This window comes from Cynara cardunculus (genome assembly GCF_001531365.2).
Source record: "Cynara cardunculus var. scolymus isolate 2C chromosome LG 17, CcrdV1, whole genome shotgun sequence".
Taxonomy (NCBI): Eukaryota; Viridiplantae; Streptophyta; class Magnoliopsida; order Asterales; family Asteraceae; genus Cynara; species Cynara cardunculus.
In genome coordinates, this window is record NC_037544.1 from 7502005 (window position 1) to 7555962 (window position 53958).

General features: G+C 34.9%; 3 protein-coding genes and 2 non-coding genes across 6 annotated transcripts; 2 read left to right on the top strand and 3 right to left on the bottom strand.

Moving 5' to 3' along the window:
• Positions 1 to 8373: 8373 nt before the first annotated feature.
• LOC112501133 (putative transferase At1g60990, chloroplastic) lies at positions 8374 to 19532 on the bottom strand. Of its 2 annotated transcripts, none has more exons than XM_025104798.1 (12): positions 19234 to 19532; positions 16789 to 16890; positions 15959 to 15992; positions 14864 to 14937; positions 14678 to 14743; positions 14394 to 14458; positions 12475 to 12562; positions 12284 to 12364; positions 11296 to 11461; positions 9770 to 9853; positions 9567 to 9694; positions 8374 to 8821 (listed from the first exon to the last, which is right to left on the bottom strand). In XM_025104798.1, the coding sequence occupies exons 1-12, from the start codon at positions 19492 to 19494 to the stop codon at positions 8636 to 8638; spliced, it is 1335 nt and encodes a 444-aa protein (XP_024960566.1). In that variant the 5' UTR covers positions 19495 to 19532; the 3' UTR covers positions 8374 to 8635. The 2 variants fall into 2 exon arrangements, with proteins under 2 accessions (XP_024960566.1, XP_024960567.1); XM_025104799.1 differs by having other exon boundaries at positions 12299 to 12364; positions 19234 to 19531.
• Positions 19533 to 23273: 3741 nt separating this feature from the next.
• Positions 23274 to 34376, bottom strand: LOC112500563 (importin-4). Its single transcript, XM_025104067.1, has 21 exons — positions 34091 to 34376; positions 32287 to 32419; positions 31125 to 31261; positions 30950 to 30995; positions 29563 to 29775; positions 28934 to 29440; positions 28715 to 28849; positions 28423 to 28638; positions 28253 to 28342; positions 27923 to 28170; positions 27750 to 27838; positions 27166 to 27206; positions 26876 to 26906; positions 26652 to 26774; positions 26321 to 26538; positions 26138 to 26233; positions 25799 to 25911; positions 25502 to 25637; positions 25317 to 25421; positions 24353 to 24676; positions 23274 to 23571 (listed from the first exon to the last, which is right to left on the bottom strand). Exons 1-20 carry the CDS (start codon positions 34363 to 34365, stop codon positions 24476 to 24478), a joined length of 3153 nt encoding a protein of 1050 aa, XP_024959835.1. The 5' UTR covers positions 34366 to 34376; the 3' UTR covers positions 23274 to 23571; positions 24353 to 24475.
• A 7091-nt stretch (positions 34377 to 41467) lies between these two features.
• On the top strand, positions 41468 to 45828 carry LOC112500373. Its single transcript, XM_025103856.1, has 7 exons — positions 41468 to 41713; positions 42793 to 42892; positions 43001 to 43121; positions 43220 to 43341; positions 44240 to 44361; positions 44448 to 44607; positions 45559 to 45828. The coding sequence occupies exons 1-7, from the start codon at positions 41587 to 41589 to the stop codon at positions 45674 to 45676; spliced, it is 870 nt and encodes a 289-aa protein (XP_024959624.1). The 5' UTR covers positions 41468 to 41586; the 3' UTR covers positions 45677 to 45828.
• Positions 45829 to 47076: 1248 nt separating this feature from the next.
• On the top strand, positions 47077 to 47161 carry TRNAM-CAU. Its single transcript is given in 2 exon segments — positions 47077 to 47114; positions 47126 to 47161. It is a non-coding gene; the product is annotated as a tRNA-Met (tRNA).
• Positions 47162 to 47999: 838 nt separating this feature from the next.
• On the bottom strand, positions 48000 to 48070 carry TRNAG-CCC. Its single transcript has one exon. It is a non-coding gene; the product is annotated as a tRNA-Gly (tRNA).
• Between the last annotated feature and the right edge of the window lie 5888 nt (positions 48071 to 53958).

Below are 53958 nucleotides of genomic sequence, written 5' to 3' on the forward strand. Positions count from 1 at the left end.
GTCTGAAATGGTCAATGTCTGACCGAATCAGACTTCAGATGTAATTAAGAGGCTTTTTTTGAAAAACAAACAGCCCCTGAGTGTATGTGAGAGGGTGAGTGTATGTGAGGAGAGGAGGGGGTGAAAAAGTGACTAAAAGGTAGTATAAAGGGTATCTTGGTCATTTAGAATTTTAAGACTTTAAGACTTTTGTTAAATTTGCTTAATAAGATAGTATAGATATAGATTATCCAAGAGAATCAAACCCCATGAGTTAAAACAAAGATACATCAACCTCATCTCATATACCTACCATCAATTGTCAATCTTTCATCCTTCAATCAATGTGGGATACACAAAACTCAATCTCTATGCAAGAAATATAGAATACTCAATTCTTAAGGTGTCACATCATTTCTTGTGGATCTTATTTTTATATATAAAGAAGATTGATACATATACATACACACCCCCCATATATATATATATATTGATGATTGTAAACATAATTTATTTTTATATAATAAGATTTGTTTTGCAAAAGAGAGTCACGAAAGTAAGTTAACTTTATGAGTTAAACCTTTTGAGTTGATTCAATGAATTTCATCTTTTTTCTTATACACATCTCTTTATTCCAATCTTTAATCTTTCATCAAAGTGGTATATCTCAAACTCAGCTACAATTCACCAACATTTTAATACTTAATTCTCATGATGCATCTAATTACCTCTTGGTTCTTCTTTATATATATATATATATATATATATATATATACATACATATATATATATATAATAAGATTTGTTTTGAAAAAATAGGGTAATTCCAAAAATATTATATGAATCGTTATTTTTGGACCGCTATACCACCGCTATAACTAGGGGTGCTCATGGGTTGGGTTGATCGGTTTGAAGGCATTTTAACAACTCAACCCAATGTTGGCGTTTTGAAAATTTTCAACCCAACCCAACCCGTTCGGGTTGATCGGGTTGTGTTTAAACAATGTAAAATCACATAAAAATAAAGGAAACCTTCCTTTGAAATACGACCGACCATTCAAAATAATATGCATTGTAGATTTCATATAACTCGTTAAGGAACTCTTCCACCTTCACAGTAATCTTGGCAACAGTTTGACTATCATAAAGGCACTCAAAAATAAACTTCAAATATTTCATCTTATACCTTGGATCGAGTATAACAGAAAAAGCAACATCGGATTGATGTTATCTGGATCCCCCCAGTATTTCTCAAACTTAGTCTTCATCTTCTTGGCCATGGTATACAATATAGAATCATTACTTTCACACAAAGAATTCAAGTGCATATGGATCTCACAAATGTCATGATAGAAGTTGTTAGAAGTTACATGCAAAGTGGCACTAAATTTTAAAGTAACTTCATAAAAAGTGGAGAGAAATTTAACATAAGCCGAAAAACACTTCCAATCATTACTCTTAGGTGGTCCAACTCTCTTTTTCCCATTCTCATTCTCTAGAAAGTGACTCAAGTACTTATGGTCTTCGTCCTCATAACTTGCAAAAGCTTTTTCAAAATTAAGTACCACGTCTAACATCATAAAAGTTGAGTTCCATATTGTAGTGCGTCTAAGACCAAGCCACCTTTGTACGTAATCTTTTCCCTTTCAACACAATCATTGAACTTTTGTAACCTTGGAGAAGATGATCGGATGTATCTTACACTATTACGAATGGTAGCGATTGAAGCATGCAACTCCTTCAACCCATCACCGACAATTAAATTTAGTATATGAGCACCACATCTGAAATGGATGAACTTACCATTAAGAACCGAGCCTTTCCATGCATTAATCCTTTTCTTTACATAACCAACAGCCACATCATTGGCAGATGCATTATCAACATTTATACTAAGAACCTTTTCTAATCCCCAACCAAACAAACAAGTCTTTATAACCTTACCAATTGTCTCGCCCTTGTGATTTTCAATTTGACAAAAAATTATGATTTTTGTATGCAAATGGCAATCACTATCAATATAATGTGCGGTTAGGCACATGTAAGCCATTTGAGTACAAGAAGTCCAACAATCAGTGGTTAAACATACTCTTTGTCCACCCTTAGTTAACTATTTCTTCAACTTAACATGCTCCTCACAAAACAGCTTCAATATATCCCTATTAACAGTCATTCTACCAGGGACATCAAACTTTGGTTGCAAGCTTTGAAGAACTCTCTAAACCCTTCACCGTCAACGACACTAAAAGGTTGTTCATCTTTCACTACAACCCTAGACAAGGCATTGCAGCATTTTTCTTTATTAATAGTCACGACCAACAAATTTCCCACACCATCACACCGGCTTGAAAACTAAGTACTTTTTATTTTTTATCGGTTTCCCTACCCGGATATTTCTTGCATTGTTTTCTTAAGTGTGTCCACAAACTAGTTGTGCCAATTTTCTTACTGTCACAAGCACAATTTTTCCCACAATAGTTGCAAACACACCTAGGATCATTAGGATTTCCACCATCTACTTTTGCAAAGTGAGCCCAAACATCAGATACTCTACCACCCGACCTTTTTTTATCGATGTTTGGTTCTTCTTTGATCTCTTTATCAATACATATCGGGGTTGGGGTAGCATTAGCATCCATTGAAACTGTAAGGATTAAGAATAAATCGAAAATCTTTCATTACTGATTTACAGTGAAACTAAAAGTGCAAAACAGTAAGTTCAAATAGTAAAATGGAACAAATTTTCATTACTGATTTATAGTGAAACTAAAAGTACAAATTTCGATTTACAGTGAAACTAAAAATTCAAAACAGTGAAACTAAAAGTGCAAAACAGTAACATAGGTAGGGAGAAATTGAAAACCTGTGAATCGAGGCTATGAATCGAAGCTGTAACCTCTAAGTAAGTTCAAAACAGTGAAACTGTGTAAAACTATAAATCGAATCGAATTGAAGTGAAACGAATCGAATCGAAGTTGTAAGACTGTAAATCAAAGTGATAGGAAAAATACTATTGTGTCGAAAAATACTACTGCATCGAATCGAATCGAAGTGATAGGAAACCAATCGAAGCTGTAAAAATGTATATCGAAGGTTGTGTTACCTTACCTGTGTAAATCGAACCTTAAAGCTGTAAAACTGTAAATCGAAGTTGTGTAAAACTGTAAATCGATGGCTGTGTTACCTTACCTGTGTAAATCGAAGGCTCAAGTCAAGGTTGTCTGTGTATCGAAGCTTCTATGTGCATGCGTTCAGCCGTTCAGGTTCAGGCATTCACTGCGAGTGCGGGTTTAGGTTCACGTTCACTGCGAGTGCGAGTTTAGGACCTAGGTTCACAATGAAAGAAAACATGATATATATGCCATTTTGAATCAATTGGGTAATCGAGTTGTCAGGTTGGGTCGGGTTCTTTTGGGTCTGACCCAATTCCGACCTAATAGAATCGGGTTGGCTAATTTTTTGATCAATCATGCATCAGGTTACCTCGGGTTGGGGTTTTTTTAGAATTTTTTGGGTTGGGTTGATCGGGTTTTTAAACACCCCTCGCTATAACTATTATTTCAAATATCGGTCTCGACCGCAAATTTGTATTTTCACCGCTATAACAACATAGGTTTAAACTACATAACACTCTTTACTTAAGGATGTTTAGATGTTTAAAAATATGATACACATATAGTATTAAGTTTTCCTAAATGTTAAGACAAATTAAACATCTTTATATGGTCGTATACAATTAGTTTGAGCACAACTATTATTATATGCAAGTTTCTAAAGTTCAATTTAACTTGATATTACATTCTGATGTTATATAATCAAAAGATATGCATTACAAAAAATAAATTATCATTCAATAATAATAACAAAAATTGGCTTAGGTATGAGATGTCCAGCTTAGCTGGGTTCCAAACCCTTTAAAAAATAGTATGTTTCATCTGTAGTTTTTTAATAGTGGAGACATTATTTTATCTTCTCGCTTAGGGCTTGAGAAACGCCTAGACCCACCCTGCCCTACCAGTTTTCCATGGGAGAACAAAGTATATCAAGATAAGATTTCATTACGTCCGATATCTTACCAAGGAACGGGATTTGATCATTATCTTTTGTGGAACAATGGAGCAAGTTATAGATATTATGAATAAACCCCTGAAGTTGGATGTGTTTTTGAAGCTTGGATTTCAAAATAAAGTGGTCGAGCATTAGGTTCCTCTCATTGTTACAATATTTGGTTTTAACAAAGCTAACATCCGAAAGGATGAGAAGCTTGGATTTCAAAATAGTAAATCAAGAAGCGGTTAGACCCTTGGTCAATATCTCAGTAATCTGTAACGCAGTTTTAACATTACGAATAACAAGTCGTTTGGACAAAATCTTATCGCAAATTAAGTGTAGATCAATCTCAATATGTTTTGTCCTTTGATGGAAGATCGAGTTCATAGCAAAATAGGTTGCTCCAATATCATTGCGCCACAAGGTAGGAGCACATCTAAAATCTAACTGTAATTCTTGGATTAAAGATAAATGCCAACGAACTCGACAAAAACATGAGCTATGGCACGATATTCTGCCTTAGTACTAGAATGCACCACAATATGCTATTTCTTCGAACTTCAACTGACTAAATTGGGCCCAAGAATATACAATATCCACTGATATAACATCTATCATCAGGACAATCTTCACAGTCTGCATCAGCATATGTATGAATAACAGTGAATGGAGATTTTTGAATCAGTAAACCATAAGTGTGAGTAAGTAGCGGAGCATACGCTTTACAACAATCCAATGTCTGCCAGTTAGGTAATGTAAAATTTGAGAAACTTTACTAACAACATAGGCAATTTTTAGACATGTAAGAACAAGATACATAGAGCCCCAACAGTATTGCGATATATTGATGAATCAAATAATGGCACACCATAAAATTGGACAATTGACGGCCAGGTGAAACTAGAGACGATAGAGGCTGGCATTTACTTGACTCAGTCCGGTGTAAAAGATCTAGAAGATATCGTTGTTGAGATATAAAGTCTCGTTTCCGAAGAAGTAACCTATACACCCAAAAAATAACTCAGTTGACCCAAGTCTTTCAAGGAAAACTGAGAATGTAGTTTATAAACTAGATCAATAATAAATCTAGAAGAGCTGTTTGTGATAATCACACCATCAACATAAATCAAAATGTAGGCATGTGGTGGCAAATAAAGAGTACACAAATAGATTAGTACCAAATAAACATTGAGTAAAATCCAGTGTAATCAAGGCACCAGAAAGTTTGGCCAACCATGCTCGTGTCGCCTGCTTTAACCCATACAGGGCTTTCTGAAGACACACATATCCACAATCAGTAGAATAAAAAACCCATGTGGTTGACTCATATAAACTGTTTCAGTTAACTCACCATGTAAGAAAGCATTATTTAGTCCACTTGGCGTATGTCCCAACCACGAGAATAAGCAACTGATAACACCAATGGAATAGTAGTAGGCTTAGCCACATGACTAAATGTTTCAAGAAAACCTTTGACTACCAATCGAACTTTATATTGGCTTACAGGTCCATCTCCTGATTTTATACACCCAACCGTATTAGCAAATGGATGAGGTGACCTTAAAATTTGTGAGATCCGTGAGGTCCATCATGAACCACTCATTTAAGATACTTATGTTATTTATTAAATAAAAATAAAAGTTAATTTAGTCAACTCATAAATGCTTTTGATTAATTTATTCTCCCCATAAATAGAAAATTTATAACTTCCATAAATAGAAATCTACAATTTCTCAAATAGAGCATTAATTAATTGTTCACAATGTGTATCCAAGTCCTTAGACAATACTTCTAGTATTTTTTGTGGTTCTTAGAGTCGATGTGTCACATTGTGTTCACCAGATGATCACAATGTGTAAAAATATAGGTGTTCACAATGTGTATTCAAGTCCTTACAAAATGCTTTTAGGGATCTTAGGTTTTTTTGTTCTTAGTGACGTTGTGTTACATCGTGTAAAAGAAATATGTGATTACAATGTGAGAAAAATAGGTGGTCATAATGTTTAATTGAAACAATTTGATAGTGGTTTACATTGTGATACTATAGATTTTTGGTTTTGTGTTCAGTGAAGATACTTGACGGGTGCTCCAACTCGATTAACGATTTAGTTCAGAGCGTGTATCAAAGTCCTTACAAAATGTTTCTGGTGATCTGTAGTTTTTTGGTCTAATATTTTTGGTGTTCACATTATGTTCACGTGTGATCACGATGAGTTACTTGGTGATACTTGTTAGGTTACTAGGCATTCACAATGTGTTAGGTTACTTGTTAGGTTTAATTTTATTTTTTCAGATAATTTTTTTGTTAGTGAGAGGAAAGAAAAAAGAGAAGAGATGAGAGAGAAAATTTGTAAATTATCTATAATAATCTTTACTTAAAAATTTAATCTAAAATTACCAAAAATTATTAATTTCCTAAACTAATTTGCGACTTTATATTGGAACTCACAGATCTTACAAATTGTATGGTTCTTAAAAGAGAGGCTCCATATCTATATATCAAGTCTTATTTTAAGTTGAAAAGGAAATTTACAAGTCTAAGTAAGGCGAGCAGTAAAAATTTATAACGCTGGTAAAAAAAAGCTTGAGTTTATTATATTAGACTCGTTGAATAAAAAAAATCTGGTTAAGACCGATCCATGTCTGGCCCAAACCTGCAAAAAGGGTTTGAGTTTGATATATCAGAATCATTAAACAAAAATATGGTTTAGGACCAATCCTTTAACACATCAAAACTTGGAAAAAAAACGACTAATTTTTTTATGACACGTTAAATAAGGAATAAATTTCTTTTTATATGTCAACACTTGATATCTATGATGGCAATCTAAGATTTAACGTCAACAATTTATGAACCGAACCTTACATAAAGTCTAGGTTAGAGACGAGTGTTACTAAAACTTAATAACAAGCAATATCTCCAAAATACAGAAGATGCCCCCGAATAGCTCTCGTGCCTCTAACTAGCATTCAACGCTCCACAATGTCACTGGTACTATTCCCCGACAAGGACTTGATGCATATGCCGACAAGGAAAAATGTTGGGCTTAACGTCTAGTGAGTTCAAACAGTTTTCATCTTTAATACAAACGCTAAAATTGAGAGAATGGTATTTAAATGACAATTTCCTAAATGAAATGTATTTAATATAAAAGCAACATCTTTTCTTAAACCCATCATTTTCGTGATAAAAACTTGGTGGTTGAAGCACCCGGTTTAATATAAAAACCAAAACCCGATACTCACACAAAATGTGTATAAGGCTTGGTATTCAAATCCCGAAATCATGGATAAAATTCAAGTATTCCAAAACAACAAATATGAATAGTATACGACATCCAGAATGTCAAATCATTGGTACATTATGTACCAAAAAACGACACCAAAAACATGGATAAACCAAGACACATCTTTCGATGACCGAAAAGACCTGATTCCACTATATGTGACCGTTGTGCCAATCAGGCCACCCGTGTCGACCGCCATGCTAATCAGGCTCTTATACAGCTGATATTGCGGTCGTGCCATATGTGCTACAACCGTGCTTCAATCATTTTACAACTGTGCCCCGACCATTTTGTGACCCAAAGACGGGGCGATTTTTCATGCGGTTTCACCCACAGGAAGCCGTCCAGACTGTCAAAAACCGAAACTCCCAAATCTAACATTCTTTTAGACCATAAAACCCAACGGGGTTAACGAAAGAGCTTAATATTTCTAATTTGACAATTGAATAATTCAATAAATCCCAAAATTTATATTTTAATAATAACAACGAAATTACAAATGCTACACAAATCCATTAGAATCGAGATTAAACCGGATTATGAAATTGGTTTAAGTTAAATTTTTTGAAAATTTTTAAGTGACTTTCATGTTTATCAATTATGATTTTAGTTCACTCTATATATTCTCCACATGAGTTTTTGAAAATAAGTTTTTAAATTTATAATTTTAAGTTTTACCATTAATAAATAAACATTTATTGTTTTTATTATTAATCTGGATATCCAACCCGCTATGCGAGCCGACTTATCCCAGGACGACCACCTGCTTTGTAGATAGCTCGGAGTCACCACATTTGAACCTCCGTGGCTACAAGGGGATTTCTTTTCCTCCTTGGATTTGAACCCGAGACCTCCGGGTACTTTTGACCTTTGGAGCCAAGCTCAAACCAATCAGGCACCACCTTTATGGTTTAAACATTTATTGTTATGAACAAACTATTTGATTGCTATTTAAATAATCCAAAATTAGTAAATATTAGTTGTTTGGCTAAAAGTATACTAGAACGAAACTGTTTTCGTGAAGACCCTCAGCTTGCAAAACAACCCAAGAGAGCGTGTGCAAAGCAGCAGGGATAAATGTATGGGAAATAGGTTAAAAACAAATGTCAAGAAACATAGTTACCAGTTTCAAGACATATTATCCTTTTGTTGTGCTCCAATTTGTATAACAAATCATACATCCTACGAATTTTTCAGCCTAGATTAAATACTTTCTACTATGATAAGTGAGCACCAATGCAATGATGTTCGACTTACTTGGTAGACGCTGAACGAAAGTGAGCATGGAACAGATAGGAGCCGCTTTTGGATGCTCAGAACTAAGGTTTTGAATTCAACGTCAATGGCCGTTGGCGTGCAAGATAAGGAACTTCGACCACTGTCCCAGAAATATTGTCTCCAACGACAACTGTGTCCCCTTTTGAAGCAGCTTTCCTCTTGATGTATCCTAGACCAAAATGGTCGTTTCCACTCTTTCCAGCCGTGTAACTTGTTAACTTTCCTACCTGCAAATGTCACAATATAATCGATGTTTTTATCGCAGAAATCATTCTACAAAAATGGTATGACACTACCCTCTAGAGCGCCCCCACCGTACTTCACCTTAGGCAGGGTAGTTAGTTCGGCCTGGTCGGGAAGAACTGGAATTACTAAAAGAAATTTTGAACTTTGTTACATAGATTGAGAAAAAAAAAATTATTCAATTATATTGAATAGGAACTGAACCAGTGTAAACCATTTCTTATGTTTTCTAAGCAACATCTTACATCATTTCTTACGTTTTCTAAGATGTCAATGTAGTGAAACCAAATATAAATCGGCACCTACTTCTTGATAAATTTCTTCTCACGATAATCAATTGTACCTAATCAAACGAGTGTCCTAAATATTCTTTTGATCAAATTCCAAACATAACATAACGGCTAAACTTTACATGCTTAGCGACAATGAATTTTAACCTTGTAGACCTTTTCCGCCAACATGAAATTGCAGTAAATGGATCTCGTAAGAATCCATTAAATGAGGTTGAAACTACCTTTATGGCTTGAAAGGGACACAAGTTACCTCCGGCATGGACCACAATGCATTGTGTTTACACAAACAAAACATATGATTCGGAACATCCACGAGGCTTACTTAGATGATGGATTCCATTGACCACCAGAATGAAACCCTTTAAACCATTCCAAGGTTACATGGGTGCATTTCTAACTTGTGTGAATTTAAAACATAAGAACCGAGAACTTATACCTTCTTTCCGTCAACTGTAATTGGAGTGCCGGGTTCCACTGGGGATGAAAGCTGAATTCCCCACAACTTCTGTTTGATGCCATCGTATGTGATTAATCTGGAAATGGTTTCTTGTCCTTTGTAACATCCTGAGGAGGGTAATTATTATAGTTAACTACTAAAAACATTTGTTAGCAAGAAAAATACAGAAATTATAGATGTACCTTTGTTCAAAGATACTGCATTCCACAGACCAGCCTCCAGAACATTAAACTCGTCTGTAAGCTCACTACCAGGTGCTGGCCTTCCTGTGGATTTGAGAATAGAAGAAAGCTTGTAAAGCTAACATCAAAAGAGAGGATTGCAAGCATATGATATTCTGAAAACTGAATAAATATCATAATATTTGTACATAACATTTTTTCTTTATGTTCTATTAGTACCATGCTGCCTTTTCTATTTCATCATTATTCTACAAACAGCTGCTTATATGATGTACAAGCTGCTTATTTCATCATTATTCTACAAACAGCTGCTTAAACATATGAGCTGCCTCAAGTTTCAGAAATATATGATGTACTTTTAAGTATTATACAATTATCAAGTTATGTAATAAGAGTGAGGATTTGACTGGACATTTATTTAGTGACTGCACGATGAAATGTGTTGCACTGTAAGTAACATGGTTACAGGTTCTAAATCTTTTGAAAGATCTTGATAGCCACATTAAGGGGTCGTTTACCCAAACACTTACCCGGTAAGCACTTACAAGTAGGAGTCAACACTCTCACTTACCTTACCGGGTATAATTCTAATACATCGAAATGGTATCATATTCAACAATTTACCCGGTAAGCACTAATCGGGTAAGAATCGTCACCCTCATGTACAGGGTAAGACTCTCGGTCCTTGTCATCGCTCTTACAGGGCAAGATTCTCGGTCCTTGCCTTGTTCATCCGGTAAGGTAAGGGACCAGGTAAGCGTTTGATAAACGGGCCCCTAAGCATTACAAAAAGCAAGTTCTAAAATATTTGGTGGTAAATTAATTAGAATTATCTTATCAATTTTGTATTTCAAAAGCTACTAGGTTTGACATCAGAAGTCAAGATGCAGTTGATTTGTTTCAAAAGGATGGAGTATTTCTTCTTGAGATGCACATTGTTATCGTGATAATATATCACATCTAGACCCCTTATATTTTAACATTACGACGAGACCCCCTATATTCTGCATGACTTTGCAGAGACCTCCAAAATTCATGCATAGGCTCCCTTAGGGATGCATAAGCCATAAGGTACTAAAATTGAACATGAGAACCGGGTGCAAGTCAGAAAACAAGCATAATATCCATGTGATTTTCTTATGACCTGACTTAAAAGGGTGTTATCATTTGTACATAGTTGAGGGGCCATTATAACATTAGTGTAATATAATATTAGGTACATCTTGTGCTTTCTTTTCCCTTTTACTGTAATTTCACAATCCAAGATTCAATACAAGATTTCATCTCCTAATCAATCAAAGGGGATTTAAATCTTTAACTGTCATGATCTAAAATCTCAACTCACTATTGGGTAGGAGTTGGGGCACCAACAAAAAAACAAACTGAATTCTTATTCTCAAGTGGAAGAACCAATATGTTTCAATTTTTGTGTTTTCTCCTTTGTTACTTCTTTTCATCTGGTGGAGAAGATTGCATTAAACATCAGCAGAGGAAGATACAAGAAGAGAGTAAAATGACAACTTAACCTTGGAGAATTCTATATGTCTCCCATGCATTGGAACCCATCGGGGTTGCACCATGACTTAAAAGAGTTTTCCATATCAATCCTGCGCCAGCTGGTGACATCAATAGTGAGAAACCTTCTTCAGAGACGACACTTCCCACTGCCACCGTTACTGGATTGCCACCAACCTGCATATAGACTATTGAGAAAATATCTCCCACGAAGAATATGCATGCGCAGATAAAGCATGAAAATAGCCATCGTCTACGTTCAGCTTGTTCACTTCTAAATAGTCACCAAAATTTTGAAGGTAGGCACAAACAAGATGTGAGTCCTAAACTTCCACCTATAAATCTACTTTCCCACCATATAAACTGAAGCATTCACCACCTAGAACATTTTCAGTTATCAATTTGTTGTTTTGACTGATGTATAGAGTAGGTGGGACCACTCGGACCTTTAAGGCGAGAAGGGATGGGAGGCGTGTCACCCCCTGCCCCCAATTCCCTCCTACCCCATGTTGCCCCGCCCCTAACCATTTACCACATATTTGCCTTGACCCCTTGTGTTTAATATTTCATGAATTTTTGACAAGTTGACATTTAAAATACATTTTGTTTAAAAAGTAAATGGAAAAAATTACTAATCAATTAAAAACAAAATAGAGAAGAAGATGGGATAACAAATGAATTTGAGCTACTCCCATATCCTTCTCGAATCTGAATAGAATTTCAACAATCACCCTCTAATGCCCCCTCTCACCCATTTTATGACACCCCATGTGGAGGAGGGGCCATGCAAAATCCTCCCATTGCTATGCTAGTGGGAGGGTCCTTGTAGCCAACTAACTTGATAAAGCCAAAATACTGGAAGTGAAAAAAGATGTAAACAAATAGACCCCTCATTGTCATAGGTAACACATAAATTGTAATCAAGAATTACCGATGACACAACATGAAAAGAGATGATTTCAAGAAATAACAATGATAATTACTCTCACAAAACTGCACAAAGAAATGACTTGCATTGTAATGCTTATGTGAGCCATAAGGTTGTCCAATAAGGTCACCAAGATTCAGATCCACCATTACCTGTTACAATGCCATTAATAGCATTATTAGAATTATTGCACCTTGAGAAGATAAAGATGCGATTATATATATAAGAAGGAATCTCAAGTTGAAGTTCATGGAAGCCTTACTTGATTGCTTTTCGGTCCAACAAGTGCAAACAAACACGTCTTCTCACTAATGTCTTGAATTTCTACCTTGTCAGCAAAAAATATGTACCTACATTCACCAAACAAGATTTTGAGGTACTTCCCTTCCACCAGAAAGAACATTCATGAATATTAAAGGTTGCTTTTCCAAATTACATATAAAAATTAAAACCCCAAACCACGGTCTGTTACAAAAAAAGACAATTTCTCTTTTACTTCTTTTTCAAGTAGCAAGAGTCAACAAGTATCTTTGACACTTCACTTAAGGCTGCTGGGACATTTAAGACTCCGTGTCCAATAAAGGTTTACTGGATTATGATTCAATAAAAGCTATCAGGATTCTATTATAAGAGTAAAGTACAAGAAAAGTATTTTTTTTCCAAGAAAAGTCATTGGGGTATGACCTGACTTTCATGGATGTCAGTGGACAAAAAGTTGCAAGCTACGACATGAATTTTGCGGTTTCACTACAAAAATCATCCCCGATGCTAACACCATCAATGCGGCTCCATCATAATGAAGGGAAAAATGGTAATTTCAATACTTAAGAGACAAAAATTGTAATATACCCTATTATTTATTTATTATCACTATTATCATTTACTACTAATATTTATTTTAATTCTTCTTCAACATTTCTTCTTCTTGTTCATCATCTTCATCTTCCAACATCACCACAGCATCACCAAGAAAAAGATAAAAAAAAGGAACAACCTACCTAGTTGGTTACATATTCCATCACCTATTTACTGGTACAAGGGAATAACAGAAAAAAGAGTACAAGGGAAAGTTTATTTTGTAGTCCAAACTCCCAAGGCCATTTTACAGAAGAAATTATTCATCATAATTACCAAGATGTATCAAAACAAACATGAAAGATTAAGAGAAGTAATTACTGAGACGAAAGCCAACAAAAGCCATAACCAAAAAACCAAAACTCTTATCTTTGTCCTCCCTGATGCCAAAATCAAAACAGAAACCCCACAAATAAGGGAACCTAAATCAAAACTTTAATTAAAACCCAAACCAAAATTGCTGAAAAACATTTACCCTAAATTTTCTAGATCTAAACCTACAGATGAAGAAGAAAACAAGATCCAACATGGAAGAGATCGCTTCTAATTTTGATAGAAACACTCCTAAGGAAAATTTGTAGATCTGAATTTGTTTGATCAAACTAATCAGAGGGGGTGCAGTTCAGGTTGCTCCATGCTCTTGTGCCAAAAATCAATTGGAAGAAAGAGTAAATGAGATGCACAAATACTAATGCTTCCCACATCTACGAAACGATGGGATGAGAGACATCAGGGGCCGTTTACTAAACGCTTACCCGGTAGGTGCTTATCGGGCAATTTTCCTCACCGGACAAGCATGGCAAGACCCAAGAATCTTACCTGGTAAGAGTGAAGATAAGGATAGAGAGTCTTACCCGGTAAGTGAGGGTGACGACTCTTACCCGGGTAAGAGCTTACCATATATATTATTGCACACGATACCTTTTTGATATACTACAATCTTACCTAGAAAATAAATTATAGTGTTGACTCCTAACGGTAAGCGCTTACCCGGTAAGCGCTTACCGGGTAAGCATTTAGGTAAACAGCCCCTTAAAAGGGGGATGTATGAGCAGCTCTAGCGTGCACACAACACCAGGAAGCCTTTTAGATTTATTTGAATGTATCTAACATGGTTTTTGTCTTTCACTCCGAGGCACATTAATGATGTTAGCATCAGGACGAATTCAATAGTGAAAATGCAAAGTTCATGCCATAACTTGTAATTATTTTATCAACAAACATACCCATAAACCGTAGGTCATCCCCAGGAACAAATTTTGTAATCTACATGCTAAAATCTGAAAGAAAATCTGAACAAAAAAATTCAAAAGCGTAGAAACATACTTCTTGAGCATTTCACTGATACTTCCACTTGTCAATGGTGATACAACAAGTGTAACCGCGGTTTTCTGCAAACCAGAAACACTTGTAAGACTTAATGTAAGATCTTTTGAAGTAGAGATGGGCCAAAAAGAACCAATCCAATCAGTCAAGGCCAGTCTGGACAGGTCCAGGCTTTATTATGGACTACTTAAACCAGATCAATTTTTTTAGGACCGGTCCCGGACCGGTCCTTGACCATCTCTATTTTGAAGTGATGCATACAACATACTTGGGTATAAGATTACCATGATCCATGCCTGGGCAATATCAATTGTTCGAGCAGTTGGAGTTACAAAGACAGTGTCACACCCCTACAAGATTCAGTTCTAAGATATCACATAGTCTTCTATAAAAATCAACACCAAAATTAGACAAAGCAACAAAAGACACCATAACAAACCCATTAACTATTAATACCTCCAAAGACTTACCCCTCCTTCAGAGAGTGCCTCAAAGTTTGCAGTGCTTTGGTTGTGAAGAAATTGGATACGATCTTCTCCACTGACTTCACATCAGTAGTAAATAGAAAGAAAATGTTACCAAATTAACACAAATTACACCCATGTTAAAGTATATGAGATGGAAGATTGCATATACAAATACATACTTGTATTAGTATGACAAAAAGAGACCAACAATAAGAGCCACCATCTATCAGTGTATATCTACTAGATTCTACCCCATAATTTTTAATAAATCACTCATTGTCGTTGACCATGATTCGTTTCCTTTCCTCATTATGCAAATAAGGAATGCTAAACTTGAATGTCATAAGGTGGAACAATAGATCCTATGTAACTGGAGTTAAGGTAGACTTATGCTCAGCAGAAACCTCCTTGACTAAAGCGTCAAGTATATGATTTATAGAAGTACGTACACGGCTTAAGATGATGCTACAAACAGCACACCCATGAAGCGAAACTGGAATCTAGTACAGTACTGAAGCAATGAGAATTGGGAATGTTTTTCTCTCTTTCATTAATCAGAAAAATTATATATATATATATATATACAAGGACTCGAAATCAATGCCATAATTAGCTCCTAAGGGAAACAGAAAGTATTCTAGCCATTTATGGTACGAATGTGCATAATATTGCAGAGAAAATTAGGAGAATAATTCCTAATAATCATATCACAGATTATAGGAAGGAAACCGATAAGTTTGATTTCCTACAAGAACAAATGCTGATAACATTTGAAGTTCCCATCTCGGATTCTGTTACAGAGTAAAAACGCACCATTTAGCAAAAAACCCTGTGAATGAAGTTCTCTGATTCCTTCTTTCCTTTTTAGCATCTCTTACATCTTTCATTGGATTTATCTGGATCCATTGTGTTTCTCTCAAAAGGAAATGAGTGTGCATGTGACTGCAAAATATCATATTCTGCAACTAATATTCCAAAACCTATCTTATAAGCATTTGCCACCATGGGATTATGTGGTCCATAGAAAAATTATGATTATAACAAGAAAGGATGACAAGATTATACTTCACTTAAAGACATGGAAATCCGAATATTTACCTCTTAGCCTGCCATAATGGGAAAGATCAACAACCTGCAGCAATGAAAAAAAGTAATATTACTTTAAGACAGTAATTAGAAACGATAGTCTCCTAAACTATTAGCAGTAGTCTGATGAAACACTTGTAAAAGTCACTTCAAAGTTCAGAAAAAAGGAACAAGCAAGAAATGGAGAATTTCGAGTAGAAATTAAAGAGTGATTTTAAAGCTCATGATATGGTATTGCACAATATGAAATATGTGAGCTTTCATAATCGTACAATACAACATGTCCTATAATTTTTGTTGAACTTGAAATTTTGAAATAAGAAACCCAACAAGTGATATGTATTATTAGGAAACAAAATACATTACATTTTTTAATCAATATATAAGCAACAGCAGAGAGTAGCAGATCAAATCCCATATCTTTCCTGAAATCCAGTTAAGAAACCAAGCCATGCTCAACAGGTTAATTAGAAGAACAACCTTGTGACAGTTATTTTTACAATGTATGACCTTTTGACAGATTTTGAGGCATCTTGTCTTAGGAAGAGGCATTCTTCTGTTAGATAAAAGCGTTCTTCAATCTGTCATACGGCCATGCATTTTAAAAAATTGTCAGAAGGTTATTATCCTAAATAACCCCATGCTTAACCATTGTGGTTTTAAAATGGATTTTGACCATATAAAAAGAATGACAAGTACCAAAACACTTGGCGTCAAGTTATATATATCACATCCCCCAGCAACCATTAACATGAGCTACTTGAGTGTTTTCAACCATGTGCAGATGCACATTCAGGAAAAAGATTAACAATGAAAAGCACAAAGCACCTTTTAGTACCCACCACGGTGCCATTGTCAACCACATCTAGCGCCTCCTCATCATTATCGAATGTTTCAATAACCCAATCTTCTGACACCTTTACCCCCGCAATAGCCATGTCATCCTACAAGGATGGGCAAATTAATTTATATGGGCTTAAAGTTTGCATAACATGACAATTGCACACAATTAACAGCGTGAACCAACAAGTAGGAATGGATATTATGCATTATAATGTCATTTTCAGTATCAATCTTACTTCTTCTAAAGATCAACAGTATCTTATCCGTAACATAGCTACACATTTATTATTATCCCTTTCCTGAAAACAGAGGCACATTGTGAAATGACACCTTTTCATTTGTTTTCCATCTTGTGGGTCTCACAATTCTTATCAAGTAGTGACCATGATAAAATCTTCATTTCTTCTAACACCATAAATGAAAATGGTGAACAACAAAAACTTATTGGACCTTAGTTAGAAAAAAAAACATCCTTTTGAGTGGAACAAAGGGGAAACTTATATCTCTTATGTAAATATAGGGACAAACTGAGAAAAATTACCATGCATCTTCATTATTTTGATAGCTTTGTTCTTGTGGTCAGGATTTCCCTACTAGGGTTCTAACTGCCTTAGCTACAACAGTGGACGTATTGTTTATCACATGGATGCATACATTTTCTAAATGGGGATTTGAAAGAGGGAATTTATATGAGGCAACTGGAAGGTTACATAATTCCTAGTCAAGAAAACAAATTACAAGCTTCCTAAATCTACATATGGTTTAAAACAAGCCCTTAAACAATGACATGAAAATTTTGATTAATGATGGATTCTGTGTAAAAATAGATAAATGTGTACATACAAAACTTGTGTATAATGAGTGTATATTTATCTGGTTATATGTGGATAATATGCTTAGAATTAGTGGTGATAGTCAAAGTATTGTGGATATAAGAGTTTTATGGGTACTAAGTTTACCGACGTACATTACCAATAGAAATGGTTAGTGAAGTTAATTAGTAGTTAGTTAGTAGTTAGAACAAGTGGTTGTAGACTGTAGTTAGTTAGTTTCTTCCTATAAATATATTTTAAAAGTCACGACTCTAATAGAGAGAGGTTCAAGAAATACATTATCTTCCTTCATTTTCTTCCTCTGATTGTTCCATACTTCCATGATAGGTTAGGTTGGAGTTTTTAACCAGCTTCAAAGAAGGGTAATATAATTAACTCGTTGATTTTGGATAAGACATATGGCAATCATGGCATAATGTTGTCATATAACAACTGCTTAAAAGGTTTGGGTAGTTTGACGTTGCACACATGAGAAGCCCTTACGACACAAATACTCGAATAAAGATAAATAGAGGTGACCCTGCTATACAATATGAATAGGCACAGATTATAGGGAGTTTTATGCGTTTAATGAATTGTTATAGATCAGATATAGCTTATGTTACATGTAGATTAAGTAGCTATACTCGTAATCCCACCAATGACTTGCAATAGAACTAAAGTATTTTTTGAGGTACCATGAAATATCAAATCCTGTGTATTAGAAGGATACAATGATGTCAACTTGATATTTGATTCACCTGATATAAAAATCCACTAGTGGTTATATGTTCACCCATGGTGAGGGTGTTACATCTTGGAAATAAGCCAAATAAAAGTTTATAACTAAGCCCACCATGGGTTCAGCTATTATTTCTACATACAGGGTTGACCAGCAATGAAGATGGGTGGTTGAAAAATCTTTTAGCAAGTTTTTGTGTTGGGTATTAAACCAATACCCGGTGTGTCAATGCATTGGGATTGCCAAGCAGCATTACCATTGCAAAGAATAGGCCCTTTTTTGGATAAAGAACAAAGAATAGGTCTTCCTATGGTAAGAAAAGGCATTTTTGTACAAAGGCATAATACATCTAAGCAGTTGCTTAAAGATGGTGTTATATCAATCACTTATATTAAATCAGAAGTGAATATGGTTGATCCTCAACTAAGCCTTTGGCTAGGAAGTTTGTGAGTGAAACATTGAGAGGATATGGAACTTATGCAAATCTAAGAAACTAACAGCGATGGTAACCCAATCTTGTAATAGAAGATCCCAAGAACACGGTTCATATGGATAATAACAATTAACAAGTCATTTTCTCAATGATTTCATATCCCCTACAATCAATGAAATCGCCTTTACGAGTATGAAGTGGGACAACTTCTATGAAATCACCTCAGCACTTGAAGAAGCAAAATTGAGGAAAAGAAGTCATTCACTAGTCAAGCCAATTCAATAATATAAACTAAAAACATAAAATTGCCGAGTATTACTACAATTAACACCTAATAAGACCAAAATTAAAATTTCAGATATCATCAATCGGCTGTTAAACAAACACTTCAACACGGCATAGTAACTGTCAAAAAAATCTAAAACGTCCAAATTACACACATATGGCAACTGCTTACATGAAGGTCGTGGTCAATCGGAGGAGGATAGATGTCGAAAGGTATGGCGGCGAGGGGTGCACGGTCGGTGGTTGATGAGAGTGGCTTCCGGCTAAAGATACAAACCGCATTGCTCTGTGAACCAAGAGAGCTGAACATCGACAACCGGAAGGATGATGATGGGAGACGGCAACAGCGCGTTTGGTTGACGCTCCGGCGATGGAGCGTGGAAGTGGTAGGTGTAAAAATGGCATGGCTAACAGAGGATAATAATCCGACCATTGTTTTCTTTTCGTTCGGCTTTTTTGCTTGATTTTCCTGCTTTAGAATTAGAGGTAAGAATTGATAGTGTCTTTCTTGGGTTTGATACGCAAAAATCAACGAATCGAATGGGATAAAAAATGTTAAACATTGGGGTGTTTGGGATTGTATATAAAAATAATTTATTGACTTATTTTGATGTAGCATCGATAACAAGTATTTTTGAGTGTTTGGATAAATAGTTTGTACCGGTGTCAAACCGATAATAAGGAGTTTTTGAAGAATTTAAACCATTCTAACTTATAATAAGCTGAAAATGACTTCTATAAAATAGCATAAGTTGTTTCAAAAAAGCAATCTCAAACACCTCCTACATATACAAAACAAAATTGATAAATTATTAAATAATTCTATTAAATTAAAATATGAAATTTTACGTAATTTTTTATCTGTCAACCCTACTTTCGTACGTTTATATATGTTTTGTCCTATTCTTTCATGCTATTGTAGTCTGGCTAAAGAGTATCGAAGATAGGGGCTGTTTACCAAATGCTTACCCGAGTAAGCGTTTACCAAATCACATTATATTATCGGATGAATATGGTAAAGACCAAGAATCTTACCCGGTAAGAGCAAGACAAGGACCAAAAGTCCTACCCGGTAAGTGAGGGCAACGACTCTTACCTCGGTAAGTGCTTACCGGGTAAATTGTTGCATACGATGCCGTTTTGATGGACTAAAATCTTACCCAGTAAGTAAATGATTGTGTTAATTTTTATCGATAAGCACTTACCAGATAAATGTTCGGTAAACGGCCCCATAATCGGGTCTAATTTTGGATGATGCGTGTTTGGTAGGCTAACCTGGTTAAGATTTACGTGTTTTATGTTAAGGTTGTTACAACACTATATAAAGACCATTGCTTGACGCTCGTATGTTTGTTGTTGTTTATTGCATGGTAAGCGTTTAATACTTGCCATTGATCATCATTGCCCTAAGCTACGTTCGTCATCAATATGGTTGCAAGCTTTGTCGTCTTGGCTCCTTGCTTTCGTCATTAAATCTAAAAAAGTTCTATAATTAGGTATGGACAAGTTTACAAGCCTTAGATATGAGATGATATTAGGGGCCGTTTACCCAAATGCTTACTTGGTAAGTGCTTACCAGTAGGAATCAACATTATAATTTATTTTTATCGGATAAGATTGTAGTACATCAAAACGGTATCCTATGCAACAATTTACCCAGTAAGTGCTTATCCGGGCAAGAGTCGTCATTCTCACTTACCGGGTAAGACTCTCCATCATAATCATCGTTCTTACCAGGTAAGATTATTGGCCCTTGCTATGTTAATCCGGTGAGGAAAATTGTCTGGTAAGCACTTACCGGATAAACGTTTAGTAAACGGCCCCTTAGTCTATATATGAAATTTATGAATTCATTTGTTGTTGCAGTATTGTTTCTCTCTATTTTGGGAAGCTAGTACAATTCCTTATCTGTTCTATATTAGTAATGATGATATCTGTTATTTGTTGCTCATCTGGTTTCTTTTTTCGGTAAGAAAACACGATCGGTGGATTTTGATAACTTTTCAGTAATTTTTTTTGGATACGGAAAATAGCAAAAACAGATATTATTAGGCTTGCGATCTTGGTATTACACAATTACCAACTTGTATCAACAAAATTATTGATGACCAAATAAGCTAACATACAAACTTTATTGGTTGGTATTCATAGTTGATTTTACCTATCAATCATAATCAGTACAATATTTTTTTTTATTAAATTGGATATCCAACCTATTATGCGAGCCGACTAATCTCAGAACGACCACCTGCTTTGCAGATAGCTTGGAGTCACCGCATTTGAATATTCATGACCACAAAGGATTTTTATTCCTCCTTGAATATTTGGTTTAAGAAGAGAGATTTGATACCATATAAAGTTATACCCCTACTCCCTTTCAAGGGGCCAAATTGATTACCTTGCTTGTGGATCCATTTTTCTACCGAAAATAAAAGAGAAGAGTTTGCTAGAGGCTTTATCCTCTTTTCCGAAGAAAAGTGCGGAGATGGCACAAGCAAGAGGGCCTACCCGTTGAGAAAAAGAGACCCCTTTCTCTCTTCCGTTCTTACACCACCACCCATAAACCGATCAAATACCCCCTTCCCTCCAAGGAAAACCCTGACGCTTTTTTTGCATCACGTTACTTGATTATGTGTAGAGTGTGATTAAGGTCCACCGGTCCAGTAAATTATCAACAACTACTTCTTCTACATGTTCGATGAATATTTTAAGATATCAGAGAAAGAAATGAGGGGGACAGTTGGCTGAAGAAGGTGAACAAGGGAAAGGAAAATAGTGTTCAGGAAATTGTGGGTCATCTCCTCTGCCATCAGTTATTTTTTTTAAGTATACTATAAATGCTTGTACATATGCATTAAGAACTCGTATACTTTTTTTTTTAACAAAAACCAATTTTTTTACTAGGGTACAAACAGTTTGAGCTCTTAATGAGCTACTCGATCTGGAGTTTAATAATTTCTTAAGTTCGAGTTAATTTCAAACACGAAACAGAACTCATTTAGCTTAATCAATCAAGCTTCATATCACTTATGTTCGACTCAGTTTATTCAAAAGCTTGATTATTTTTTTCAAGTTAAGCCTTACAAGCACACATTTTTTCGAGCCAAACATGTCCATAGATTTATAATCATACAAAAAATAGAGTAAATTATGTTTTTCTTAATTTGCTAATAATTGCAATTTTCGTCCCCATGGTTTGAAAATTGTGGTTTTCAACCATATAGTTAGTAATTCATTACTATTTTTGTCCTTATGATTACAAACTACTGTTGTTTTGGTTCCTATAATTCACATTTTTTTACTGTTTTGGTCCCTTATACTTTAAGATAGGAATTAACCCATAGACAAAAATAGCAATAAATTGCAAATCATTGAAACGAAAATCTCATATTCTAAACTAGGGGTACTCAGAAACCAGACCGACCTAATGTCTAATCGGGTTATAAAATTTTCAAACCATAGGTATTGGGTTGGAATTGATTTACGGTCACTTGAACCCAACCCAATAAACCCTATACCCTTTTATTTTTTCGATTTAATATGATTGTTAAGCCTTTATTAATATGTACATTACACAATTACATCATCACATATTTGTAAGTATGAATAAGCTATACCAAAAGATTGATGATGAAAAATAAACCATGAGTAAAAAAACAACATATTCAAGGTAACAAGAATATTTTGATGTACCAAATTATTAACCCGACCAAATCGTACGGTTCGGGTTGGGTTGCACTTTTGTTTGGGTTGAGATTTTCAAACTCCAAACGTTGGATTAGATTGTTAAAATGTCTTTAACCCAATCAACTCAACCTATGAACACTCCTTATTCTAAACAACATGGACAAAAATCAAAATTATTAAAAAAAACAAGGACGAAAATCATAATTTGCTCATAAAAATATATCGTCAATTTACCTACTAAAATCTCACCTGTTTCCACCCAAGATCCCAACAATCAAGCTCGAGCTTGAACCAATAAACAAGTTAATCAATTGCAAGTTTGACCCCATAAACAGGGCATCGAGCTCAAGCTTGAATCCTACTTTAAAAAAGTTATTCGAGCTCAAGTCAAACTCGAGCTTTGTATTAACTTTTTCGAGCCAAGCTCGAATAACCTACCACTCAACTCTGTCTCATTTTGTTTACACCCTACCTAGCACACAGTTGAACAAGAATGCTTAAAAATCAAATACCAACATATTACCATTCAACAAAACAAGTGTGAATGCTATTCACAAGCTAAAACCTCAATTCATTACCAACAACCAACCCAACAAACAATGACTCATAATAAAATACCAAACAGAGTGACATCACCAACCCTAAAACCCTTTACTTACCATACACACACAACCTTATGTAATGTAGGCTTATAAATAAATGAACCAAAACAAACATATTGAGACAAATGAATAATACCACACATCAAAATTGTAAAACAAAAAAAAACCCATGTGTAACAGCTACCTAGCTCCATTGGGGAAAACTGAAGCCAAACAAAAACCTGCATCCATCATATCCTATACTCATTAATTATATAAATGTAACTTTCACTTCTATTTAATACGCGAAGAAAACCGAACACCGACAAGATGTAGACGACCGACTATGTTTGGCAAACTAGTTGTTAGCTGATAAACAGCTTATGATTGGTAGAAACTAGTTGATATGTTAGATGACAACATAAAAACAAAAGGACCTAAAACATGTTTGAAAAAATTAATTGGAAAGTAGAAAAACTTGAGAACTACTCGAAGTGACTTTAAAAGCTAGCTTATGGTCGACCAAACAGGGTTTTTTTTTTTCAATTTAATCAAAAAATATGCTAGTTTATAGGTGGCCAAACATGGCCTTTACCAGAAGACCATCGACTTGCGAAAAAGATTTAAGTAAAAGAAATCGAGAGCATAACTATAAGCCACAAATTTTAAAAAAATGTATTTTTTCATAAGACAAATATAAAAGGATGCAAGAGGTCTACCTAACTTAAAAGCACATGGAAAGTACCAAAGAAACTCAAAATTCCTACCATAAGATACCGCAACCTTATCTAAACCGTCCCCCAAACTGCAGTCCTACAAGCAATCAACTATCCTAATCGGCCATTTCCAAGAACTCCTATCTGACTATCTGAGGTCAACTGTGTAAATATGAGAAGTTGGTAAGCGAATGGAACCTTAAGTTCAAAAAGAAAAGCATCGGTTTAAACGAGTTGAGGCTTGATGCTTGGCTCCTTTATGCATGTTTTAAATACATATTGAGAAAGTAATTTACAAGTAACGTACCTGACTGAAAAATGAGTTTCTGGGAAGCTGAAAACTTTAAGAAAATATACTCCAAATGATTCCCATTAGGGGAAAGGATCATCTTTAGATGGCATTCGCACACCTTCTTGTGTTTGATTTTTGTCAACTCTTTGGCGCAATAGCAGCCAAAGCATTAGCATGTGTAGGTGAGAGATTACCCAAGAGGGGCTGCATCTGTTGGCCGTATAGCGATAAAAGGTGAGCGAAAGCCCTTCCAATTTGCACTTTCACTTCCGGTGTTTCAATTGGCGATAAGGCTACTTGTGCAAAAACGTTAACCAAATCCGGAACCAGAGGAACGATCTGTTTACAATACGATTCAGAAATCAGATAGAATCTTGTAATATGACTGACATCTGAGCTCCTTTAAGCTGTGCTCTAAAAAGCATCAAGACATATATGTAGTCAAGTGACCTTCTAACACTTAATTGCCTGACCAGGGACTAAAGTGGATGCCCGATCGGTCTGAAAATCAGTCCCTTTTAATAAACAAAAATTTAGAATGTGCAAACAACTGAAAATCTGAGTTTCTGATATTATCTAATTTTGATCCAATAATTTTTATAAAGGATTTTCATTACTCTGAAATGACTGAAAACATTACCACCCGGTTGAGAAAAAAAAGGGTTGATCCCTGCTTAGCTTTTCAAAACACTTGGTTTAGCTATCAGTTGCCAATTGAAGGGGTGAGCCAGGCAGCCAATCAAGCAGACCACCCTAAGGGTGTGTTTGAAACAAAGACGAGACTAGACTGGACTGGACCATCTGTCTGTTTGGTGCTTAATACGACGAAGACATGACTGGACAAGTCTGTATAACGTTTGATAAGTTGGACAAGACATGACAAAAATGTTAAAATGACCAAATTTCCCCTCAAATGACGTTTAAGGTTTTCTTAGAGCACTGCCTTTGAAGAGAAGGTCAATAAGTCCTAAATGAGTACCTGTGGATTAGATGATAGAACAAGGCTGCAAATGCAGCTATAAACAGGCATGGATTCCTCATGATCTTCTTTCAACGGAAGAACCTTGACGAAAACAGGGAGGACCTGGATATAAATATATATAGATATTTAGAATACCTTTTCAAAGCACCAAGGCTGCTAACCTACAATAAAAGAATACGAACCTGGTTTAATGGGACGGATTCCTGGTGTGCCATAATCATCCTTGCAACTGCACCAGCAGCATTGTCCCTTACTGCATCATCTGGTTCGGATTCTCCAAACAACGGATAAAGGCCACGTAAAGCATCACCAAAATATCTGATTGATAAATGGAAAACAACTCATCATGTCAAAATCAATGTTCAACTAACACACTAACAGGAAAAGGGGTTGCTGCAGAAAAGAGAGAACACAAAAATCTAACATCAGAGAAACGAATCAAAAGGTGAAAACCCAAGTATATGAAAGTAGAAGAATACTTGAGACTGGAGACGCCACCATTTTTGCATAACTCTCCAACACAGAATGCAGCATTCCTCCTATTAGTTGCTGAGGATGAAGCCAATTCTTTAAGTACCAAGGGCATCACTCCCTGAAATATGATGCAATATCCCAAACATGAAAATTGATAAATTCGAAGTGCCATGTATGTGAAAACCAAACAAAACAAGCCCAATGTGTCCCCCTGCAGGTGGGGTTTAGGGGGATGTACGCAGACCTGACCCCTACCCGAAGAGTAGAGCGGCTGTTTCCATGAAAACCCCTGGTTTGCAGAAAGTGAATGTAGGTGAAAAGTATGTATAATCACAAGAAAGTACATCGACATAGACGGCAATTGGAGGACCCATATCCTGAGCAACTTCAGCAAGGCATGCAACTACCATTGTCCGATCTTGTGGCGGGCGTGAAGCTTTCTGTAGGACCACCATTTACCATGAGTTACAAAAAGTATACAGAAGGAATGAAAAACTTTTACACCATAAAGTCGTGAGTAAGCTAACCGCAAACTTCATTAACGGATCAAATAGAGTTGCAAAGATCGGTGCAAAGTGAGAGCCCATGGCTTTGGCAAATGCAGGAAGGAGGTCTGAAACAGCATCCATAAGCACTTCATCATGTCCAGTATCATCATCATCAATATCACTATCTGATTCTATTTGTTGACAGACTGATTCCTCTCGAAGCAAGACCAGAGTCGACTCCACAAGCCGAGGCATATCTGAATTTAGAACCACAGACATGAGTAAGAGGACATTTGACAGGTTAGTTTATACCAAAAACTTTATTTAACACATTAGAATATCTTATAAACAAAATAAACAATGTCCATACAAGGTTCGACGGCCACATATCCAAAATCTTTCATCATGTCTGCTACGCTCATGCAAGCTTGAGCAACCACTTCCTTGTCATCATCTTCATTCATTGTCTTGATGTAAATGGTCATCACAGAATCTGAATTTTGGAACATTGTGAAACAATTAAGTAACTGAATCAACATCTAGCAATTCCACAAGGTGATGCGCTTAATTTTTGTCATCAAGTCATCTACTCACCAAGGATTTCTTTTGCCTTGGATGCTCCGTCCTGCAAAACAAGGCAAGAAAATAGATAAGATTAGTTTGTATGTGGGAAAGAGGGAGAAGGAATATTTAATGTCAGTAACTGTCTCATCCCACTATCTAAGATCATTGAGTAGACGAAACAAGGAATCCAGACATTAAACTTCTCTATGATGTAAAGTCCCTTACACAAACAAAATAGATTGCTCTTATGTGTACAAAACAAAATAGCAAAAATAACTGCAATCATTTCTAAAAACAAAAATGGACAAGAGAAAACTTACGCTATGACCTTGGAAGACTGCATGAGCAGCTGTCAAAATATCTGCCATCCAAAACCAACTGAATGTTAGAGCTAAAATGAACGGTGCAGATAACTAAAAAAATTCCAGCATTTCTTAGATGCAACTTGGAGTGGCATGTGTTAGGTCACCAGCCAGTAGAAGCATATATCGTTAGATGGGGTAAGGGGCAGCCAGAGGGGAAGATAGTATATATCATTACTGAGACTACATACCTGATATGATACTGAATCACCCACTAACTCAAGAGGCCAATGCACCAAAGTTGGGGACCCATAAAAAGCTTGCTTGCATGCCAAATAATTTGTATCCGTACACACATTCTTCCCTTTCTCAAAATGGTGATGGGAACTTTCTACATATAGCATTTTTTATTTTATATGGGTATGTGTGTAATGTATGTACCTCTGTATGAGATTGTCAATGTTATAGCAGGGAAAGAAGCATAGGTGAACAAGCAACTAATGCTTCTTACTTGCATGGATATATCATGAGCATATACGTCAAATTTGAAGATTAGAGAACTAAACACAAGCCATTATAAACACAAACTGATTGTTACTTACGTTTTAAGCCAGTAATGGCCTGAAGTCGAACATCTTCATGAAAATAGCTGGAATGCTTCACCAAAATCTTCAAAGACTCTTCCAAATATCTTAGAGGTTATTAAAGAATACAGCTATGGGTGATGGTTTATTTTGAAGATGCAAATTGAAACATATTTGACAACAAAGGATACGGGGCATAAGCACTCTTTGTATGTAGAGCAAATTGACCAAGGGCTTGAGTTGCTGCAGCCTTCTCATCTAAAACCCCAGTTCTTATACTGATATTTCGCACTCTTGGTTCATCCTGGGCTTCATCATCAGATGATACTCCACCAAATCCATTTACATTCTCATCATCATCAGAATCATCAATATCAACAGCAGATCCATCATCAAGATTGCAGGAAGAAAACGCCAGAGGCACAACATGTGGAAGATACTGTTTACAATAATGTTACACCACACATCAAATCAAACTTCGACCTTGCTAAGACATAACCCAAAGTAACACATATATATACCTGAACCATTCCATCTTCCAACAGTTCTGCTACGTTGCTGAAGAATCCATGAGTATACTCACGGAGTTCACTGTACTCCAGCCCATATCCCTATGTTGTATATTTACTTGTCAAAAAACGCTGGAACAACAGCCATAACTTTCAGATAGAGATAATGACAGGATTATTACAGAAATTGCAGCTTCAATAAAAGGTGGTAAAATTGGTTCCATTCTAGCCCTTCCAACAACCATGGCAACTATTCCCACCAGTTCCGTAGCCCTTGCTCGTGAACAAAGGTCCTCATCATTTGTAAGCACCATGAAAGTTTTCATCAATTCCAAAACCCGTTCAGCATATGGGAGAAATGCTTGCTCTGCAGCAGATGCAACTGAACCAATTGCAGACTGCACAAAGCAAATAATGTTTTGAGAAGCTCGCTGATGCATCAAATCAATTATAGCATGGAGATTGCATCATTACCATGCATGTTTCTCGTAACATACGCTGGCTAGTTTGCACAGCAGCAAATAGTTTTCCCATCATAGAATCAAGAAAAGGGAGGATTTCTTCACCCATGCACTCGCAATATGCTGCCAACGCATAGTATGACTTCTCCTGCAAAGAAAATTGAGTTGCTTCCCTAGAACATATGAAAGATAACATTCATCTTAAGACAGAAACTTTGTAATCAGTGTTTACCTTGACTTCATCAGATGAATCCTCTATGGCAGTTAATATACAAGGAAGAACACTTTCATAATGGGATATAATCTCAGGCTGCAAATACTCAGCAAATTGACCTAATGCAAACGCGGAAGCTCCTCTTACGACCTGTTCAGGATCCCTTAAAGCCCCTAACACAATATGAAGGACAGGTCCAAGTTTCTCTTTCAACAACTCTACACAACCCTCCGAAATGACGCCCAAAACTGTGACTGAAGCCTCTCGGAACTTTGGATCAACACTCTGACTGCTCAAAGAAGCAAATTCAAAAACAGGTGGGAACACATGTTTTGGCAACTTTAAAGACATGGTATCAAGAACTTCTGCAGCGGCGCGATCTGGTGCAAGATCATCGTCATCTTCATCCCTATTGGTTGCCTCCGTAAGCAGTGGGCACATAATTTGAAGGATCGGAATGATCAACTTATGCTTCTTAAGGGAATTAGATTTGTACTTTGCAAGCCATGAAATGATTTGAATAGCCTATAATATGAAAATAATTAACAGCAAAGCAGGAGACATGGGGCAAAAAAGGAAAGAGAGATGGATTTCTCTTGCTACTTGAACAGATATGAACCTCATAAGAACTTAAGAGCACTGCGAACCTGATGACGTGTACTTGATTCCAAATTTGGACTTGAGCAAACCTCAAGAGAGAACTGCACTATGGCTCTGACTGATTCTCCAAGAAGAGGTGCTGGAGATTCAATCAGCTCATCAAATATCTCAAAAGCAATTATTGCAACATCTTCCTCGCCAGATGCAAGGCATTGTCTTGAAACATTTAAGATGCTGGGAATAAATTCCCGAAATTTAATCTGCATGTATATGATAGTGATGTATATTAAGAAAATAACAGGAAAACTTTTGCAATTTGGAACTAAAAGCACAAGAAAAAATATACAAAACTATGTCTGAACATGAAATTGGAGCACTGTGGCATTAAGAGTCAACAGTGCAACTCATGTTTGTAAGACTGAAGTTGCCCCGCAAGACATAAAGAAAGCAAGTTACCTACAAAGTTTCCCAGAACCCTGTTGCATCCAATCATAACTACCAATAACAGATTATGTATTCAGTTGATTGGAAGGAGATTAAATAGATACAACTATGATAAAAGGTTCCTCATTGGCTCATCCTATAAGAACATAAGTAAGAGATACTTATGGTCCATCATCATGAATGTATCTTGATAGGTTGAAAGAGAAACCAAATCTATTTTTCTTAAATTAGATTACAACATGAGTAGAGTTCTCTGATCTTTTGTGTTTCAGTTTTGGTTTGATATCTATAGAGAATGTTGTTTAATCAAAAGGGAAGTCCACACCAACCATTAAGTATTACCATCAAAGGTCAGATACCACAGTTATCAAAAAGAAAAAGGAAAGATGTACCACCAAAGGCACCAAAATGCCCTTATGTGAACAAAAAAAAGAGTGTAGATACACATTCTCTCTCTACATAATTACACCGTGTTTATTGATATTTGACAAAGGAAAAACAGGTGAGTTTGGTGGTTGCCACGTATTTACTTGGTTGATAATAACCATCAGTACGCTTTCCCACTTTTCCGTAATAAAGTTAACAAACAGGTCCAACCAATTTCCATCTAAACTGTTAATCCCAATAACAACAAGATTAACTAGTCCTGGGGTAAAATTTAGATGGTAAAGAGAAAAAACAAAAGAATGCTTTACAAAACAGTCAACAGACTATTATCAAAATACATGGCAATATCAAATCACGCGGCATCATTTCAATTATTAGCTTTCATATGTCCAAGTAATCAGATTGATCAGGCTCCAACATGTGCCTAAAACAGTTGAACCAATGATTTCCTGGACATGCCAGTTCACTCGTTCAAGAACCTACTACGTGTTTTGGATTCAATCAATTTAGCTACTTAGGCATAAATATTACATTTTCTGTAACTAAGTGAGCTATTCAAATAAAGCAACTGCAAGATCCATTGGAGGGAACAACCAGACTTACCACTTCAGAGGCATCATAAGTGAACTCGATAAAAGAGCCAACTGCCCTGTTCAATGAATAAAGTTCCAAAGTGAAATATGAGATTATGTTAGCAGTACCACTTGTTCGATGAAACTCAAATCTAACACACACACACATATATATCCTCATCACAAGTTTTGACATAAAATATTACTTGAGGGCAGCCACTCTAACACCATTGCTAGTCTCATCTTGTAGGCACTTGAGTAGAAGTGCTTGTAAATCAGCAAAATATGGTCGAAATGAATCCCCAATTGTTTCGGTTAAGGAGCTGAACAAAATCAACGCCACCTGGTGTCATGGAAGAAGATACAATTATTATTACTTTTAGGAGCTAAAATATGTACCACTGAAAAGTGTAAACGTAATTGAAGCAAAAGATGCTTGAAAACATCAAGCATAACAGGCCAATAGCATAGCAAGAACCACATGTTGCTAAACATCCCATCTTTAGGTACTTCCTGAAAATAAAAAATGTTCTTGGAACGCTCGAGGTGAGGGGGATGGAGGATCGAGAAACTTGTAAGCTCGGCTACAAACTATTTACAATTCACATTCATGGGAAAGCACCTGATATTTTGTCCAATCAAAAGTTACACTTTGGAGAGAAGGAATACTAGACTTGGCTATAGATCATTATTCATTGACTAAGGGGCTATTTACCAAAAAAAAATTGGGCAAGTCATGACTGAGATAAGAGGTCCAATGGGGGGTAAGAGGCCTAACTCAGGTAAGTGACGTAAGAGGGGTAAGTGCTGAATGTAAATTGTTGTTTATCTAATGATTTGTATTAAATGCTTACCGAGTAAACCTGACAATTATACCCCTGTCTATTATTATTTAGCAAATGTTTTATATAATATATTTCTTTAAAAAGAGGCATAATATATTATCGTATTTTTTTCATCAATTTTCATTATTTAATTATTTAATTTTACTAAAAGTATATATTTAGTTACTTTCTACAATATCTGGAAATAATTTATTTATTATAAAAAAAATTGTTTATTCAGTATAAAATTATGTCTTGTGAGGAGTAGGGCTGAAGAGTATGAAGAGTAGGGGTGAGGAGCAACAGGGCACAACAGGAACAGAAATATTAGCCAAATATTAATGAAATCAGTAGTAAATTCATGGTATACTTGTGCAACATACATCTCCAACACATGCACATGTCTATATGATGATTATAGTACATGTCTGTGTGTATTAGCAAGAGTAAGAGAGAGTGGTGCATGAGGGTATTCGCAACAAATATTAACATATTGAAATTCCTAAAATAAAATTAAGATTGTAAATCGACAAAGACAAAGCACCTCTCTATGATCTTCTTGTGCACTCTGACTGCACTGGAACAAAAATGGCAGCAAATCTGGCCATTCTCCACCAGGAACGGCATACTTTGCAATGATACTCACCACATTAGCACTAGCACGCCTCACGGGTGGACTGACAATACAAGATATCCATCAGGCACAGTTAGTCTTACTTTGTAGATAATATAAATCGCACATGCACAAAAAACCACAAGATGACGAAAAGACATAAAATACAACTTAACCAAACACATTTACTGCATAAAGCAGATAAGGAATAAGATTAATGCTTAGCACTTAAAAATGGCCAAAATGTTTGGTTATGTCTCTTCATGGTATCTTTAAAGTCAAAATGAGATCATTGCATTACCTTTGAAGCATAATTGGTGCACGTGCACCCAAAAAAACTACAAGTTGCTCACAAGTTACAACCATGGATTAAGCTTTTTTAGGTAAAGAGATACCATACTATAATCTATTTTGAAGATTCATATGTGTGTATTAATCTCAGCTTAGCTACAGCACTATAACTTGAACTAGACTTCTAATAATCTAAATGAATCTGTGTCTTTGAGCAAAACTTTTTCACTACAGTTCTCCTAACTATGAAACCACAAGCTTCTACATCACTTTTTGGTGGATAAGTAAGCAATTTAACTGGGCATATTTGGGTGACGAGAGCTAAATTTGTGTCTATCACGCCTTACTTTGAAGAAAAAATTGGAAAATGAATAAAACCATTCAAAATCACTCTATCTATCCTCCCTCCTGCACCATATCTCCCACTCCCAATTCCACCATTAATTTCTCTCCCATCTCACCCCTATCTCCCTTCCATATCTGTCTTTTCTAGCTACTCTGTTTCCAACTGTATGGTAGTTCACTTCGCCCACGCTAGAGACATGGCAAGAAAACTTTCAATTTGCAACGGCTCGCTCCATTAATGACTTTACTCGATTTAAGATGTCCTTTACCCAGCTTCAAAAATCTTTGGCAACCTAATTTTATCCCTCTCAATCAATGTTATTCTTGTCGCATCACTATTGTCTCAATTCAATTACAATTCCAACAACAACAAAGTTGATTCTGATGCTAAAAATTAAACTATTGAGGCGATAGTTTGAGCATTGTCGCTGAGAAAAAAGTAGCAGAATCAAATGGGTCTTTTTATATTTTGTTATATATCAAAACCACTGATCCCACCTGTAGTTTATTCATTTTTATAAGTTTCAGACAAGATTATCTTGCTATTCTTGTAGTTCTTCATTTGTTCGATCAAAACTTCACAATTTTTACTGAAAACTCATCCTTCAGGGTGCGTTTGGCAGGTGGACGGACTGGACAGACAAGAGTAAGGTAGTGACATGCTTTATTTAGTAATTTACTAATTTGTCCCATCTCCCTCACTTTTTTGGTGGCACAAAAACTCCAATGCTCCAGGTCTATTGTCGCGCCAAACAGAGGGACAAGTTTTAGCTGATCAAAAGTGTGTCAATTTTTCTTTATACAAAAACGTTTCATTCTCTATAAAACTACTCAAACGTAATCGTTTGAGACGTTTGGTCATATATTAACGTTTATCCTAGTTGAATAATACATCTATAGTGAGCTGTGGTGAGTTTCATCTCAAAACGATAGAAAATTTACTCAATTTCACGAAAAAACTCATTTATTTGGGACCTAGGGAGTAATAAAATTGCATTTTAGACTACAAATGGCCGTCACACAAATATTTACAATAAATTCTATAAATTGAAATAGCTCAACATAAAACAAACATCAATTAACAATGGAAATTCCCAACCTGTGCTCCATAGTGATGCTTTCAATAAGAGATTGTTTGACAAGCTGACGAAGCTGAGGCGATAGTTTTGCCCAATGGCCAGTGATCTTCTTGCGGAGGAGCACTGCAGAGAGCTGCCGCACATTAGGCGTCTTCGCAGTTCGTAGGTGGTGAACGAGTGCCGGAACCACCTGTGGATCCTTTGCCAACCGCTTAATTTGGTCCTCCGCTTGCCGCCGTGCATCATTGTCGGGCATCAAGAATTGAATAAGCAACAGCTCCAATGACTGCGACATTGCGAAGGATTGAGGGTTTTGCTCTTGACGGCGGCAGAACACTGGTTTTGGGTTTATAAAAAGAGGAGTTTGGTTGGGATTTGGAAGTATTTCATAATGTTACATGTTAGGTCCTCTTAGATTTATTAAATGGTAAATATGACCCTATACTTTACTATTTACTCGATCTTACCCTGCCGGTTAAATCTCTTGCTAAAAAAATCGAATTGGGAAACCTAAAACCAAATTAAAAATGCCCTTTTGAAACCGATGATTTGACATTCGACAGCTTGCTAGTTAGTATGACTTTCTGTAGGGAGATAGCTAGTTAACTTTCTCTTCTGCTCTCTTTGGGCCATCCATACTGTTTTCCTTTTCAGATTTTTTATTGAACGCGTGGCGTAAGATGGGTTTATTCTCTTCTTCTGGAGATTTCTCGGGAATGCTCTTCCTATGGATGACAGGCTCAGATATATGGGCTTTCAAATGCCTTATAAAATGAATTTCTGCATTAGAAGTCAACAAGATTCTTTACTTCATTTGTTTTGTCAATGTGAAACTGCCTCTCAGGTTTGGTCTTATTTGAAAGGTGTTCTTAAAAATTGATACATCTTCGAACTCTTTTTCTATGTTAATCAATCAAACGTTTTTTGGGTTTCAAATTTAACTGTTGTAGTAACAAAAACAAATAGATTTCATGTAAAATGTTTGACTGAATTAGACGTTTTCTAACGAATGCGCTATTAATGACCAAAGTATGGATTAAGCATACGCTTAAGAAGAAACATAATGACTCGTGTTAGATATACATAGTATAACTTTTGTATACATTAGACAAACGTATGATATCATTAATCTAGTATATTCTGTTTAATTATTAATGTTACTGTTGTACTGATACAATTGTTGATTGTCTATACTACATTATCAAGCATTATGTACAAGTCAATAAAGCATACAAAATCTTTTAGTTGTTATAATATTCCTATTTTACTCATTTTATGTAATCAGTAAGAATGGAATCTTGAAATGTTTTTGAAAACTTAGATTACCTTTTTTTCATATGAACGGATCAAGTTTTGAAACCCATAGATTTATCTCAATTTTTAGAAAACCATCTTAAATATAATTACTCTCTCCGTCCCAAAATAAATGTATGCATTACTATTTTCGTTTGTATCAAAACAAGTGTCCATTTCAAACGTAAATGTCTACTTTTCCCATTCTACCCTCAAATTATGTGTGAAGAAAGTTTCTCTCTCTATAATTAAGGGTAAAATGGTCTTTTTGTTAACTGATAAGTATAATAATTACACATTCTTAAAATGGTGTACATTTATTTTGGGACGGATAAAGTAATTTTTAATTACCCAGATTATATATTTTACAGTAGCAAAAACAGAAAGAAAAAGCTAAATTGATAGGAGAAGAAAGTTGGATTTCTTTATTTTAAAACATATATGTACAACCCTTATTTGTAGATGTGTATTGGTTCATATCAACAAGCTCATAACATAACCCTTTTCATCTCAATAGACACGTGACTGTTTAGTTTTAAACCCTTTGTATGCTAATACACCCCCAAGATGGACGTGCATAATAAAGATTGTTTAATGCCAGCTTGGACGTTAAAGAACGCATCTTGGTTTGACGACAATGCCTTAGTGAACAGGTCCCGAGTTGAAGATTGTTGTGGATTGGCATCCGTTTAATGGTCTTGTCTTGAACCTTTTCATGAACAAAATGGCAGTCTATTTCTATATGTTTGGTACGCTCATGAAAAGTTGGGTTAGAAGCAATTTGATGAGAAGTCTTGGTGTCGTCAAATAGTAATGTAGGAGCTGTGACATGATGCTAAAGTCAGATGATAATTGTTATAATCATACGTCCACACCAATTCACAAGTGGCAGTTGTCATAGCCCTATATTCTGCCTTTGGTGATTAACGTTAAATAGTATATTGTCGTTTTGACTTCCAAGAAACCATATCACAAACACACAAAATCCGATGGTTGATCTCCGAGTATCAACACACATGTCCCAATCTAAATCACAAAAGGCTCGAAGTTCAGTGGATGATTGTGCAAACACAAAACTCCATGTCCAGGCTGTTGTTTGATGTACTTCAAAAGATGAACGCAACATTCCAATGAGCACTAGTTGGAGATGACATATATTGAGCCAACTTTTGCACAATGAAGGAAATATCAGGTTGAGTAAATGTTAGATAAAGAATCCACTCAACTAGCCTGCGATATCGAGTAGGATCATCAAGTGGATCATTAGTATCAGCAACAAAATGAAAACAAGGATTCATAAGGGTGATAGATGGTTTGGCTGCAAGCAAGCCAGTATCCTCAAGCAACTGTACGCATAATGCCTTTGAGACACAAAAATTCCATATTGAGAACAAAAATCATTTTAACTCCCCAAGGTTCTTGAGTTTGAAACGGTTACGAAGTTGGGATTTAACCAATTCAATTGTTGTGGCAGATGGACCAACAACAATTATGTTGTCGATATATGCAAGAAGAGCCACGTAACCAATCCCATTTTCCTTATAGAAAAGAGAGTAATCACTTTGGATTGTACAAAACCAATACCATGTAAAAATGTCGAGAACTTTGCATACCATTGTCTCGATGATTGCTTCAAACCATAAATTGACTTGTGGAACTTACAAGCTAATTTACCAAATATATTGGAGGCCCCCTTGATTAATAACCCTTAGGGGCTGTTTGAATCATGGGAATTTGGTGGAATTGAAAGGAGTTGAAATGGCCAATCATTTGACCAAATTCCAAATATGATGTTTGGTTCACATATTATAAGCGAAGGAATCCTTTCAATTCCTACAAATTCATTCGGTCACCGATTTCACAATTCCACTTGATGTACCAAGGATTTCAAATTCCTTTCCTACGAATTCCTTAGGTCATTTGTTAATATTTAATTTCCTAAGTGAACAATTTCAAATTTTATTTGATATTAATAATGTAATTTGGTTTAATGGTAATTTTAATTTAAAAAAAATGACAAAAAAATCATAAAAGGTCATCTGTTAATATTTAATTTCCGATTCCAAAGTTGAATTTCGTGAACCAAACAAAAAAAAATTCCAATTCCGTTAAGAATTTCATTCCAATTCCATGCAACCAAACGCAATCACAAGCCATTGTCAAATTCCATCAGATTCAATTTCATTCCCTCAAAGTCAAATTCATTTGATGAATTTCAATTCCATTGAATTCCATTCTACGAACCAAACGCCCCCTTAGTGTATTTGCATATATACATCCTCTTCAAAGTCCCCATGCAAAAAACCATTATAAAACATCCAATTGTCGTAATTGCCACTTCTTAATGGCTGCTAAGGCAAACATGGTCTTGATAGACACAAAATTAGCCACAAGTGAAAAGGTATCCAAATAATCAACTCCTTCTTGTTGTGAAACCGTTGGCTACAAGCCTGGTGTTGTGCATTTTAATGGTGTCGTCTGCATTATACTTTAACTTGTACATCCAACGATATCCCACTATGTTTTTGCATGTTGGAACATGTACCACAGTCCATATATTGTTAACTTTCATAGCTTCTAGTTCTTGTTCCACTGCATGAACCTACTCTTTATGTTGTATAGCCTCTACATACGATTTGGGTTCAAAATGGGATGAAATACCCACAAAGAAGGCCTTAAAAATGAGATAAATGATCGTATGATAAGAAATCTGCCAACGGGTATTTGGGTGTTGAGTAGAACTTGAAACACAAGTATTGCAATGAAAATTTTGCAAATAAGATGGTCGTTTCTGTTGTCTAGAAATCCGCCTTAGTGGTACTAAAGTGGACGTTTGTGATTGGTCAACATGACCATCACTAGTGATTCACCATTTGGCAAGTTCTTTGAGTATATAAATGGTCTAAGTTTTAAATTATTCGAAAACAATATAATAGCTGAAAAGAAAACCCAAGTGCCAAATTAATGAATGGATGGAAATTTTTTTGATTAACCTGGATATCCAACCCGCTATGCGAGCTGACTAATTCCAGGGTGACCACATGCTTTGCAAATAGCCCGGAGTCACCGCATTTGAACCTCCGTGGCCACAAAAGGATTTTTATTCCTACTTGGATTTGAACATGGGACCTCCTGGTACTTTTGACCTTTGGAGCCAAGCTCAAACCAATCAGGCACCACCCTTGTGGTTTGAATGGATGGATATTGCAATCACTACTATCAATGCAACAAAATAGGTTGCCTCAAAACACGAGCTAAAATGTCAGCTTCATAATTAAATTCGATTATATATTTAAACACTGATATAACAAGAATTTAATAGTATGATGACAAAACAAGCAGTGAACTAATTATCCGTGACAGTAGGCAAAATGGAAATAAAATGTCTTATTCAACAATATTCGAAAAACACATCGAGTATGCAAACAACAATATCGTCACAATATATACAACTACCGTTTTTTTTTTCACATGTATGTTGGAAGAGAGATGGGGAGACAATACAATTGATGGAATTACAGTTGAAGAATGTAAGAGATGGTGAATGTTTCATGAGGCTACGTCTAATAAGTGGACTAGTCAATGACTAAGATTGGAGTGGGTTGAACATGACTTTTTATCTATATAGTGTTTGCTAAGATTAGAACATGACATAAAACATCAACAGTGAAAATCACTACAACAAAGCTAGATTTATAGGACATCATTGATTTCTAAGCGTCTTAATAGACCACTTTATAGGACCTAATTTATAAGGCCAAAAATTAAAGCGTTATATCTAAAGGCGTTGTAATAAGTTTATAGAACACTTTTAAGCGTCTTAACAATGTTTTTATGACACCTTTAATACAAATGTAACATTAGCAATTTTATGAGACACTTTTGAAAAAGGGTCATATAAACTGATCTTTTTATAGAACATTTTTCAAATAGTGTCATATAAAATTGTTAATTGAACGTCTTGTACTAAAAACGTCCTAAAAAACCTGTTAAAATGCCCAAAAGTGTTCTATAAACTTATTGCAACACTTTTAGATATGACACATGAGTGAAGATGAATCTATGTTCTTGGTGTTCACAATGGATCGATGGAATTGGATTTAAAGGAGGAGCAGGCCCGTTTCTGACATTTTTAGGCCCTGGACAAGATGTAAAAAGGGGCCCTCAATAAGTACGATATTTTTTCAATATATTGTTTTTATCATCAGAAATAACATTTAATTCATATAAAACCGTTTTTCCGAGTATTCCTGGATGCAGAATCAACCAATACTCATTTCTAAATTAATATTATCTACTAGAACATTTATGTAGCATCATTAATTTGTTTCATCATCAAAAACATCCTATGATATACTTTTGGTACATAGAATGATATCATTTGGAGTCACAAAGTCGATTCTTCTTATTTCCGTGTGACACTATGTAAATCAATGTAAATAGGTTGATTTCCATGTCATCTTATGTTAATGTTTTTTAACATCATTTTAAACTTTTATATTATGTTTTCGAATTTGGGAAGATTAACACAATTTTAAACTTTTATACTATGTTTTAAAATTTGAGAAGATTAACACCATTTTAAACTTTTATATTATGTTTTCGAATTTGGGAAGGAAATAAAAAATGAGAAAGGAAAATAAAAAAAAAGAAAGAAGAAAAATAAAGTTTTTTTTTTTTTTTGTGTTTTTAATAAAGAAGAGAGAGGGAGGAAAAATAATGAAATAAAAATAAATTTTGATATAATTTCTTTCATTTTCTTTCCTTAAAAAAAATCTTGAGAACATAATATTTTTCTTTCTCGTTACTTTCCTCTCTTTCCTACGTAAAAGAAAACTTAAGGACATAGAGTTAGGGTTAAAACAAACTTTTCTGAAATCATCGATTATATAAATTAAAAAACTCATGTTGGTGATAGTTTGAGATCTTATTTTTTTTTAAAGATAGAATAGTACATAAGATTTATACATTAAATATTATATAATAAAAAACAACCCTGAAAAAACAATTATAGTTTTGTTATTCTAAATATAGATATAAGTTGTACCGTTTTATATGATTGGTAATTTTTTCAAAAGATGGGGGTTTTGTTAGCTAATAACAAAAAAAATCTATCATATTCTAATATAAAAATAGAATTCACGCGAGAATGAAACAATCAAAAGAGTCGATGGGAGATAAATTTTGTCGGTCTTAAATTAAAAAAACTTAGAAAAATATTAAATAATATTATATAATGAACGACAAATTAACATCCTTATGTATTTTTTTCTCCAATATATTTAATTCATACATGTTTGAGTCTTTAATAGTTAATGTAGTACAAAAATATTTTATTGTCATATTAGATACTATTTTTTATGTTTCTTCTATTTACTAATTTTTTTGAACTACTATTATATATATTAAAAAAATTGGGCCCCTAATTTTTATGGGCCCCGGGCGTATGCCCGGTCCGCCCTCCCCAGGGACGGCCCTGAGGAGGAGGGATGTTCTTGGTCTTCAAAATTTTAGGGAACAATAAGTTAGAATGGTGTTCAGTTAAGGGCTGTTTGGTTGGTTTTCTATTAGGTCTTCTATGGATAAAGCTGTCTATGTTGATTAATCTTTTTGCATAGATTAGGAAGATTTTTGCCTGAGAGGTATTTTTCATAGATGGAAGTAGCGTGTTTTCAATTGGGAGGGACAAATTTGAAAAAAAAACTTGGTTTTTTGTATAAAGATCCCCCAAGAAGCTTACTGAATAAGCCATTTTCGATGTCATTAAGCCACTACCAAACAGTTATGTATAACTGACCGAATAGCTGTAAGTTCTATTAAACTGATAACAAACATGTCCTTATTGTTAGAAGGAGTTTGTGATCATGCATTTTATAATAACGTTACATCTAAACTGTACTTTATAATATAAAGTTGTATGAGATATATTTTAAAGGGTAAATGAAAACAAACAAAAAGTAGAGGGTGGTTATGTGATAATTGGATGATAACATCAAAAAGAACAAATTACAATTTAGTCCACTAAATATAGAATATTACACCTTCACCCCCTTACTTCCCCTTTATTACACCAAACAATGAGAATAGAATAGTCTACTGATAACGTCGCCCACGAATCTCCATCTCTGATAACCATCTCGCTGGTGATCGAACATTCTTTCAGAGCATCTGCTTCCTTCGTTTTCTTTCCCCAAATCTTGTACTCATACAAGTAGCAGTAGTTATGGCAAATCGGACTGTAATAGTATGGATAGTCGCGATGGTATGCTTCGTAGTGTTGATGTTTGTTACTCCGGCAATCCCTCAAGATCAGGAGTATCATGATTTCGCCGATCAACGTGAATTCTTGGGTAAATAACTTTTAATTTCATCAGTGTTTAAGTAGCGAATTCAACTCCTTCTGTTCTTAAAGCTTCGCAACAGAGCAAATTTGTTGTTGATACATCATTTTGTTTTAATTTTCTGTTGTTATGATTTGTTGATAGTATTGAAAAGAAGTATAAATTAGTTGTTCATTCTACGGATGAATGAGACTAATCTGTTAGGAGAAAAGACCTGTACTTTGTCCTTCAATGCCAAACCTAATTTTAGTATGGACTTTTATCTTTACTTATTTTGCATATTGAAGTTTGATATAATTTGCAGCTCTATCAGAAATTTGAAGTTCATTACAATTTTGAGTTGAAAAATCATCTAATTAACATCCAATGCCAAATACTTTTCTGAACAAAGGGAGTCGAGTGTTACATAGTTTTTATGTTCATCATTAATTGAGTTTCTAGAATTCATCTGAGTCATGTTTATTTCTTATTGGTTAAGTTCCCTTTTGGTCAATTTTCCTTTGTTTTAGGTTGTTTATCATCATTGTGGTTAAGTAAGCTCCCTTCTGATTCTTGACCTGGATTTTTATTTTGGGGCGTGGGAGTTTGTAGGTGTGCTCATTCTTGGAGCAACTTCATTTATCATTTTGGTTTATTTCCAAATGTTCAGATACTATATGATTCCACCAGTTTAATGATGAGTACATGTGAAGTTTTTTCATCTGGTACCATTGGGAAGTGTGTGATTTATTAGAAGCAGATGTGATTAGGGTCCTGTTGGGGAAACCAAACAAAGCTTACTTACTTACATCTTTACTATTTACCTGAGATTTCTAAATATGCATTCTCAGTATGTAATGGTCCCCTAGAAGGGGCTCTGATGATCCTAACTGTTGCCTCCCTATAGAACATGTCATTCCGCAAACAGGCCTATTATTGACTGTGAAAATGAGAATAGTCACGATGAGTTGCTTACTAATAAATACTGGATACTTATACACCTGAGCACTGATTCCGTTGCATTATGCACTTTTTCTTATCATGTTGTATACGGTTAATCAATTGCAAATTGTTTACATCTCTTATAAACTTGATATTCCTACTTTCAGGTATACCCAATGCTTTGAATGTCATTTCAAATGTGCCATTCTTCATTATTGGTGTCATAGGGCTCATACTTTGCTATTATAGGAACTTTTTTAAGTTGAGGTATGTTTCTGGATCTAACTTATATACCACGAATCTTTAGTTTTGCCACTCTCAATCTTTCGGCATTGTAACTACTAACTAGGTGATAGTTTATATTTCTTACCTAAGTCTGCAAGGTGAACTTTGTGGTTGGACATTCTTTTACATTGGTGTGGCTGCTGTTGGTTTTGGATCCTCTTACTATCATCTCAAACCGAACGATGCGACCCTTGTTTGGGATCGTTTGCCTGTGAGAATTTTCATTCAGTATTATTATAGCTCAATGTATATACACTAGCTTCCAGCTTACATTCTCATGTTATCCATACTTTTGATTTGATTTAACAGATGACAATTGCATTCACTTCTATTATTGCAATATTTATCATTGAAAGAATCGATGAGCGGAAGGGAACATTCTCCATCATTCCCCTGCTGTTGGTTGGTGTAGTAAGCATTTTATTTTGGAGGTAAGCATATTCTTTTACTTGATAAAATTAGGTTACATTCCTTTAGCCATATTTCCTCCATTTCTCATCCCTGTTTTATGGGTGCCATTTCTATTTATTCTCATGTCAAGGCATTGAAACCATAAATTATAAGTAGGGAAACTGCATAGGGGTATGGAGATGATTTGATATTGGTATGAGGTACAATGGTTTTTCCTGTGCTATATCAAGCGTGGCTGTAGAATTAAATGCAATGTTATTTTGCGCCTTAACTGTGAAGCATTTTCTCCATTTAAGCCGTGGCAGCTCAGGTTGTAAAAAATTGGTAGGCGGAGGCTTCACTTGTAGCTTGGAAAAGGTTGGGCCTTGCTTGCCACAAGCCTTGGTCCAGCTTGGTTGTATAAGCTCAAACCCTGGCTTGGTTCGTTTAGACCTAGTTTGTATGGGCTTATATTGGTTCTTGTGAGCTTGTAGAGGATTGAAAGTAAATCCCTTCAATAAAACTATCACCAAATCCTTTCTAGAAAAACTACGATTGAAGTCTCTCACAGGCTAACGACATTGGGTTACGCATGCTTGAACTATGACAAGCCCAAGTCAAATTCGCCCGTTGAAAAGTTTGGCGAGCCTGATCTATGGTGTTTTATCCCAACTCTTTGGGATGATATGCTTGCTGTTATTGAACAAAATATTTAACCTGGCTCTCCCACTTATTCTTGTTTGAAGTATATAACATTCATATACTGCAAAACTCACACACATTCCTCACCTTTGGTGAGGCTTGGACCCTTGATCTCCATGGAGGTTGGGATTTACCGGCAACCCGAATATCGTTGGCTCTCCCATTGCTTTTTGCAAATTGTGAGGTGATTTTTTTGTGAACATGGTCATCACCGACTGTTCTCTTCTCTTCTGATAGGTATTTTGATGATCTCCGACCATATGCCTTGGTTCAGTTCGTACCTTGCATTGCAATTCCAGTGATGGCCATCATGCTGCCTCCAATGTACACACACTCTTCATATTGGCTATGGGCTGCAGGTTTGATATCATGCTTAGTCTTTCGCATGTGCTTGAAAATAGTTGCACACTTTCTAGAATGTTAATGATGTTTCAATGGTTTGCAGGATTTTATCTCCTAGCTAAGGTTGAAGAAGCTGCAGATGATACAATTTACAACTGGACTCATCATATAGTTAGTGGACACACTCTCAAGCATCTGTGTGCTGCAATGGTTCCTGTATTCTTGACACTAATGCTTGCAAAGAGGGATATCATAACCGAGAGGTATAGTTTCTTTATTTTTCATGATTCCGATTTGAATTGAAGGAATGTATTTTCAGGTTCTTCAGTACGTATGCAGTTTGTGTACTTTTTAATTAGATCATGACTTTTGTGTTGGATTTTTCCTATTGTTAGCTCCAAGTCCTCAAATACTCCTGCATGCATGGTCCACCACTTGTACAATTATTTTCTAATACACGGATCAAGAAATCAGTTCAAGAATCCGAGAATGAGCCAAATGCTATACGTCAGTATAGCAAAACTGTGACGAAATATTGGTAGCTTGGATACTGCTGTAGCTTAATTTACACAACCTAAAACGAGCTACATGATAGTTTTCCTCTATAACCAAACGAAAAGATTGTTAAGGTTGAGGGCCAGCTCAATCGGTAAATAAATGCTAGGCCTTGCCGCTCCTTCCCATAGGTTGCCAGGTGTCTCGTTGGTGCAACTAAGGATTTTCCTGGTTGTTATCTTCACGGGCCTGTGTGATTAGTCGAGGTGCACGCAAACTAGCTTGGGCCAACAGAATTACCCAAAAAAAGAGATTATTGCATTTTGTTGTAGGCATTTTAGATGACGCAATGGGGCGAGTCTTGAAGCACCGAGCATGGTTACTCAGTTATAATCAAAAGGTTAAGCATGTAAAGGGGCTCTTTGCGGAAAGATGCATGCAAAAACATACCTCCTCAACAGCTCAACCCCTAACATAGCCTGCTAGTCTTGATGTCCCTCCATTTAGATTCCCCATTTTTGCACATTTTGACTCCTACCTTTTTGGCGTAAAGGTCAAGTGTGCATACATCCCAACCCCAATCCCCATATCCTAGTTTTGAGTGAGATATACGGTTTCTTTTCCAGCAAATGGGACCCACATACCATAATCACATGTTAATTTCTTTTTATACCTTATCAAAATATTTAATAATGCATTTCGACGTGACTCAATTGCAGGGTAAGCTTGCTGCAGATATGGAAAGTATCATGGAGCAAGCGAAAAGCAAATGGTGTGGAGACTGAGAATCAAAGTTTCAGCTACACTAGTGTTCCTGTTGTCGAGTCTCGTGAATGAGTTACTAACTTCACCTGTACATATAATATTAGCTCGTTTAAACACTGATCGTTACATAAAATGCTCATAGAAGTTGGCCATAGTTTGTACACGCAACAACATCTAGCACGGTTTTACCCCATACGACAAGAAACCCATCTTTTGTAACATGACAAAAAACTTGCATATATCTCATATGTGCTTAGTTCTTTTCACCTCTTTGGGCTTGCTATAGTCTTTAACAAAACTTATCGGGATCAAATAGAGTCAATATCGTGTCTCTTTTATGAAATTGGTTTTGTGGTTCGAGCCGCAAGATGCTCTAAAAGACTTGACAATTCCAGGCTAAATGCACACTTGACGAAGGATTGTATGAGAAGAGAAGTTATGGTGAGAAAAGTAAGAAGAGATTTGAACCCTTGATCAATTTTAATGTCATAGCTTTCCATGAATTACGCTTTAGAAAGGAATTGATCTGGTATATCTCATTAATGTTGAGATTCAATTAGGATTGATCTAAGGGTAAAGATCTCTTCTTAATTATGCTTCTCTATAACTTTCCTTTCTCAATGCATCTGTCCTACTAAAGTGCTTCTCAAATATATTTATATCAAACCTTACTTTTTACATTTTTAATATATAATTTGACTTGATTTGATATGAATGACACACAGAACAAAGACACCCGTGTCGATAGTGACCCAATGTTCCTCTTAAATTCAATTCCTTTTCCTTTTAAAAGGACCGACTAACAAATGAATATCTAAAATGTTTATTGCTTGCGGATTTAAATCATCGTCGTAAATAATTTTGCAATCATTGTTAATCTAAATTTAAATTTGAATTAAAGGTGATCATTTGCGGGTCTGATCTAACTTGTTATTTTTTTCCACCGGACTTAATATTGTAAACCCAAGCCTTTTCTTTGGGGCTTGACAACTTGCCATTGAACGCCCTATAAACGGGCGGGGCTTGCTCACGGGCTAACGGGCCTAAAAGTATAGCTCTTAATTAACAAATGTGGAACCAAAAAGTAAAAGAAAACACCGTTGCAATGAAAACTTTAAACAACTACTGACTCTATTTATCGTTGATCGATTAGGACTTTTGACATAAGGGTGCTAACAAAGATAATGTAGAGCCTTTTGGGTTCTCAAGAAAAACCAAAAGTCCCAACTCTCATCCTATAACTTCAATAATTTAATTTTAAAATATACTAGTATAATTTTAATTAATAGTAAAAAAATATTAATTACAGAACATAAACGGACCGGACGGGTCTGTCCATATTTATTTTTACATTGTCCATGTCCGCCCGTTAATTTTAACGAACAAATCCGGGCCCGTCGATTTTGTCGATTATGGTTGTCCAACTTGGTGGAGTAGTTTATGTATATTTGGTGTGGTGAGAAAACACAGAAGGGGTGGTGGCGCAGTTGGCTAGCGCGTAGGTCTCATAGCTACTGAGTGATCCTGAGGTCGAGAGTTCGAGCCTCTCTCACCCCATTAAATTTTTTCTTTCTAATTTTAACAATCTGTTGAGGTGTTTGTACATTGTGCATTAACACCTGTACACGTTGCTTTTCGAGCGAGTTGTACAAATTAGAAGCGAATACATCATTTTTAAGTTTCACGTCGTTAACAGATTCTTCAACATTTTTAGAAAAAATAGAGAATTACTGATCAAAAATTTTAAAACAAAGTTACATTCGATTCTATAGCTCTTCGTTTTGGATCTTACACTATTAAATATGTTTATTAAAATATTAACTCTTTCAAGTAATCACCAACTGACCCCCAATTACACACTTCTCCCAGAGCAAAGTTTATGTCAAGAATTCAACTTATGACACCAAAGCAAATTCGATAGAAAAGGCTTCAAATTGAGGTCCGATCAGATATGTGGAAACTGGGATTGTGTCGTCGATATACACAATGGGTCTGGAGACAGCTTCAAATTCCCATCATCCGATAAAAAAATATTAGGGTCCATTTGGTTTGCAGGATTGTTTTTGAGTGATTTGAATTTTACGGAAGGATTTGGATGAGAATGTATTTGAAATCATTAGTGTGTTGGTTTGTAGGGGTTGGAATGAATTTAGATTCCATTATTTATAAATAATTAAATTACTTTTTTATTAATCAATTATTACAAAACAAATGTTTTAACATTTTTTAAAACCTTATTGTATACAATCCTACAAAATCCCGAACACCCCATAAGGATTTCAAAATCCCATGTTTGTAGGATTCAATTAAATCATAGAATTTTAAATCCGAAAAATCCAACAAACCAAATATGGATTGAAATAAGAAAAAATCACGAGTAGAACTTGATAAAAAATGCGCATCCGGGGAATCGAACCCCGGTCAGTACCGTGGGAGGGTACTATGATACCACTACACTAGATGCGCTTTTTGTTGATACAAAACTGAACATAACATTTATTAACATACGACAAAAAAATTTAATTAAGTTTTTATGAAACATGATTTAAAAAAAAAATATCATCTAAAAAATAGTAATGATAACACGTAATATATCCCAATAACCATATATTACGAGCAACTCACCTATGTTGTTCATTGTGACATAACATCAAAATTTTGGTGTGCAAATCATAAGGATGGTGCTTGATTGGTTTGAGCTTGTCTATAAAGGTCAAAAATATCAGGAGGTCACAAGTTTAAATCTAAGAAGGAATAAAAATTCTTCTGTGGCTACGGAGGTTCAAATGCGGTGACTCCAGGCTATCTGCATAGCAGGTGGTCGTCCTGGGATTAGTCGGCTCGCATAGCGGATTGGATATTCAGGTTAATCATTTTTTTTGGTGTGCATATGTTTTCCAACATATAATGTCAACAAATTCAATTGAGTTCACATATGCGAATAACGAGAATATGAACTAAACTAGCTTAATATATGCATTACTATTTCATTTTGTGACTGTCTAGTCAATTCACATGTAAAGAGGACCCAAAAACAATTGATATTATATGAGAATCTATAATTTAATATGTGAATCAATTAAATAGTTCATATGTGAATCACACGAGTTCACATATGCATATATAATTCATATGTGAATCATACGAGTTCAAATATGTACATATTATTATTTGTTTGCCGCCTATTCTGTTGTAGTTATAAAAGTTACGAAACTACCCAACCCCGATATCTTCCGCATAATTGTTACCATGCGACCAAATCTCGACCGTTAATTTTTTTAATGGAAGAGTTAGGATGACTTCTCTCTTTCTCTTATTTGAGACTTCTCATTTGAACCTATGAATATATATATATATATATATATATATATATATATATATAGGGGAGCGTTCAAATAAAAACCACCTAATTTGTACAAACCGTACAAACTTCATTCAACTAATCATAATTTTTCATTTTGTTTATTTTTTTGTAATTATGAGAGATTGATTAATCATTTTTATTGTGGATGATGTTAATCATGGATATTATCATCTTCATTATTTTAATTTTAGAGAAATACATGAAACAGTTTCATTAATTTTAGAGAAATACATGAAACAGTTTCATTAAGTAGTATATAAAACAATTTCATAACCATATATGAAACAACTTCATCAAAAAAAGTATTATATGAAACAATTTCTCAAGATTAAACAATTTCATGAAAAAATTTCATAAGATTAAACAATAAAATCGACGAATGAGAGTAGTTTTTATGATTTTTACAAATTGGAGTGGTTTTTATTTGATCGCTCACACACACACATATATATATATATATATATAGATGTGTGTGTTTGTTATAATACTAATTGTGTACTTGTGAGATACAACTTAATGCAATATTTTATTGTAAATTGAGATTTAAATTAACAAAATAAAATTTGAAATTTGTTTATTAATTAACTTTTTAAAGTTCAAATAATTATTAATTGGTTGTATTAATATACAAACCCATACTATTGAGACTGTTTATTGTCACACCCCGTTTTTTTCCCTTTCGTTCGAGTGCCGTGACATCATTCTAAAGAACCTATGTCATGAATAAAATACGAACGTGAAAATTCAAACATGCATAATGTGTTTAACATAATTCGTTACATAACTGTGGAAACGTAAAATACTTTAACGTAAATTAATGCTAATTAAAATATCTAATCAAACATGATTTAAAACATAGTCTCGTCTTTCTTCATTCAACTCGTCTACTGACAATTGACACATGAGATATATACATGTATATTATAAGCTAAAATCTTAATGAATACAATATGGTTTCATGATCACATGCACCTTTAAACAGTGTTTTGATGTATTTTAGTTATTATCTTGCAAGTGAGGCCTCAGCTCGTCACTTTTCTTTGTGTATGTGACGTATTATATGGACGAGGATTCCAAAACCTCGAAATTGCAAGCTCTTCTCTCATGTCCAACCCACCCCGTACGGTGGACGGATCTTGCCGAATCATACTAGTTGCATATCATTTATTTGCAATACTCACTCATTAATGCAAATTTCATCGTGACATGCAACATACATCTCATGCAAGTGACAACATAAATCACATATGCATCATYRTCATTTTTCACATTATACACATACTTGAATATCATATTGATAATATCAAGTCATCATAATCTTTCTCATCMACATCATHTTTCATATCATGCAYATACTTAAATATCATGTACATCAATACAATCAAGTTATCATCATATGCATATAAACACATCATGCAAATATCATGGATAAAATACTTTGTAATAATTATGTATATATCCCATAAAAATTGCATAATGTACTTACCTTGAATCGTTAACGTTCGATAGGTCGTTCTATCAAAACGGCAACCTACATGATAATTTATACCATTCCTAATCATATTAAATAATCGTAATTAAATTGATTACCATTCCCTAACAATCTTAATACGACTAGTTTTAACAATTTTTATTGATCAACCACCGTTACCATCATATATCATATTTCGCTCAAATATTTTCTTGAAATATTATTAATACTGACGTCGTTATGATATTAATTGACGCTCGTACATTTTATAAAAATGTGTAATACACTCCACATTTTCTTTGAACAATAAATATTTTACCAAAATAGTTAAACTAAATAGTTTGCAACGTAAATAATGTTTTATGGTTAAAACGTCTCTTTTAAAATTTGCAAGTGAATAATGGTGACGACATGTCACACACATATAAATAACGGTCATACCATAAATTTAAAATTTCAACATAATTAAATATTCAAAATAATGCTTATAATACCAATTTTTCCAAATTTAGGGGCGTTTCGGTTTTGAGAAGCCGAATACCAAATGTATATCGTTAACAAATTTTCTAACTTAGGATATTCTTGATACAATTTCATAAGTCAAATAATAGTACAGTGCTTAAAAGTCCAATCTCAAAGCGTAGAGACGGTAATTTTATAAAGCAAATACTCAAAGTATTGCTAAAATACCGGTTCCCTAATTGTGAGGTCATTTTGGTAGTTCCATAAGAATAATAATCAAAATAAAGCCTAGATACTAATTCCCAAGATAATTAGTCATTTCAGTAATTTTATAAAACAAATACATAAAGTAATTGCTAAAATATCAATTTCCAAATTATATGGTCATTTTAGTAATTTCATAAAAATAATAACATAAAAATGAAGCTTATATACCAATCCCCAAGGTATAGGGTTATTTCGGTAATTTTATAAAACAAATACGTAAAGTATCGCTAATATACCGATTTCTGAATATAGGGTCGTTTTGATAATTTTATAAAAATAATAATATAAAAAAATGAAGTTTATAGACCAATCCCCAAGACAGAGTTATTTCGGTAAAATTTAGAAGCAAATACGTGAAGTATTGCTAAAATATCAATTTCCTATTTATAGGATCATTTTGGTAACTGAACGAGATAAATAATCGAAATTGGGTCAAAATTTGCATTTTACAAAATACAAATAAGCTTGATGAAAGTTTTATAAAGTTATTATGGAGAAAATTATATTTCTGGATTTCCAGGAGATTAAATGCTAATTTTTCAAACTTAAATGTTTAATGCATATTAATAATATCAGTGAAAAAAAACTCATGGTTAACTCGCTAGATCTTCAGATTGAGGTCACGGCTCCTATTCTCAGTGCCCCTATCACTATCTTTTTAATAGGTAAACGGACGCGGGTCAGATCCGTCCGACCCGTCTCCCGACCCGGTCGCACAAGCTTTCAGAGTTTTAAACTCGAAAATGGTTCATTTCTTGATCTTTTTTCTTCGTTCTTTTTACATCAAAACCTTAGTAATATTTTTAACAACATTTTGACATAAAGAACATATATTTTCATTAAGAAATAAGTTTCATTTTCTCATTTAAAGTTTTGTTTATATAATTAAAACTCAACAACTTAAAAACATAAAATCGAACCATCTAAAACCAAATATGAGATATGAGGCTAGTGAGGTTTGATAGAGTACTTAAAAACGAAGCCATAAACATAAAAATCATGAGATTTAGTTAAGAATCTCACCCAAAATCGGTGAAAAACCGAGATTTTCAACTCGAACTTCAAACTCAGATTTCTCTCTCAATATTTACTTATTTTCTAAACTATTTGAACCAAAACGATCCTAAACCAGTGCTCTACATTTATATGCAAGAGTTTTAGCTTATTAGTTGACGAAATCAGACCAAATCGCGAGTTTTTCGCTATAGGGTCATTTTCTCCAAACAGACATTTACTATTGGCAAAATAGGTCCCTCATCTTTGAAAAAGATGACATTCACCCCTGAACTTTCTGATATTTACAATCGGCTCCCTGCTCTCACTATTTTAATAAGATTTACACTTTTTACCCCTAAATCAACATTATATTTCAATTTTGGTCATTTCTATTTTAAGATTTATATAATTATTTTCTTCAATTAATTACATAAATATTTTAACACTTCAAATACATTTAATAAAAAATATATTTAAAGACTCGGATAATATTATTTTTATATATTTAAAATTTTGGGTTTTACATTTATCAAATGCTTACCAGGTAATATTCTCGTTTTTATCATGCTCATCGTATAAGGTGGTAAGCGTTTAGCAAACGGCAACTCAAAATGTTAAAGTTGCAACGTACAAACAAAGATTTGATGCTCTTTCGAATTGAAAACAATATTTACTATTAACATACAGGAACCAAAGGGCCTTCGGCCTAGCGGTATCATAGTCCTTGGCCTAGCGGTATCATAGTCCTTGGCCTCCTAGGAGGTCAAGGGTTCAAACCTCACCAACAGTGAGGGGGGTGTGTGAGTTTATTTGTTACTTTTGCCATTTATAAATATTATATACTTCAAAAAAACATACAGGAGCAAGGCCTTGAAGAGGGGGTCATTCTAAATTTAGATTTCCAATAACAAAAACCAAGTGTTCAATTGCATTCAACGACAATGAAGCATTTCAATCGAAATCCTATAGAAAACAAAAACCAAGATCACGAGATGCTTATTCTCCTTCCCTCACGATTCTAATCTTCCGACTGTTCTGTTATAAATGATCATACTTCAGTATACCCTTACCGTAACTAATTCAGTCAAAAACCATCGACACATACATCAGCAAATGGTCTAGAATTACTACAACAGTCAAGCATACATCAATAAATGGTCTAGAATTACCACAAGATGACTGTTGTAAGAAAGTACAGTATCATACAACTTTTTCTAATCGTTTGTTTTTTAGGAGCAAGTCCACCGTATGGTCTAGAAGTGCTTAAATGGAAACTCAAAGCAACGATCCCTAATGGGGGAAACACATTGAAGCAGATGCTATTTTAAAATAACCAAATATAGCAAAGATTACACCCTTTCACGCTATATTCGTTTTAGTTTTCTTCAATGAGAGAATACAAATTCATATTGAGAATAAATACAAGTCCTATTCTTCTTATTTAGTTAGTAGTTGTATACCCGTGCAATGTGGCGGGAGCCGTGAATTTTAACGATTTTGAAGTTTCACTGGTTTTATTAGAGAAGATTTAACGATGATATAAGTTACACTTGGTCTTTACATATTAACACAATTTGAATAAATAAGGGTGCGTTTGGTTTGCGGGAATGTTTTTGAGGGATTTGGATTCCCTTGAGGGATTTGGATTCCATGGGATTTGGATTGGATTGGATTTGAAATCCATTCCTCTGTTTGGTTTGTAGGATTTGGTTTCTAATACTTCGAATAATTTTTTTAACCTAATCTGTGTTCATGAGATTTCAACCTAATCTGTCAAAATTGAAGGATTTAACC

Coding starts and splice junctions, on each gene's coding strand:
- LOC112501133 (XM_025104798.1), bottom strand. CDS start 19,494: ATGGTCGGATTATTATCCTCTGTTAGCCATGCCATTTTTACACCTACC. Junction 14,459..14,677: donor TTGCCCAGGCATGGATCATG/GTAATCTTATAC, acceptor TCTGGTTTGCAG/AAAACCGCGGTTACACTTGT. Junction 12,365..12,474: donor TTGGACCGAAAAGCAATCAA/GTAAGGCTTCCA, acceptor GCATTGTAACAG/GTAATGGTGGATCTGAATCT.
- LOC112500563 (XM_025104067.1), bottom strand. CDS start 34,365: ATGTCGCAGTCATTGGAGCTGTTGCTTATTCAATTCTTGATGCCCGAC. Junction 30,996..31,124: donor GTTAGAGTGGCTGCCCTCAA/GTAATATTTTAT, acceptor TTCATTGAACAG/GGCAGTTGGCTCTTTTATCG. Junction 26,234..26,320: donor ATCCGTTAATGAAGTTTGCG/GTTAGCTTACTC, acceptor GTGGTCCTACAG/AAAGCTTCACGCCCGCCACA.
- LOC112500373 (XM_025103856.1), top strand. CDS start 41,587: ATGGCAAATCGGACTGTAATAGTATGGATAGTCGCGATGGTATGCTTC. Junction 42,893..43,000: donor AGGAACTTTTTTAAGTTGAG/GTATGTTTCTGG, acceptor TTCTTACCTAAG/TCTGCAAGGTGAACTTTGTG. Junction 43,342..44,239: donor GTAAGCATTTTATTTTGGAG/GTAAGCATATTC, acceptor CTCTTCTGATAG/GTATTTTGATGATCTCCGAC.